The following is a 72,089-nucleotide window of genomic DNA, read 5'->3' as shown; positions in this document are numbered from 1 at the left end:
ATTCACGTGGCCCTATTATTAAGATGCTGCCAAGTTTGATCACCCTCTTAATCTATCAAGACTCCAAAAGGATAATCTCTTAAAAGCTTCCCCCTTTCCCACCCTTCCAACCCCCAAGTCTTTCTCTTTGTGGCTTAAATCAAGGTAAGTTGATTTTGCACAAAGTTTGGAGGAAAAACATGCTGGTAGTTGGTAGCTGACAGGAAACAAACACGAGACTTTTCTACCTGGAAACTGTTCCCTTTGATTCAAGACTGAATGTCACCACTTTGTAAAAAAAGAAGATGATTAAAAAAATGCTGCCTTCCTTTTTTTTTTTTTTTAACTTTTTTTTTTTTCAACCAAGAGTCTTCTCATAGTACCTGGCACTCAAAAACTCCCATTAGGCACACCAGAAGAATACTCAAAGGGATTACGTGCTCTTCGCTTGTTTTGTTTTATAAGCCAGAGGCCATTCAAAGAAAATAGAGCCTCCCATCCAGGTGTCCCTGCCTGGCAAAATAATGGACGCAGATTGATGTGATCTGGAGGTAAAGGACATTAACATCCTCAGACCCCTGGCAGGCACACTGCCAGCCTGGCTCTGGAGAGGCCTTGAAGAGCAGAGCAAGACTCACTTGCACCCCTGGACATCTCCCGAAGAGGGCTTTTATTTCGGGACCAGCCTATAGGCAGGTGCTCCTCCCCCTCATAACAGAATGGGCATGCAAGACAGACTGCCTGCATTATCGATTTAAGACAGCCAGCTGACAATACACTGCGCCTCCTTTTATTTATTTCCAGAAGGCACACCTTTCTCCAAACTGAATTGTCTTTGATTTAAAAGCAGGGGTGTCTTCCCCCACATCCCCCCCTCAGCAAAGAAACTGAATCCATCTCGACACAGCTGCTCAAAGGCTGGCTGGTGGCTGTTACCTACTGACGAGAGCTTTTGTGCTGCCCAAGGGAAGACAAGGACCGCACTGTGCACATAACTTTTGATCATCCCTTTTTAAATATGCTATGTGTCAATCAGAGAAGTTTGAAGAACATTATAATTACAAAATATATTCCTGCTCTATAATCAGTATTGTTTGTTACAGTGGACTTAGCAGTGATAACAATTTCAATATGTAATTCATGGAACTTACAAACACCTATTTTACATGTATGTTCAGGAAATATGCTGGGAAGAAGGAGAACAAATCAAAGAGAACTGCACTGGTCAATGGCCTGTCTGATGCAGGGTTGTCCTCTTGCGATGGCGACAGTGACGATATGATGGTAATAAACTGTCCCCACCTTGCAGACATTGTGTGGCCAGAACTCCTTGCCCCGAACACAATGTTCAGAACACATTAGGTTCATTAAATAATTGACAATTGCCTCAATTTTAGTTTCCCTTCGTGTGGGATTTTGCGGGACTCAGCCTAAGTCAGGCAGGCTCCCACAGTCACCTTCAAGTTGTGCGTATGTGTGTGTGTTTTTTGTTTTTGTTTTTGTTCTTGTTTTTTTGAGACGGAGTCTTGCTCTGTCACCCAGGCTACAGTGCAGTGGGGTGATCTTGTCTCACTGCAGCCTCTACCTTCCGGGTTCCAGCGATTCTCCTGCCTCAGCCTCCCGGGTAGCTGGGATTACAGGCAAGTGCCACCACCCCCAGCTAATTTTTGTATTTTTAGTAGAGACAAGGTTTTGCCACTTTGGCCTGGCTGGTCTCGAACTCCTGACCTCGGTGGTCTGCCCACCTCGGCCTCCCAAAGTGCTAGGATTGCAGGCGTGAGCCACCGCACGCCCAGGTGTGCATGTTCTTAAGAGGCCAGGGAAAGAAACAAGACAGGAAGCCCACCAAGACACCTGGATGGTGCCTCTAAGAGGCGCCTCTAAGTGGCAGACTGGATATAAATTTTAAAAGAGGTCCCTGCTACACCCTCACCCTTCTCTCCACTTTGAAACCTGATTAACAAACCCACTCACTCAGCTTCTCCCCACCCCTGGATGGCTTCCTTCACGCTCACCTACCACAGGGCCCCCCAACTTTGACATCCGGATCGTCCACCAGCACTCCAGGCCTGGAGAATGTACTGCACAGAGTTGGCTGCCTTCCTGGGACTCCCTTGTGAGCCATCACAGTGAGGCAAGCTCCAAGTGAGAAACAGTTTGCCTTCACTGACTTCCTTTGACCTACAGGGTCAAACACACACATTTTAGGCTGCCAATCCCATGCTGTCCACCATCTGACCCCAGCCTTGCAATTCATCCTCCCTATAAAAAGCCCTCTTATTCACAAGCCCCCATACCCTGCTGGGAGTTCCTGCCACCGGCTCTGCTTGTGCCCTTTCTCCTGTTCTGAGGGCACTCCCTGGCCCCCCCACTCTACTCTCACCCTATCTGTCTAGATCCTACCAGTGCTCACCCACAGCCTACCTGCTCCCAGAACTCCACACCAGGACTGAGTTTCAAAGTCTCTCGTTTGATACTTGGTATACCCCCTCTTTGGTGGAGTTGCAGAATTTCAGAATGGAAAGGGGACTTAGCCATCACCTGATGCGGCACCCTTCCCTTGTTCTTCTGTTGACAACTCCTACGTGTAGACTCAGTTTGCCCAATTCCCAGACCCGTGATCGTGCCCCTAGCCATGCAGCTTCCTGTGCTTCTGTAGTGCATGTTGCCCATCTGCTGCCTCTCCCTGCTCTCTCCAGAGCTTCCCCTGGTGCCCCTCCCAGTAGAAGAACATGAAAGAGCTGGCAAATAAAATCCCTGCTGCCATATTGATTTAGGTTGGCTGACAGCTCTGAGGCTGTAAGTTCTCTTTTTACTATCCACAATGTATAGCTTTCTCCCAAGTAAATTACCTATTATTTAAAAGACAGGTTGTCCTCGTCCCACCTTTATCTCTTTTCCCCAACTCCTCCCCACAAAATGAATCCTTGTCAAGGCGATAGATGTCTTCCTTAATTGCCACAGTTTTTCTTCCCAATTGTAGCATCACTGGCTTTCCGTTCAAGATCCCGAGTTCTGGACCACGTGCCAGGGAGAGATAAAATCAAATACCAGGAGATGAGTTACAGAGGGAAGGAAACAGGAGCCCTGCCCCTCTGTGAGTCCTGGTCTGTACTTCCCAGACTGCACCGCACCCCATGCTCCAGTCAGCCCAAAGTGCCGCCCACATGAACGCCAGCTTACTTCTGATAGCCTCATTTCCTCCCACGTCTAATGTTCACCTCACCAGGCCTTGTCCGCTTTGTTCTCAGAGTTTAGAATCACGTTTTTTTTTTTTTTTTTTTGAACAAGGCCACTGTAACTTATTAAGGTAGACCCATGAGAACACATAAGGAGATATGCAGTATATGTTTAATTCAGGGGTAACATCGACTTGGAGTAGAAAGGGAAGGTTTCATGAAAGAAAGAGAATTCGAAATGGGCCTGGAAAGACAACTGGGTTTGTACAGAGCATTTCAAGTAGAGGACATGAGGAGACAAAGTCACAGGAGTAAGATCCAATATGGCAGCAAACAATCGACCAGAACTGAATGTGAACTACAGAAGCTCCTTGGCAACACACCTACAGATGATCACCAGCGATGCAGTAAAGAGGCTTTTCACCATCACTTGGGCAAGTGGAAAGAAGGGGGTGGGCAGGAAGAGAAGGATGGAAGGTGGAGACCCCTAGGAAGACAAAGCAACCAAATGTCACTCCTGGGGCACCCAGCCAAATGCAGTGGCCTATCAGGGAGCTGACGGTGAGCGTTGGGAAGGGCCCTGGGGACATTTTTCCTGCCTTGTCCCTCTCTCTGCCAGCACTAGCCACAGAAGGGATAATGAAATATTAATTCTATCTGATCTGGGGCCACCCAAGCAGGATCATGTTACATGATACTTTAATGACCACAATTCAGGCAACACAGCCTGGCTGTGAAGGAGGAACTCCTCTCCCAGCCCAAATCCAAAAGGTGCTCATGTTACAGGAAGAAGCAGGAAGTGGGGCCCAGAAATGGATCATGGGACCCCATGGATGTCCCCGGGCCCCCTGAGATCCTGCTCAGATCATTCAAAATAGGAAGACATCCACTACTTTCCACCTTTTTCCTCATCGCCGCTAAGGTGAGCTGTTCTTCAACATACAGTGTCACTCCAGAACTAATAAAACATGAAAGTCTAATTGTATTAGCAATTTCCCATCATATTGTATTAATATGTATCATATTGGTATCCATTTTCACTAATGTGACATGAAAGGCAGTAATGTGATTACTTTTTTAGTGGAAACAAATGCTAATGTAATTAAATGTTGACCACATAGGCTAGGAGATATGGCAACCACCAGGTATTTGGGACTTTCTTCCTCTAGGAAGGCTGAACCAGAAGGGGGGCCAGGAAGTTTGAGTGATTGTCCACTGATCCACCCGGGGGACGAGAAAGATAAATCTCAAAAAAGAAGAAATAAAGGAAGCAGAGGAAGAGGGAGGTGTCAATCAGAACTGGACAAAAATATTTCAAGCATACCATGGAAATCCATGGTCAAAACCTGCCACCCAACGAGCTCTTCTCTAGGACAATGCCTAGCACACAGTAGGCCTGGGGTGCAGTGGGAGGCGAGGCAATGTAGAAATAATAACTTGGTTGTTGATAGTGAGAGATCTGGCCTCATATATTCTGGAATCTAGCTGGGAAACTTTGGGCAAGTTAATTTCTTCAAGCCTTAGTTTCACCACTTGAATAATGGAAATAATAGCACCAAACTCAGAAGTTCTTATTAAATTAAATGACATCATCCTCTTAAAGCACTTAGGCACAGTTTCTGGCACATGTTAAATGGTCACTAAATGGTGGAAATTATTGTTGTGGTAAACACAGGAGCAGAATAGACTCAAACTTTTTGTCCAGTGATGTCAGTTCATGTTGTGCATGTCGCCGTTTCAAATATGCCTTTGTTGTCGTAGAATAATTTACTTGTTTTAGAAGACTCAGAAGGAGATACCACATTCAAACCATAAGGAAAGAGAACATGGGAAATGGGAAGCAAGCCTACCCACAAACCCTTCTGAATTCTGTTCTCTACTGAGCTAAGAATGAGTGAGAGCTTAAGACTCAAATTTCCAGACCAAATACCATTTTGGAGAGTTAAAAAAAGTGATGATGCTGTTGTTGTTGTTGTTGTTGTTGTTGTTGTTGTTGTTTTCATCCAGGTCCTTTGTTCCTTCTTCCTGCACCGTTCAGAAGTGAAAAACCTAAAACCCGTTTTCTCCCTACTGCCCACCAGGAAACAAAAGGGATATTTACCTAGAGTTACAGTCATTTCCAGGGACACAGAGGGTGTGCAGTGAGCACCCAGCACTGCTGACCCAGGCTGCTAACCAGCTGGGCAGCACTCCAGGTGATATGTGGCAAAAGGGCCTTTCTGAGACTCTTCCCAGCCACGGCACGCAGAGGAGAAGAGCCAGGGATGAGGGAGCAGACCAGAGGACCACTTGCGGTTGATTCCCAGCAGGATCAGAGCAATACAATATAGATTCTGGCTACCCAAGGCTGCCAAACGATTTCTGCCCAGAGTGGCACTATATCACTTCCAAGTTCCCTTCTCACTGGAAGAGCCTCCGGCTCTGTAACACTGGCCTAAGAGAAACAAACCACTGGTCCATCAACTTTGACCTCTAACAAGCAACTCAGAGCTTTTCTGTCTTTTGGCGTCCCTAAAACAAAGACCTTTCCCTGGGACATTTGGAATGCGCATCTATAAAATGGGAATGGGCCTGTCCAAGGTGACCGGTGTCCCTCGAGGTCAGGACACATCAAAAATTTCATTTTCTACATCAGAGGATTCCAAATACTTGGAGGCTTACATAACTTAGAACTCCATCTGGCTGGTCTTCTTATAAATAGGGTTTATGTGCTGAGCATTTGTGCTAAGCACTTTATTTAATACTAACATCAACTCTCTGAGGAAGGCACTATTAACCTCCTTTTATATATAAGGAAGCTCAGACTCAGAGAAATTAAGTGACTTGCCAAAGGCCAACAGCCAGTGAGGAATAGAAGTAAGAGCTGAATCTAGGCTGGCCCTAACTCCAGTATTCTTCTGCAGAGAACACCTACCTTTGTGGGGAAATGCCTTTTCTTGCAGAAGTTGCTGGAAGCTCACTGAGGGAAGGGATCACATTTCACCAAATCCAATGAAAACAGGAGCTCTGTGTTTATCCCTGCCTCCACCTCTCACCAGCTCTGTGAGCCTGACCTGTGATTTGACCTGTCTGAGCAAGGAAGCCATGTGATTTACAGTCCAGACCAGGATGTATCTGAGAATGAGAGGAAGCACTAATCAGACAGGACACTGGGAGAACAGACAAACCAGGACTGTCCTGTGAAAATGGAGACATGGTCACAGAGCCTCACACACTCAGTTGCAAAATGAGGAGTTTGGATGAAACCTCAAGGTCATCTCCTTGTGAAAAAGGGGAGATATATGCATCTGGACAGCTCACCAGGAATACAAAATGGGGACTGTCGAAGGCCAAATGAGTACACAGAAAGCAAATGTTTTAGCAGGAGCGCATTTGTTCATGTATTGCTTAAATTCTGAAAAACATGACAAAACACTTAAAAGAAAAGTCACTTCTAATTTTCTAATCTCACTGACTATAACTCTCTTGGAGTTTAGTGCATTTTCTTTCCTCATTTTTACTTATGTTTAAGAGAACACCGTTAGATATAAACATACATCTCTTTTTAATCAAAAGAGAGTAATCGCGTTCCACGCGTCAGCCTGCACTATGCTTTTCCTCATGTCAGCTTTGCCTAGTAAGGTGATAGCTGTATTATATTCCATTGCATGGATGAAATCATACATCTGACCATTTCCCCTATTTCCAAACATTTAAATTGTAACCAACTCTTTCACAAACCAACTATTAACAATGTCATTAGAGCCTGGGCATGGTGACTCATGCCTGTAATCTCAGGACTTTGGGAGGCCATGGCAGAAGGATCATTTGAAGCCAAGGGTTTGAGACCAGCCTGGGCAACAAAGCAAAACCCCATCGCTACAAAAGAAAAGTCATTATATATCCTTAGACATATACAATATTGCTGATATTATCTTATGCTTAGGTGCTAGATAAGAGCATTTTCAATTCTTAGAGACCCAACTACACTACTCACCCAAAAGGCTGTACCAATTTCCATTCCCGTTCCCATTCCCACTGACACTATATGAGTCTGCCCATTTCCTCACACACTTATCAGCATCAAGTTGTTTTCGTTTTTCTCAATCTGCTAGGTGAAAAAATATATATAATATTGTTTAATTTACATTTCTTTAATAACTAGTAAGGTTGAGTATCTTCTCAAATGTCTCTCAGCACTGGTATGTATTCTGTAAATTACCTGTTCATACTTTTGCTCATTTTGCTATAGATTGTTGATCTTTTGCTTTCTGCTTTTTAAAACCTCTTTGTATACTAAGAATATTAATCCTTTATATGGTATGCCAATGTCTCCTTCCAGTTGGTCATTTGTCTTTTACATGTGTTTGGGTTGTCCTTTGTCATATAGAAAAGTTTTGCTTTTATTGAGTTCTATTGTATCTATTCTTTCTCTAGGGGTTCCCATCTTCCTCTGAAAGGCATCCTATCCCCAAGTTTATTACAATTTTGTTCACAGTGAAAGTTCAGAGCACAAGCAGACTTCTGGAGTCATCCAGAAAGAGGGCTGGGCTGTAGTGGAGGCTCGCAGGCCTACAGAGTTCTGGGCCAGGCCAAGGGGCACACAGGCAGCCAGGCTTCTTCTGCTTTTCTTTCAAAATGTTCCAAAGGGCAGAGAAGAGTAAATCTACACTGCCAAGGGACAGGGGCCCTACCTCAGAATTCCAGTGGAAGGCAACAACTTTTTGGAAATCCTGGGTTTCATCTTATTTTCTACTCCACAATTTGGTGGTATCTGTTTTTCTATAGAAGTCATATTTTGGTGACTAACCAACTAAAATATTTAACCTCTCCTGCTTGAAATCCACTAGGCTGATAGGGCAGCATTGAGTCCTTGGCAGTAACTGAACCCCAGTCTGAGATGCACCAATGCAACAAGGCTCTGCAAGATTTACCGAGCTTTCCCCAGTGTTCACATTACTGTGAACATTACACCAAAGCAGAACTGAGGGACACTGTCCAGTTGACAAGTTTCACAGTTGAGGAAGCTTAAAGTTCCTTCCAGGATATGTCATCATGGCATCTGACCAGAGTACTGGACCAGAGCAGGAGCAGGGTCTGGCCTTCCAGGACCTCTTTCCAATGCCTCCCTTTCCCGTCCCCTCTCCTCCCCTTCCTCCACCAATGTACCCCAGCTCCTTCACCTCCCTTCCACTCATCCCAAACTTTTCTCATGATCCCCAAACTCATCTAGTTGCTCCACAGTTTTCCAGCATATTATTTTATGAAGCAGCTTTACTCCTGCCTGCTTCAGAGCCACAGATTGCAGACCTGCACTCAGCCATCCAAAGGCCTGGGCAAGAAAAGCCCAGGATACATGGAATGTGGCATCTCCCGCTAGGACAGGTGCTGGGGCAGAAGGCTGAGTGTTGATGCTGCACTGATTGCTCAGAGGCACCTTAGTTACCCTCAGTCTCCTGATGGGCAAAATGGAGCTAACAACAGAGCTACTTTGTAGGCTCTAGGGAGGATTAAATGAGTCAATATAAAGTCCTTCAAACAGCATCTGTCACAAAGTAAGCATTCAACAAATGTTAGCTGTTGTCAATATTATTATACTATATACAAATGCTCAGATAGGATTTGCCAATTAATGAATGAGTCCTGTGCCACCACTTTCATCCACAAGAACAAGTGGCCCCATGCCCCAGGTGTTCCAAACCAAGGAGGGATAGAGGCTGGAGGGGGCGGCGGTGGGTGTTAAGCAGATATGTTAGGATAAGTAACTAGCTTGCCTGTCACATGGCACTTGCATCCTAGGCTGTTCCAAAAAAGAACAGCAGGAGATCTGTGTCTTGGTTTGCATCACTCCCAGCAAAAAAGATTTCGATGAGAAGAAACCGTCCTCAGAAGGACTGATTTTTTCAGATGGATTTACCTGGTGTCAGTTCACACCTTCTCAAAGTCTGACATTCCTTCTCTTGGGTTGATCCTGTAGGGCTCCCTCACACTTTTCACTCTCTTTTCAATTCTGAAGCAGCATTGTGATTTGCCACTGCTGTACCGTTTTCATTCCAACGGCCCGTAGGGTCCTATTCCCAGCATGGCCCTACCGCTTGCTAAATGACAAAAGATCAAAGCTTTCATAAAGCCACAATGAGAAGGAAAGGGAGATCAGGTTATCTGGGCCATTCACCATCCCCATACCCAGGCCTGTGTGCACTCATTCGTGTACACACACACACACACACACACACACACACACACACCCTTCTGCCAGATTATAAATTGCAAAACCAAACAAGCCATAAACTCTTATGAGGGACAAGGGGGAAAAGCCATGCCAGGAAGACAACAACAACAATGCCAAATTTCAGACATGACCAGGTTTTGTGGGGGGAGGTGGGGGGGGCGGTTCCAAACCAAGGGTTTGGGATAGAAAAGCTGACAGCCCCTTAGAACTAAAGCAGCTCGACTGGATGCCACTATAATAAATCAAAATCAGTTATGTAAAGTGTAAAATTATCATTTGGAAATCACTCTCTCTGAATAATTCAATCATTGACTTTCACATCAAACAACCATTTCAACCACCCACGCACACAGTTCAGCCTCACACTGGTCTTAAACTCTCTTTAATTATCGGCATTAACCTATCACATTACTATTTCATTCCTATTTCATCCCGGGGGAGGGGTCAGTGATTATGATAAATCACAATGAACAAGAAAGACTTTGAGCTGTCCTTCCACACAGCTCTGGAGTTTCCTTGAACTGACGGTGACAGGTCTGCCTTTGTCCCAGGAAGGGACAAGGACAGAGAAGCAACCTCCTTCTTGACAAACGCATTACAGATGCCAGTCAGGAGAAAAAGGCCAAAGATGCTTTAGAACCCGGCTCTGCAGCCATGCATTATACCTTAGGCTGGGCAGGGGTATCAACTTGCCCCTCTGGTCGGTGGGTGGAACATGGAAAACCAGGTAAACAAGTTTCACCTGCAGCCTGGTTCTCATAATACCCCCACAGGCAGCCGTTACCCTAAAATAAGAATAAAAAACAATAATTTTTTAAAGACATGCATTTGTCTAAAGTTAATCACTTACCCCCTGGAAGAACAACTGAGCCACAGATGGTGAGTTGCCTATTATATTCTTTTAGTGGGGGCTCTGGCCCTTGCCTTAGTGATCCCCAAGGAAGCAGGGGTGCACAAGAATGGGCATAAAGTGAAATATTTCACTTAGGAAAAAAGGGGTTTCCTCTGTTAACTGGTTTGGAGTCCAGTTTCCTAGTTCTGCATATTTAGGGGTGTCCCCACATACCTCTCCCTCCCCCTTATCTATTAGAGCTTCCAGTTTCCATATATTTAATAGTGAAGGGCAATCTAACGAAAGGATAAGAATGTTTTTGTAAAGATGTTCATTACAACACGTTCAGAGGGAAAGAGGAAAACAACTTCAGTGTCAACTTTGGTGCACAGGTTAAATAAATTGTGCCACATCCATTCAGTGTACTGCATTTCAACCATTGAAGATCATGTTGTACATGTGTATTTATAAGCAATAGAAAGCTGTTCATAATAGACTGTTAAGAGAAAAAAAGGTGAATCATGTGAGACCATATAAACACGTTTGATTCTGTTTTTTTAATATGTAAGAAGGAGAACAAATTATGTTAGGCTATGTTCGAAATTCTAATCATGGTTACATCTGTGTACTGTTATTATTACAAGTGATGCTTATTTCTCATGCTCTACTTTTATTTCTATTCCTATTTTCTAATTACTCTAAAAAAGAGCAAATGAATAGAGTGGTTCAGACCTTGGATCTGCAGCCAGTCTTCTTGGATCAAATCTACTTCTGCCACTTAGGGATATGACCTCAGGTACATTATTTAACACTACAGCACCTCAGTTTCTTTATCTGTAAAATGGAGAGATAATGATTTAACTTCAAGATTACTGTGAGGATCAATTGAGTTAATTTCGTAGAGTGCTTAGAAATGTGGCTGGCACATAGTAAACACTATGCAAGTGTGAGCTATGATTATTAAGATCATCATATATTTCTTGCGTAATTGAAAACTAAAAACCTGGGGCCACAGGCCAGCTGTTGAATCTTAGGCACATCCACATCTCTTGGCGTGAGTGTCCTCAATAGTAAAATGAGCGAATTAAATAGATGACCTTAAAGGCCCGTCCCCATTCTGTGATGACATAATTCAACAGGGATGCTTCTATTGGGCCCTGAATGTAGCACAGAGGTGAAAGGGGACACTTCAAAGCAGGCTTGCAGAGGGGGCTGGTGGGAAGAGAACGAGATGGGGCCTGTGAGATAGATCAGAGCCCCGCAAGCTTTGTGGAGTGCGGGGGAAGGAAGACTGCAAGAAAGCCAGCCAAGGCGGCTGCCTCTCCACTCAACTATGTGATTAAGTGACTGGCTTCTGTTTTTCACAAAGCCAGACTCCAGCTCAAAGAACCTCAGGGACTATTTTAAAGACAATTTATTCCTTTGTTTTTAATTGCAATTAAGTAGGTATTTTATAATATTTAAATGGTGCAATTTACATGTCACGTCCATGATGTGCTGGGTACCCTTCACCAGAGGGAGAGAACATAAGTTTAAGAGGACTGCTGTGTATTATTTTGTGATTAGGGAAGTGCATTTATGCAATTCTGAGTAGAACGGAGATACTGGGATATTTCAAGACTTCATTAAACATGCCAGAACTTTAACAAATTTACTTGGAGCCAAAGTTTATTCATGTTAAGATTTCATTCATCCTCCTTCCCATACTTTGACAAAATGTTTAAGTTAGTTTCTCATTTTATTTGTCTACTGAGTTCCCTAAGTTAGGGAAATTAGTATTGTGTGTGCGGTTTGATTTAATTAGCAATTGGGGAAATCGGCCTGGCATGTTTCATGGAAGCTTGGGGAAATTGTCAATTAGCATTGTGTTAATTGGTGTCTGCCGTCCTTGCTTTTTAGTTTTTAACCCCTTTTACCTTGTTCCCTCTTTCAGCATGTAAAATCTGGCTGTTTATTATTCTTTAAATAAAGGATTAATTGCCTGAATTCCTGCCTCTGCTCTGTGTCCTTTTTCTCCCCGAGCAGATGGGGAGCTGGGCAGGCCCGTGGTGGCGGCCTTGTTTCTTTCAGGCCCTCGTCCTCGCTGGCATAGGAGGAAGTGCTCTCTCTCGCACTGCCCCATGCCCAGGCTTAAGCCTCCTCACTGCCATTTTCAGTGCCCAGTGGAGCCTCTCTGTCCACAATCCCCAAAGACCCCGCCTGGCTCTCAGGAGACACCCACTATTCATTCTTCTGGAGTCTGTGGCTGATGCTTCGGATTTGAGCCACTCCCTTCGTCTGACCCAATCAGCACCCTCCTCAAGTGAAGGTGAGGGAATCTTTCCAAAACAAGGAAGGAAGTGTATTTTTATGGAGTGCTTCCTGAGAACCAGGATGTTTTAATCTCACAGCATCTCCCAAAAGGTAAGTTTACAGTAAAAAAGCTGGAATTCAATCCCACTTGTGGGATTCAAAATAAGACTTTTTCCATCGTGTTCCACATTGTATTTCCAGATCCTTGTAGTCCGTGTGGTCCCAGTAGTGTGAGTATCAGCTGGGAACTTGATAGAAATGCAGAATCCCAGGTCCCAATTCAATCTACTAAGTCAACATTTGCATTTAAGACTCCCCAGGTGATTCACATCACATCATATTAAATGTGCCAAACACTGGCCTACCACATTGCTTGGCCTCTGTTAAGCTAGAGTTGTGATTAAATGCTAAAGTGCTTGTTGTACTCCAGTATCTGTTGTCTTCTCTGTCCACAGTCATAGAAGTTTTAACAGGACACTTAGCTGTCCAGTCCAGGAAAACATTTCCCAGACTCCCTTGCAGCTAGATTGTGAGCATGTGACCAAGTTCTGGCCAATCATCTGGCCAAACAAATGTAAGTGGAAGTTTCAAATGGCAACTCCCAGGACAGCTCCTTAACAGAGAGCTAGCACACTACTCATCCCCATCTCTACCCATCCTCTGGACAGGATGGCTTGAGCTCCGCTCCATGTTGGACCATGAGGATGAGGGTTATACTTTCAGGATGGCACAGTAGAAATGTAGAACACTGGGGCCCTGGGAATTGATGGGGTAGAGTCCCCCGACTTATGCAGTATTCCCTCCTCCAGATTCTAAACTTATTTTCTAATCTTTTTAATTTGTATATATTTAGGGGATATAAGAGCAGAATTTTTCCATGCATACATTGCATCGTCCTGATGTCTAGGCTTTTTGTGTATCCATCACCTGAATAGTAAACATTGTACTCAATAGGTAATTTTTCAGCCTCAACACCCTCTCACCCTTTGTAGCCTCCCCTAAACTTTACTTAAGCTGCTTTTTTTGAAGTGGAGGAAGAAACCTGTTATTAATGGACAAACCAACTCCTGACTAATACAGAAGCGAAAGCCCACCTTGTCTACATAACATATAGTGCTTCCCAAATTAAAGAAGAGGTAAGGCAAGGAAATCACCTTTGTGTACCAAACAAGGACCACTGGGCAGAAGTTTCTTGAAGATGAGTTTCAGCTGAATAAATTGCTTGTCAATGACTAGAACTGTCCAGCTATGATGAATGGGCTACCCCATTGAGATAGCAAACTTTGTGTCACCAGAACTGTTCAAGCAGAGACTTCCCCAAATGCTGCAGAGGAAATTCCTGTCCTGGGTGGAATATTGATCCGTTTAATCACTAACCTCTTTTCTCCAAAGAATTGTAAAACAAAACAAAACAAAACAAAAACAAAAATACATATTCAGAGCACAATGGATTTTAAATATTGAATGTGCCTTAGTCATTGAACAAAATTAGGAACTTCTCTCCTAGTTTCCACGTCTGCTCGTTTATCACAAGAACCCTGTGCCATTTATTTATTCATTGCCTCTCAGACCCACATAGTCCCTTCTATGCTGTCCTCTTTATTGCTGGGGCTGGGAGTCTACACTTCACAGACTCTCCAGCAGCTTCTGGTTAGACTCTGCCAAAGGGAGGCCCTAGTGAGAGATCAGAGATGACAGAGCAAAGCTTCCTAACTTTTTTTTCTCGGACATCTGAGGCTGCTCTGGCACTGACTGGTAGTTGCCATAGTGGCAGTGGGATAGACTAATTCCCAATTCCAGCCACCCAGGGCTCAGCAGCAGCACCTCCTTGGCAGTTCCAGCAGCACAGCCGTGGGCTGAGGTGCAGGCTCTAATCCAGGGAGATTAGCAGTTTCCTAATCTCTGGATATCACCTATTCTTCCTTCTGCTCCTTCACATCTATTCACCATCTCCATTTTGCTCCTCCAGCCCTTCCTACACCTTTGTAACCAATTCCTGCATTAAATCTCCTCTATGTAAAATATCTCAGACAGTTCCTGTTTTGCTGGCTGGACCCTGAAGGATGCAATCACCAGCCCTCAAGGGTCTCTCTTCTCCCCTGAGGCCATCCTCAGTGCATGCCAGAAGGGAACATACATAAAATGAGCACCTGGCAGCAGCAGCGCCCATTACCAGCCTCTCCTGCCTTGCTAGAACCCCCAGCCAAGCTGCCGTCTATCAGACATGGGCAAGACCAGAGTGCTGTAGAGTCTTCAAGTTAACACTTAACAATCACAGCTGATGAGGCCGCACTCTGAGGCGGATCTACGGCTTCAATTTCTCACCAGTATTTTAGCTCCCCAGGCTGGCTGTCATGTAGCGGGTCTCATTGAGAGGACATCAAGGGATCCATTCTTCAGGAGTTGGCCTACACTAGCAGAACTCCATTTCCACGTAATATTTATCAACAAAAACCCTCAAACATGCTCCCACAGCCCAGTCCCCTAGCAGATTTAACTACTAGACAGCACCCATTTATAAACTAGCAGATGAAATCCTCCTCTTGGATAAGAAGAGCAGGAAAATTCTCTGCTGCGGGTTTCCTTCAAGAGCTCCTCTGGGAGACAGACAGATTCTAGAGAGGATGTCTCTGCCAACCCTGCCCTCTCCAGCTCAGGTTCCAGGATAAGTTCTGGGGCCCATTAGTGGGTTGGAGCGGTAAAGGTCAGGGGTGAGGAAGGAGGCATCAGAGCATCAAGATAAGGAAGCTTGTACATTTTCTATTCAACTTGCTATCTCTTATTCTAGAAAATACATTATCGACAATTGCAACCACCACACCCTCAAATCACTCCGTTGGATCGTCAACTCAGTGACTTCAAGAGACTTAAACCTTTGTCGGCATAATACATTTTGATACATTTTATACATTATCCTGTAGACATAAAAACTTATACAAGCCTATGGGACCTAAAACAGGATCCCCAGTTCAATCTTGACACAACCTCAAGATCTGAAGGGAAAGGGAGGCAGGTCCCTTGTATGGCCTTTGTAAAACCAACTGAGCTGCTTTAGAGAAGTTTAGGGGACACTCAGTAGGGATAGCGACTGTCAGTTGTGAGGCAAGGTCATGAATATTTAAAATATACTTACCATTTGTAGATGCAGCTTAGATACACCTCAACAGTGCTGGTGGAAGATCAGTGTGTATTTGTACAAGTCCCTCTTGGTGCCAGGGTCAGCTTCAGGGGGTTCCAGGTCCTGGCTCAGCCCACTGGGAGAGCAAGCAACTGCCCACACTCAGGTCTCTAAACACCCCCAGGTGTGGTCAGGTGAGGACAGAGTGGGGCCTTGGTGAGAGCCAGGAACTCTGGAGTCTCCTGGGGAATCCTGACCCATACCTGGTTGCCACTGCTTCATCCCCATGCAGCTCTCCCATCACTAAGTAAGGCTTTTATTCCTGGAAAACTATTTTGCCCTATCAAAAACAATCCTTAGGAACCAAGATCAGAGTTGAATGAAATTTACTAATTGTATATTTCCTTTCTATATAATCCCCCCACCCATCTCCCCTTCTCTTCTCCCTGAATCCTAGTCCTGAGAGTTTCCACAGAGTTCCCTGTGGCCCCAGCAAAGAGTGAGAGAGGCACAAAACAGGCAAACAAGACACAAAGCATATCTACTCACTCCTCCAGACCCATGCACAACCACCTGCCAGGCCCGGGGGACCTGTCCTCCCAGCATGAGGCATCCCTCAAGGACCAGGTCTACAAAGGACATCTCCCAAGCTTTCCAGACACCAGCCAGCCCCTTTGTGCAAGAAGAAAGAACTATCTCGTGGGGAATTCTCATCAGCTGTTTCCTCTCTGCCTGAACCGAGAACAAAAGAAGGGTAAACTAGACCTACAGCTGTGAGGACAGTCATTTTGATCAGGGACTGACAGTCAAGGGCTGCTTTAATCTTGGCAGGAGGACAGAAGGTGGGCTTATTTTTTGCAACTGGTTCTAGCTCTAGAATTCTAACAAACGTAATCACAAACTTTATGACTTACCCAAGTCTGGCACTACATCCATTCAATCCTCTATTTCCTGGGTTTATAAACCACCCAGGAAACCTGCATCTCAGATAAAACTTGGGCTCCAAACATCCTGTTGGAGACAAAGCCTGTTTTTTTAAATAAATGACCATTTGCAGTTTGACAGTGCAAACCAACAGAGCACATATATGACGGCTTTCTGGGAGACTTGGGGCAGATGAACCTGGACACTGAGGTAAATGCCCATTTGAGAATTGTTCTGGCCTTGGGCAGCAGGGGATTTCAGGCTAGCAATGAAGATATTTGAAAAAGAATAAGGTGATGATAATAATAATAGAAATATTCATGACCAATAACATATTTGCATACCACATATTATTTTAGATGTCATTTAAAACTTGTTTACTCTTTTATTCTTAAAACTTATTTCCACCTGGATGGGCTACAGGCACATTCCACATGCTCAAATGCATCCATCTTCTCCACCTACCTCCCTCTACTCTGGCTCTGTTAAAGACATCAACACTCTTTCAAACCATGGAGCACAAAGCCTGAGAACAGCTGATTCACCAGATTGACACACCTTGCCTTCAAGTTCTGTGGCTCATTCCTTTGTAACACTTCACATCAAATTTTCTCTCTCCAACCTATCACCAGCACCCAAGGTAGGCCCTTGAGACATCTGTCCTGGACAACTGAAATAGCTCCTAACTGGCCTCTTCCTGTGGTCGCACCAGCTCTCAACCCATGGCTGGGTGAACAGCCACAGAACTCCCCTGTTTGCCATTGCCAGTAGCCTCAGTGTTCTCATCCTTAGAAGTCTCTTTCATCTTGGTCCTAAGGACAAAATGGTGCCTCTTTATGCCACCTATTAATGCCTTCATGCCAGCACAGAATCCTTTATTCACAATTCCAAAATAGAAAGAGCTCAGAAGGTGAAAAAACTGGGGGGAATTATTTGATGATAAAACTTGTCATGAGGCTATTTATAATGTTTATTTATCTCACTTAGAATATTCATTCATATCACTACAAAAATATTATTATCTTTAACTATGGAACACTTCTTCAGACCCCACTGGGGGTGTTATGAATTATATTTGATATGCATCATAATATCTTGCTAAATCTGAAAAATTCTGCGTTTGAAACACATAAGGTGCAAAGGGTTTTAGATAATGGTTTTGGGGACTATATTAATGTGCATTAGAGTCATTACTCTCCATGTCTTTTGTGTAGTTATCAATCAGTGAATCCTCAAATTGAGCACATGTTATACAGAAGGCAACTTCCCAGGCAGTAGAGGCATACAATAGCTTAAAATACTTGATCCTTGACTACAGGTTTGTATAGCCATAGATCTGAGGTAGAACCAACATGCTATGGTCCCAATGAGGGGATTTGATGGGAAAGTCATCTTCACAAACTTGATGCTCAGGAAGAATTTTGAAGAGGAGGTTTACCTACCCAGAGTGGTAAAGATGAAACAGAGAAAAAGTGAAGAAGCTCCAGGAGGGCAGTCCAGGTGTGGGTGGGTAGGGCAGAAATTCACAAGAAATTCACAATTGCAGCCTAGGCAGCTATACTGGACTACTAGATTTAGGTACAATCACAAGAGAATTTGGCCACCCTTTGTATAATTTTCTTACTTAGATACTACTCCTTCTGCTGCTACCAATGTCCCTACCACAAGTGCAGCCAAAATGTCATCTGTACCGTCAACAACACTGGGTGTGAAATGCTACTTCTGTTCCAAGAACTGTTTATGGAAAGTGCAATGAATGCTGGGACCATAGAAAATGTGGCTGGACCATAAAAAAAGGATGAGTTCATATCCTTTGTAGGGACATGGATGAAACTGGAAAACATCATTCTCAGTAAACTATCGCAAGGACAAAAAACCAAACACCGCATGTTCTCACTCATAGGTGGGAATTGAACAATGAGAACTCATGGACACAGGAAGGGGAACATCACACTCCGGGGACTGTTGTGGGGTTGGGGGAGGGGGGAGGGACAGCATTAGGAGATATACCTAATGCTAAATGACGAGTTAATGGGTGCAGGAAATCAACGTGGCACATGGATACATATGTAACAAACCTGCACATTGTGCACACGTACCCTAAAACCTAAAGTATAATAAAAAAAAAAAAAAAAAGAAAATGTGGCTGGAGACGTAACCGAGGTCAGATCATTAAAGGCCTATTTAGCAGGTGGTAGAGCCTACAGGCTGAGAGTATGCGCTCAACATTTAACAGCTCAGCAACCCTGGGGAAGTTGCTTAAGGCTTGTGTGCCTTGGTTGCTTCAACTGCACCCTGGGGCTGCTGGCGCTGATGCTGATGAAGATGATACTGCCTAATGCATTCAAGTATTGTGAGGATTCGGTGAGAATATGCGTGTAAAGCCCTTAGTAAATATTCAACAAATGTTAGTTGTCATTAATTATGTTACCATTCAAAAGAGCAAAAGAAAGCAACTGAAGGGTTGTGACATGGTCAGACTGGCATTACAGGACCTCAGGTGGACATTCAGAGTCTGCATTAAAAGGGAGCAGGCTGGAGGTAAGAAGACCAGTTAGGAGGCTTTGTGGTGATCCAGGCAAGAGATGAGGCAAGGCTGAACTCACAGCCATGGCAACAGGATCTAAAGGTAATCTCCGAGTCTAATACAATAAATATCCATGAGTCCATTCTGGTATAAATAAGTAATTACATTTAAAAAAAGGTGGGGGAGAAGGGGCATCTATTTCTTACAGTAGAATTCCAATTAATAAATGTGAAAGAAATAATAGAAATAGAATATCATCATTAAGCAAATACACTATAGCGACTGTGACAGACGAGAAACATTGATAGACGCTAAACTTAGTGGGCAAAAGTATGATGGGAAACAGGATACTTACATAGTCTCAAATTATCTACCCACAAGAAACTTACTAATTACAAAGAGAAAATAGTAACTCTATAGTGGACTAACCTGGCAGTCACTATCTTAACCAAGCGATCAAAGATCACATCACCAGTAGTAACACGTATTGACATTATGCACCTCCAGATAGGATATACTGAGAACACCGCCTCTGTGAGATTCCTGCCAGAAATGCAGAAAGAACATTAATCTAATTATGAGGATACATTAGAAAAACTCAAATCAGGAGACATTCTACAAAAGGACCAGTACTCTTTAAAAATGTCAAAGGCATGAAAGTCAGACAGAAAAACTCTCAAAGATTGAAACTAAGGAGAAACAACAATTCCACACAACGTGAGATCCTGGTTTGAATCCTGAACCAGAAAGGAGGCATTCGTGAGGCAGTTGGTGAAATTCAAACAAAATCTATACATGAGTCAATAATACTGAATCAATGTTAATTTCTTAGTTTCTATGATTGTACTATGGTTACATATTATAAGATATTCGCACTAGGGGAAGCTGGTGAAAGGTATTCGAGAACCTTGTACAGATTTTATAATATTTTGTAAGTCTAAAATAATTTCAAAATAGAAAGTTAAAAACAAGCATAACTCCTTTATCTGACCTATCTTCCTGGGCATCACTTAGGGTGCTGAGTGTGGCAGTGTGTGAAATTAGGTGGTCTCAAGTTGACACCTCCACATAAACTACTTATAAACCTCTCCCAGCCACATGGTCACCATAATCACACTTGGCATTATTTATACACTTGTGCTTCTCCACCATTAGAGTGAGGACTCTTTTACGAACAGGAGCCATATCTTATTCACCCTGGTACACCTGCCAACGAATGCCTGTTGCATGCGTTATATATCGTCAGTGCTCAATATGTTTGGAAATTTTTCCAAAGAAAATTTCCCCCAAGGCCATGTTCTTATGGTTAAGTCTAGTCTTACCTGAGAATAATGGAATCTACATTCACATGGCATGTTCATTTCAGGGAGCCAGACCCTCCTCATAAAATAATCATAGATAGCCAAGTTCTTAGGGGTTAAAGAGAGGAATTCAGAGAAAAAAAAACTCTTCCAGAGACTATGGGGTTGGATCTCTCATCAAGTTCCACAGGGCAAATGCTAGGAAATAAAAATTCCATGTCCGTACTTGAAGATCCCTCTCAAGGAGCCAACGTAAAACAGGGGTCATGCCCACATCGCCAGCTGTGCACAGCATCCACAGCTTTCACCTGCTGTTTTGTTACCAAGACAGTGAGGCTTCCTGGTGACATAATGTTTATCATCTCTAACGCCTTGGGACAACCTGAGGGACTTACTGCTTTTCGGAATTTTCGACCAGAGAGAAAGTGGTTTAGGTTCCAGAAAACAGGCAGAGAGGATGACACGACAGAGGTGAGGCGTTCTGTGGCTGCTGGGGTGGTAGGACTGGCCCATGAGTAACATATTCAGTAGAAGGCAAGGAGGGAGATAGAAGTTGCAGCACCGTTCTCTCCCACCCCCATCCTCTCACAGTTCACACCTGGACAGGCCTTAGATGAGTCTCTGTTGTTCTGGGGCTAAGCCTGCCTGCACCACCGGCCAGCTTAAGACAGACAGGGAGTGACACAGCAAGCAGCAGCAAGCATTTGAGTTCCCCTGGACTAAGAGGGCAGGCAGGCAGAGGAGAACTCTGGCCTTCGTGTGTTGGCCTGCCAGCAAGCCAGCCACTCAAAGTTCACTCCAAATCACCTCCCTTTGAAGAAAAGGCAGTAGGAACACTTCAACTGACCACAAAGAAGACCCTTCTTTCTCTACTCTGTTTGATCATGATGAATAATGAAAATATGGTTCTCTATCAAAGCTGGACAGAGGACTTCTGGAAACAATGACTGCACTTGACTCAATGTAGCCAAAGGCACCATGCAGACAAGTCCAAGGTGCTGTGAGGCCTTGGCAGAGTTCAATGAGCCCCAGACCCTGCCCTTTAGGAGCTGCTCATCTGTCCAGCACAAACAATGTTGACTCCAGCCAGCCTCAGAATGAAACAGAGCCAAGCATGTCAGTTGTCTCTCCAATCAACTAATAATAAACACTCAGAATCCCTCTTTTATCCAAGCAAATGAGGCAGGTCCTTCTGGGACCTGGGTTTGAGTGTGACTTCTGAAGCTAGGCTGCCTGGGTTCCAACTCCAAACCTACTACTCACTGGTGCATCCTTGGGTGAGTAACTTATTCTTGCTAGGCTTGTTTCCTTACCTGGAAAATAGTGATATTGGTACCCATCTTGAAGGGTTAATCCATGTAAAGGACTTATTTCAGCAAATGGTCCACAGCCAGCGCTTGGGAATATGAGCAGTTACCCCGCATCCCCTCTCATCGAGAGGTCTGGCTGGGAGCCTCTGCTCAGTGGGTGAGATCCAGCTATTGGTCTTTATCTTCACATGCACCTTGACCCCTGACTTAAAGGGCTCAGACAGGCACTTCTACTGCCACCCCTGAATTTGGTATAAACTTGGAAAGTGCTGATGAATCTATTTTTATTTATTTCTAATTTACACCCTGCCAGCTTCCAGAAAGGATGTAAAGCAGCACAGATAAATCTATGTAACCTCCAGTGACAGGAACCAGGGCACGCTTTTCTTCCACATCTGCCATGAGGGTCAGCCCACCCCCACCTCTTCCGAGTAGATCAGGGGATGTCCAGAGAGCAGTCACAGGAGGGAGGAGGTGTGGGCAGCTGCTGATTGAGGCGGCGCCCAGCCCAGCACCAAAGAGTCACCATCTCCCCACACCTCCCCAGTCCAGGGCATTCCCTCCTGCCCTGCCAACCTGCTGCTCCCACGTTTCCTGCAGCCACATCATGTCCATGCTGTCCCTGAAGACTGTAGGGACAAGGGAAATCAAGGGGCAAGCTGTCCTTCTATAACCACCCAAAAAATAAAATAAAGGCTACAGATGAAATCAAATCCACAGTAGCTTTAAAGGGAGGGTGTGTGTTTGCTCATTTAATCATGAAAGAGCAGCCTAACAGTATCAAAAGAAGCGGGTGGGTTTCTTGGTGGCTGGTCAGTCACACTGTCCCCCACCCCATACCCCTGTACCTAGCTGCCGCTGGTGACACCCGCTCCTAGCAGCTCCACTCCCCAGAGGTGGCTGTAGCTGAGCTGCCCTTCTGTCTTTACTCTGCCTACTCAAAGCTCCCCACCCTGCAAGGGCCTCCCTGTCCCAAAGCCCACCCTGACCTCTCCACTCACTGGCCTCTGCCTCTCTGAATGTCAGCGTCACCAACCATCTCAGCCTTCCCATAGCACTTCATCTCCTACTGACCTTCCATTTCTCACCAGCCCCGCTCCCCTTCCCCGTAGATGCTGATCAATAGTTTGGTAGGCTCCTGGAGAACAGGCTGATCAATAGTTTGGTAGGCTCCCGGAGAACAGGCTGATCAATAGTTTGGTAGGCTCCCGGAGAACAGGCTGATCAATAGTTTGGTAGGCTCCCGGAGAACAGGCTGATCAATAGCTTGGTAGGCTCCCGGAGAACAGGCTGATCAATAGCGTGGTAGGCTCCCGGAGAACAGGCCCAGCATGCAGGGCTCACCAGAGGCAGGACATGCACTTGGGCTGATTCAAAAAACTTAGAGACTCTGCTGCCATCCAATCCTTTTGTAATTTGATCAAAGTACCCAAAAGCTAAGTGGGTAGTTGTCAAGCTTTAGGGGACATAAGAATCAAACGAACGTAGAAAGTGGGAAAAGTAAGGACATGATCTTGGCTAAAATAGATTTTCAAGCACCATCCCAGAAAGTCTGTTTTAGTGGGTCCAGGTCGGGGTCCAGGAATCTGTAATTTTTTTTCTTTTTTCTTTTTTTTGAGATGGAGTTTTGCTCTTGTTGCCCAGGCTGGAGTACAATGTTACAATCTCAGCTCACTGCAACCCCTCCCTTCCAGGTTCAAGCGATTCTTCTGCCTCAGCCTCCCAAGTAGCTGGGACTACAGATGTGCACCACCATACCCGGGTAATTTTGTATTTTTAGTAGAGAGGGGGTTTCACCATGTTGGCCAGGCTGGTCTCAAACTCCTGACCTCAGGTGATCTGCCCACTTTGGCCTCCTAAAGTGCTGGGATTACAGGCATAAGCCACCGCACCCGGCCAGGAATCTGTATTTTTAATAAGCTCCCCCAGCCATTCTGAGGCATGGGATCTCACCTCAGGCTCTGAGAAACAGACCTGGCCCCAGCACCTTGCATGGGGGCAGAAAGAGACCTGGTTTGGGCATACAGTGCCACCAGAGCAAGGCCCTGGCTCTGACACCAGGTAGGCGATCTCAGGTAGGTAAATGACCTGGCTGGGCCTCTGACTCCTCATTGGTGAAATGAGCCTATGGTAGGAAAGGATTCCTCAAACTCTAACGGTAAAAAACAATTCCTAACATTTATTGAGCATCCATTGCGTGCCAGATGCCATTTTAAGTATTTTCCATATATTTTTCCATTTACTCCTCACAAGAGCCAAATGAGAGGTACAAAGATTTTTATTTTACAGATGAGGAAACTGAAGAGCACAGTGCTGAGTAACTCATCCAGGCCACATGGCTGGTGATGAGGGATCCGAGATTTCAATCCAGGCAGTTGAAGTCCGGGGATAGAGCTCACCACCATTCTCTGCTGCCAGTAAGGACTTCTGGTCCAACTTCACAGAGGGAGTAAGCAGGACACAGGTCATCTGGGTGGCTGCCATACTGGTCAGCCCATTCCAGGGCTCCAGCCACACCTTGGAGCTGCCTCTGGGTCACCCTCCAGGCCAGTTGAAAGCGAAGTCTCACCACATGAGGTCAAATTAGCCTCGGACCCATGCGTGGGAGGGGTGCCCATTACTTACGCAAAACTGAGGAGGATTTCAAATGCTGGAAGCTGAGTATGCAAGCACAAGGAGTACCCAGGCCTCCCCCACCTCAGAAGCTTTTTATGGGAGAGGACAGGACTTTAGAGGAGCAAGGGGCTGGCTGGGAACATTCCCATGAGACCAGATTGCCAAGCAGGGCTTGTCAGGGCAACAGGCCACTGCAGGCCTTTGCTGTCTTTCCCAGAACAGACAGAAAGCACAGATCACATCTCAGGCCATGAAGGGGATGTCCAAAAGTTCCCTGGGAGATCCCCAGGGCACTTGCCACCCCCGTGAGAGCAGGAAGTCCAGGAAAGTGCCTTAGGGCCAAGGTCATCCTAGAGGAGTGGGGCGGAGAGGGAGTGTGGTCCTCCCGCGAGCCATGCAAGCTGAGCCTGGGCAGATCCTGACAGGGAAGAGTACAAGGGGCCCAGTGACACTCCCACTGTGGGCCCTGCTATCCCAAGCCCCTGGCTGGGGTGCTGAAGCGTATATGGTATCTTCACCTCTGCTGGTACTAGCTGTGAGGCCTACATGTCTCCCTCCTCCCCCCCCACTAGGTGCCTTCCCAATTCTGCTTGTCAGAGTCCAGCTTCAAAGGCCTCCATCAAGTTCATCCAGATAGCCCTTCCTATCCGCCTCACGCCAGGTCACAGCCCCCTTTCCCACTTGGCTCCTCACACTGCCTTTGGAACCCTTCTTACATGACAGGCTTGTAGTGGGCCCAGTTTTTTGCTTAGGAGCTGGGCTCCTAGGTCTGCCTGCCTGAGTCAAAAATCCTCGTTCTGCCTTTTACAAGCTGTGAGACCTTGGGCAAGTCACTGAATGACCCTTAGATCCAATTTCCTCAGCCGTAGCTTAGCTTGGGAATAGTAATTTCATCAGCCTCATCGGGTGGCTGTGAGAATTGAATGAATATACATAGTGGCCTTGGCATTAGTAAATGCTAAGGATTACTATTTTCCTGTTTGAATGTACATGTATTTTCCCTTTTGCTGGTATTTCCATGACAGCAGGTGCCTTCGTATCTCCCAAATGCAATCATATACTCTTTTTTTTTTTTACTTTTGAGATGCAGTTGCACTCTTTGTTGCCCAGGCTGGAGTACAGTGGCGCAATCTCGGCTCACTGCAACCTCTGCCTCCCGGGTTCAAGCAATTCTCCTGTCTCAGCTTCCAAAGTAGCTAGGATTACAGGCACCCACCATCACGCCTGGCTGATTTTTGTATTTTTAGTAGGAACAGGGTTTCACCATGTTGGCCAGGCTGGTCTTAAACTCCTGACCTCAGGTGATCCGCCTACCTTGGCCTCCCAAAGCATCATATACTTTCTATGGAAGGGCTCCTGTGGGCTGAGCTAAGTCTGTGGGTCCCGGAGCTGCCCTTTAGGAGTCTCCAGGCTGAAGCTTCTTGCCTGGTACCCTACACAAAAAGCCATTTTTATTGGCATAAGCCTCCCTTGAGCCTTGGGCAGTTTCCGCACTCCCCTTAGTCCCAGGCTTGGCAGATGCTCTGCAAAGTGAGAGGGAAATGTCCTATATCTCCCGCAGGGTGTTTCAACGGCAGCAAAAGAAAACTAGGTGTGGAAGTGAATGCCCACGTGCATGCACAGGTGGGGTGCCCCATGGAAGAGCACTGTGCTCTCTAGCTCAGTGCTTGTGTCTGCCACATAACTAGCAATGTGATCCTGGCCACATTTCTAACTCTCAAATTCTTGATTTCCTCATCTACCAATGAAAGTTAGAATTTCTTCATACTGCTACTGTGAGAATTGCTTCCAGCAAACATTTATGAACTAATCTTGCCAAACTAGGTACCAACCCTCTCTTACACAATGAATCAAAGGGAGAGGGGATGTGACCTAGCGAACCCAGACCACAGAAGAAAAATAAGCCCTATGCCTTTTATCAATGCTGTCAACAGTGAGCATGGAGTTTCCCGTGAGAACACAAACTCTAATAATAGTGAAAAGTGCTATGAATTTAACAGTATCCACAAATTCAGTGTTTCTTCACACATCTTTACCCCCCAAGCACCATATCATTATGTGAATGGAAGCAAAGTCAAGGCAAGTGTCAAGGATGTGTTGAAAAACAGATATTCAAAATGGTGGGCAAAACTATGCAAATGACAAGGGCGATGCTACCTTTTCAGTCCAGAAGGCAAACTCACCCTGAGAAAACATTGCTCCCCCTATACACACTCCCAACCACTTTAACCCAAGTGAAAAGCAAAGATAATTTGCAAGGAATTATTTAGAGCTGTGCAAGAATCACATGAATAAAATGAAAGGGGTCTTTGTTTTATAATCCATTTGACGGCCAACAGCAGGTCTTGGCTCTTCTTCTGTAAAATGGGTACTCTAAGAGTGCCTGCTTCATAGAGTGGTTGAGAGAATTAATTGAGATAATCTTGTACTATGGTTTGAATGTTTGTGTCCTCTCCAAAATTCATGCTGAAACTTAATCCCCAATGCAGCAGTATTAAATGGTGGGGACTTTTGAAGGTGATTAGGCCATGAGACCAAGCCTCAGGGATGGAATTAGTGTCTTTTTCTTTTTTTTCTTCATTTTTTAGAAGTGAGGTCTTGTTGTGTGGCCAAGGCTGGAGTGCAGTGGCTGCTCACAGGCACAGTCATCACACACTACAGCCTTGACCTCCTGAGCTCAAGCAATTCTCCTGCTTCAGTCTCCCAAGTAGCTGCGACTACAGACACCACCACAAAGTTCCACTTCTAAGGGATTTGTGTTTTGTAAAAGGGCTTGATGGGGCAAATTTTGCCCTTCCATCTCTTCTGCCATGTGAAGACACAGCAAGAGACACAATTTTGGAAGCAGAGAGTAGCCTTCACCAGATGTAATCTGCTAGCACCTTTATCTTGGACTTCCCAGCCTCCAGAACTGTGAGAAGTAAATTTCTATTATCTATAAATTACCCAGTCTCAGGTATTTTGTTATGGCAGAAGGAATGGACTAAGACATCCAGGTAAAGAATTTAGCATGATACATAACCAGCTTTTGACACGTTTGCTCCCATTGCTGTTGTTTTTGTTGTTTCCGTTCTTGAATTGTTAAAATCAAAGAATCATGAATTAGGGAAATAGAAACTCTAATCAAATGGTTCACTCTTTGGGTTGGAAATATTTTTCAAATATCTAAACCTCTTCTTCCCACAACATCTTAATCAAATGCAACTTGCATGGTTTTGGTACATCCCATGGAAAACCCTGCCCTGGTCTCCTGACATCCGTGAGCTCCCTGAAGGGGGACAAAAGCAGAAAGCTTAAGTCAGGTGAAAAGATTGCCATTGAGGATTGGAAGAGGAGTGGCCGAAAAAAAAAATGGAATTGGTCCAGAAGACACACACAAAAATAAATAAATAAATAAAATAAAAAGGGAGTGTTGGAGAGCTCTTTAAAAGGCTCACATGCCCTGCGAGAAACTTTCAAAGGTGAGAAGAATGAGCTAACTCTTCAGACCCTTTGAAGTACTTATATAAACAGTGGAATCCCTCGGTCCACTCCTTCAAATCCTGCCGAGTTAAGGACTCCCCACCCCCACCCCCGCCCCAACTACATACTTTAGGCGGTGTGTACCTGGAAAGCCAAGTGCCGAGGCATTGCAAGGAATTTCTCTCACTATTTCATAAGGAATGCTTGGAATATTCAGGCTGAGAAGTATTTCTTAATTTCCTGTGCAATCTGAAAGCATTATCCAAGGGTTATTTTTGTTTTGTTTTATTCAGAAGTGGGGTTGCTGGAGCATTCCTCTTGGACATGTTCAGATTTGAATTAATTAGAATTCCTGTACAGTTTTCTTCAGTTATAATTATAGCTTAATTTGATTGCTTAATAGCTCTGGTTTTCGTAATGTTTAGCACCTGTTGTAAATTGCACAAGATAAATCACCTTCTACCTTCCACCGTGTTTACGCCTAACTTTTTGCCTTTTCCCTTTCAGCTGGTGGGCTTGCGACAACAGCCACGCGCTCTGCTCATTCCTGCCCTTTCCACCAAAGAACTCTCTTTTTCAAGGCTATTTAAGCGCAGAAGAAGTGACTTTTACTTAAATGCCTCCTTAAGACTGTTAGATTTTTTTTTTAAAAGGAGAAAAAAATTGAGAAAAAAAAAGAGTATTTCAGATGCTATAAACTCTGAGGACTGACCTCTGGTATTATGTAGACTTCCACTTAAGGGTCACCTTTTTGATGCACTGGGTGTACAGAGTATTTTTTCCCTCCTTTCCTTTCTAGGATTATTAGACAGCAGTGGAAGCCCTGCATCATTAATTGATTTCTCCCATGCATTGTGCTATGATACAATTTTTCAAGGCTGTGCATAATTGTGTTCTCTGTGCCAGCGTTCTGTGTTCTGTCCTTGTCATATTGTCATTGAAGGCTGTTTCCACCCTCTGTAATTGGAGATGTTCTACTTTTGGACAAAGGTGTGGGGGCAGCTCAGGGGAACAGCGCTGACATTTACTTCATCAATTTATTTTTATTGTTCCTACATTTATTGCAGCTATAACAGCCCTTTAATAGTTATATCTCCTCCCTGTAGGGTATTCTGGTATTTGAAATTTTTTTAACTCATTTGTTCTCATAGATAACAGTAAAGTGCATTTCAGGATAACCTTTAGGTTTCAATCTCCTCTCTTCTTTTGGCTCTGAGGCAGTCTTCGCTTTAAACTTTTACTGCATTTGCCAGTCTAAAGGCCAGAGCGCCAAGTTCATTCTAGCACTGGAGTAACCACAAATTAGTGGTCCTGAAAATTTCAGGGAGGTTAGTCCTAAACCAAGAGTGCAGCTATTACCGTAATTCAAAACCGGTCATCCTTTTAATGGGGAGGGGGAACTAAAGGAAGGTGGGTGGGCAGAAGGGGAGAAAGTGAGGGGCAGTGAGAGAGAATCCTAGTAAATACTAACTGAGTCTCATGTTACAATCCTGGTCAAATAAGGATTGTAATTAAATCTTTATGACCAATGAAGCATCTGACTGGACCAATTCTGAGTCTCTGCCCTTCAAGGCCAAAGACACAGGATACAATTAAGAGGCAACTGCACTTGGATTTACTATTCTTCTTGTCTTTAGATACGTGACCCTCCCCCAACCTCCAAGCCCAGTGTCACCTCCCTTAAAAAGGTTACCTTAGTGCAGCCTTGGAAATAAGTCCTTACCTGAAAGCCTAGTGTGTTTGTTTACTTCTTTATTTTCTACCCACCCTGGAGAAAAAATAAATACTGGCTTTGTCCACTTTTCTACCACTATATCTGTGGTAGAGAAAACATTGGTGTGGGCAAAAAAAAATATGTCTAGGTTTATTTTTAAGGCCATGATACTAAGTCATTGTCTAATACTTTGTGCTCCAACTGCCAGCTTTCAACCACTAATTTCCTCTGAATAGTATCTAGGCACATTTCAAAAGGAATTTCATTCTTGTTTCTACCCGCCCTCCCCCAGTTTCTCCTACAGAATCATTGTCACATCTTCTTTTCCTAGCAGTGTCATCAGAATCTATGAGAAATTAATGCCTGCACCTCATCAGAGAGGACCAAACACTTTGTCCACTATCTAACACCAAATAATCAGCCAAGAGAAATGGCTCTGAATTCTGTACTGGTTCTAGCACAAGGTCCCTTTCCCTTCTCACTTGTCCCGTGCACATCATCTGTGGAAGAGCATTGCTTATGCACCCCCACCGCCACCATTAATAAAAAATAAGGTTTTTTTCAAACCAAATAATCTCCATTATAGAAAGATGGGTCTAGCAAATCACTGCTAAAAGCAGAAAGAGATTGAGTGGTCAAGGCAAGTGTTCCTGGTCTTGGTCCCTATGCCTAGATTCTCTCACAATAGTAGTGAAGGGCAACCCCAGGCCCCAGGACATTCTGTTGAGGCTTCTAGAGCCAGAAAAGCCTCTACTGCAGCGGCTTCTACAGGCAGGTTCTGCAGAAGGGTGACCCTCGCCTCTACTTTCCCATTTGCCTCACCCCCTATATCTTTTTCATTTTCTCCCACCCTGTCTCACAACTTCCACTGCAAAAGGACACTTTTCAGAAGACTGTCTTCTACTGCAATCCTGGTATATCATTGACAACTTCAGAAAGGGAAAATAAAGATGAAGAAATAAATCAAGTGCACAAAATCAAGAGGGAAAAACATCACAGACTATCTTCATGCTAGAATCCTAGCTTGGGCAAGGAAGCTATACAAATGAACAGTTCCAGGGGTCTGCTTCCCAACAGGGCTATAAAAAAAAACACCCCAAAATCATGCTGCCAAGTTTCTGATGAGGGTAGGATGTTTGGAGGCTCTGTTGGGATTTTTTTAAATTATTATTATTCCAGTTAGACTTTATCCCTGGATAGTTATAGAAAGATACCACCAGCAGGGCATTAATCCAGATGAAAAGATTTTCATGTTTTCACATTATAGATCTGGCTCAAAATTCCAGGTCTTGCTTAGTCAGGTCCCTGACTCGTTTTCTCATCTGTGAAGACTTACAAAGGAAAGTGATGATGGGCAAACACATTGCAGCCTGATCCCTGACGGACTTGGAGAATATGCCCACTGCCCTGGCAGGGCCAGAGGCAGCTGACCTTCTGACTTACGTGCCCAGTGGCAAGAGTCCTTCTGCACCAGTCATCATCTGAATCATGGGTGTAATTTAGAGGCACTAACCAGCTGTAAGTTTCACTATGCATAGGCAACTTATTTTCAAAGACTGAGATTAGAGTTGCTGGGATCTAAATGACTAAAACTGCTGAAAGTTAATTTTGGTCAATTTTGCTTTTAAATATGCATGGCATCTTCATTAATCAAGTCAAGAAGCAGGCCACAATTAACGTGAGCTAAGCTTGACAGCCATGGCATTCTAACAAGAAAGGAGACCTTCCAGAAGGAGAAGAGTGCCTTTGGACTCAGAGGTGAGCCCTGAATGTCAAGTGGGCACCAGGTAGCCTTCTGAGCAGCAGACCAAAGATGGAGCAGGAGAGCACAGGAAACACGGGGAGGGAGTGTGTACCACTCCTTCAGATTTGAAAGTGTGGTTGCCAGCAGCAGGACAGGGCAGGGCAGGCAGAGAGGAAGCCACCTGAACTAGGAATTAAAGGAGAAAGAGAGAGACCCACAAGTGGAAGACCTGATTCCATTGTTCTCTAGCCAGCTATTAGACATACTCTCACTACTTATAGTAGGCAAAGCTCATGAATTGATATTTCAAAGAAAAAGACACATTGGTGGACAACAAATATACAAGAGATTATCTAGTAGTTTTTAGAAAGCAGGTTAAAACATGTATCAATTCATGAGCTTTGCCTACTTTCTTATTGTTATATTTATCTTTTTGATTTATTGATTGCTCTTTACATATTAAGAAAATATGTTACAAAAATTTTCCCCAGTTAGTCTTTTTTTTTTCACTTTGTCTATGGTATTTTTGCTACATAGACCCAGTTAGCTATATTTTATTTCCTAGTTTGATAATATTTTGCCATATGAAAGTTTCAGATTTTATGTTATCAAAGTAATCAGTTTTTCTTTTATAGCTCCCATAGTTTCATGTCTGCTCTACTTGAATATCATTAAAATTTTCATTTGCTTTTTTGTGATTATAGTCTTTTTCAATTTAGGGATCCAGATTTACTTATTTTTCAAAATGTCTGTTTTTCCAAATAGCTGTCTCAACACTGCTGACTAATATATCAATTACCCATTGATTTTCAATGCCACCTTTACAATTTAATAAAGACTCATACAAATCTCGCTGTATTTATTGACTTTCAATAAATAATTTTTATTTATTGAAAATATTTAATAATTTTATATATATAAAATAATACATTTTTATCAATTCATGAGCTTTGCCTACTATATTTTGTTCCACTGCTGTTTCTGTCTTCTCTCTGAACTAGTACCATACTGTTTTATTATGATAGCTTTACAATATAGTTTTGGTCAGGTAGAGTGCTGTTCTTTAAAAAATGGGGTTTATGGCTGGGCATGGTGGCTCACGCCTGTAATCCCAGCACTTTGGGAAGCTGAGGCAGGTGGATCACGAGGTCAAGAGATAGAGACCATTCTGGCCAACATAGTGAAACCTCATCTCTACTAAAAATACAAAAATTAGCTGGGTATGATGGCATGTGCCTATAGTCTCAGCTACTCGGGAGGTTGAGGCAGAAGAATCACTTGAACCCAGGAGGCGGAGGTTGCAGTGAGCCGAGATCACACCACTGCACTCCAACCTGGTGACAGAGGGAGATTCCATCTCAAAAAAAAAAAAAAATGGAGTTTATCAAAAGAACAAAACTTTAAGAACATTATCCTAGACTAGAGATTTTTCTTTTTATGAAGGATATTCCTACAAAGAGTATGAGTTGTTTTTTAATAACAGTGTGAAATCTGTGAACCAAAAAATATTTAACAAGAATTTATGATATTAATAGCTGGGAGAATGGACAGAAAAAGATAAGGCAGAGAACACAACCTAAAGGAATTTTTTCATTTAGAAGGTGCAAGACCACAAACATCAAAGCAATTAAAAGAAAAGGCAACCTTGTCTGTTGGAGTGATAAAAGACGGTTTCTCAGGGGTAGTGACCGTGACGGACAGACATAAACACCACTCACAGAGCCCCTGCATTGTCATCAGTGGGAAGGGTCCCTTTCCCCTGGAGATATTTCTTGCTAATAATAAAAACTGACATTTATTGAGTGCTTACTGTTTAACAGGCACTGCTCTAAGTGTGTTACACGCATCAACTCAAACCCATGACAACCCTACAAAATAAGTACATACTCTCATTAGGCCTATTTTATAGGTGAATAAACTGAGGCACATGCCCTCTGTTGCCAATCTACTCAGTGGCTGAGCAGAATTTGAACACAGTCTGGCTTCAGAAGGTTCATTCTTAATCGTTACGCTTTACTGTCTCCAAAACCAGAGAGAGGACTTGATCCAATGCACCGCCTCTTCCTGAAGCACTCCTCCAGATGACAAAACTATCAACAGAGAAAGGCCACCCGGCCAGGGCAGCCTGGATACCCCTGTGTTCGGGCTGCAGAAGCACAAACTTAATGAAGACCCCAAACTTCCTGAAGGGACAGAGGCACCTGGAACAACGCTGGCCCCCTGGCCAGGGTCTGCAGTGGATTCCCATCAGTGCTTGCAGCTCCTCTCCCGCAGGGGAGCCCAACAGTTCATGCTCCTGCACACTCTCTGGGCCTCCGGTGCAGTCTGGTCACCTGGGTGACCCCTGCCCACCTGGGACCAGGGTGGCCTCTGTCTGACCTTATCCCAGGCTGACAGCTGGCGTCGCATTCACCCAGACAGCCGGCACTCCAGGCCGGACGGAGTATTGTCTCCCGCCCTGCCTTACAAATAAGAGAGAGAGAGAGAGCAGGCCACTCCTGTTCAGCCGTGGCCTCAGAGGGGGGTAGGTCCCTCGAATTGAGGAGATAGGATGAAACAAAATGCCAGCTGCAAGTATTTCTGACTTTAAGAGAAAAGCAGGGCCCATGGCCTCCTGAAGTCCGGTGCCAGGAATTGTTGAAAACAAAAGGCCCTCTGGTAGGCAGGGTCGGACAAGAGCACAAAGCCCCATTGTTAGGCTACACCAGCGGTTTTTCCAACTCTTCTTTTTAAGCCACGGAACCGTTTGTAACCCCTCAGCCATGCCCTCGACGTCTGGAAGGGCTTTCAGGTGGAGCCCGTTACCAGGAAGAAAACAATGGTGCTCTGAGCCCATCGCAGGCAGACACGGCATTGAGACAACGGTGCAAAATGTCAATTTTCCCATCGAGTCGCCTTTCATCCCTCACAGAGGCTGTCTCGAATGGGCGTCTGGGACTTCCTTCTCCGACATCCCTCTCCCTCCTCTCCCTGCCCGCCTGAACATGAAAACTGGAGAGGTCCAGATGACCCTTGCTCCTGGATCTGTTCTGGAAGGGCCCTAACCCTGCCCATCGCAGTCTCTCGGATTCTTCACAGCCAAGTAAACCTCCCTCTTCCTAATGCTGACAGCCTCTCAATAGCAGCGCCACCATGAGGTACGGTGCTCATAAATCTCTGCCCTCTTATCCATCATTTGCTCCCTACTAGAAGGAAGAAAACGAAAGACGGAGAAAGGGGAATAGAAATCCTGACCCTGACCCATTGTCTTTTCAAAGAATGTCAGGTGCAGAAGGCAGGTACCGTAATTCTACTCTGGTCCAACCAGGGGCAGGGCTTCAGCCCTCTTAGCCTTGTCCTGGCCTCGTGGCCTCAGTATCATCAACTCACAGAATCTAATCTGGAATCCACGAGGCTGGATAAGGCTGGAGTGGACTCATGTTGGGAATTCACCTAAACTGTCAGCCCCAAAGTCTTCCCATTGGACTAGAAAGCAAGATAAAGCAAAGATTCTTTGTATTCGGGGAGTCCCAAATCCTTTAAGAATAGGATAAAAGTGAATACATTCATACATGCATTTTGCATCCAGTTGCAAGAGGTGCATGAATCCTCCACAAATTCAAGGACCTCCAGTTAAGAAGCTCAGGCCCAGCTTTAGAGCTACCCTGTGCCATTCAGGAGTCTATGCCAGAGACAGCTAGATTCTCACCACACCTATTTTCTCTCTTCTGGGTTCACAGCTAAACCGGTCTCATGGAAAGTCCCCAGACACTCCCTTCCTCTCTGATGCCAAAGACTGAATGGATGACGGCACAGAGCTGGACTCCTGACAAGACTGGCAGACCCCCCAAAAGCTGACCTTGAGGCTCTGGGCCCCGACTGACCATCTGGAGTGGAGGCTGATTTCCCTTCAATGTGTCTGAGGCCTGGCTCACGTGTGTGGCAGATCCCCAAGAAAGCCACTCATGTGGCGGCTGCAAGTTAGATTTAATCCATTCCTAACAGGAGCTGGAATCTATAGTCTACAAGCCTGCCGTCCACAGTGCAGCAACCAGTCAAATCTTCCAGTGATGGGGCTGACTAATTTCCAGAGTACTAAGCATGTTCACCCCCGTGCCAGGGTCTGGAGACAAGGAGAGGAGCATTCACAGTTCCTCACAGACTCTGTTAGGAGCTCATACAAGCCAATGCTCCTTCTCCACTCAGGTTCCTCTAGGAGGTCAGGAAGAGAGCAGGTAGCTAAGCCCACTCTTGCCTCTCTCCACCACCGGCCGCCATGCTCAGGGTGACCTCAGTAGCATAACAATAGTTGACATTATTGAACACTCACTCTATGCTGGGCTTTGTGCTGAGCTACTTGCATCCAGAACTTCATTTGGGCTTCTCATCACAACTCAGAAGAAGGTACTAGTCCCATCTGCCTTTTAACTTTGACCCAGAGAAGTTAATTACCTGTCCTCAGATCACACAGTTAGAAAGAGCACCCAGTGCTAATACTTCTAACTTGTCACGACTTTCCCAACTTCTCAAATCACCTTACAAAGACAGACAGTCCTAGGTAGAATCACATCTGAAGGCTTCGCTAGTCATCACTTTGTTACCACCTGAGAAAAAGAACAGGCCTGAAGGCAGCTACCATGGGCACCAGTGCAAGAAAAGGGCTCCTGGTTGCAAAGGCGGGAGACCAGGAGGCAGAGCTTGCCTTCCTTTCCCTTGGCTGAGACCTGGCCTGGCCCTGATGCTCAGAAGCACCTCCCAGCCACCTTGGCCACTGCTGCCCTTCCCAGCAAGGCTACGATTCCACGTGACCAAAATGGCTACAGAAGATTGCGCAGAGGGCTTGAGTGCTCAGCCTGGCTTGAGGACAAGCCTAGGGGGAGAAGAGCTCTGAGTGGGCAGTCCTCCCAGCAACCCCACCCCACCCAGCAGCCCACCCTAACTATGGGGCAGGAAGCCTGGCCTAAGCCCGGAAGTCAGACTCCAAGTCATGCTGCTTCTCCCCGCCTTCCTGTGCTGTGGTAAAGGCTAAGAATCTCCAGTCTGTAAAACTGGTGGTGCAGTGTGCAGTGGAGAGAGTCCAGCAACCTGCTACCTGATTAAGGTGTTTGTTGAGGCAGGCATCGAGTTCCCGGCTAATCATATGAAGGGCATTCCCGCATCAACGCCAGGCACGCGGATCCCCGCGGAGCTTTGCTGGAGGCGGGGTTTAGCGTGGGGGCGGGACCTTGCGAGGGAGGCGGGGCTTGCGGGGGGCGTGGGCCTCTGACGCGAGATCAGAACCTCCCACAGCTCAGCCCTGCCTGTTTCCTGGCTTTGCCCAGATGCTTTGGGAACTTTTCGTCTTTAAATCCATTTCGCACGTTATTGCACATTCCTTTGTGCAATTTTTAAAAATCTATAATTTATGAAAGCTGTCATTCGATAGGGTCTTTACTCTCCCTGGCTGGAACTTCTTCTAAAGTACTTCTCAGTAGGCAGCGAATCACTCCCCTTTGATTACCATGTGATTAGTTTGTTCAACTGATAGCCTTTCTTCTCTAAGATACTCATTGTGTCTTCTGCCTCCTGTGCAGTTCTTAAGAATTTAAATGAGCCGTTTTATTTCTTCCTCCAAGCCGGAATCTGCACACCCGGCCCCACCCTTCGGCCTCCCCTTTTAGTGAACCTAGTAAACAGCGGCACCGTTTCCGAGGGCCTCCTCTAACGGAGAATTTTATGTTGTTTCTGACATTGTTTGTTGTGCTTCCCACAAGACCGAATGCTGCTAAAGATTGAGAGACAGTGACATAAATGTCCGGGAAACGCCTCGGCAGTGTCAAGCCTAATTAGACGCTTGCACTTGGCGGACAGCTACAGATACCGTAAAACTCAGAGCTCACCCTCTCTCTGCACATGCCTGGAGTCTGGCAGATGGGGCAGAGCAAAAGAGAAGGCCCGGGAACAGGATGAAAGGGGATGGAGAACAGTTTCACTGGGACGCGGAACTCGATTTTGATGCATCTTCTTGTTCCTTTTAGGTCACTCTTGTCCTGGAAGCGCCCACAGGCGAAGCCATTTTATGCATCAGGCGCTGTAGGCACAGTGCCTAGGGGGTGTGGGGTTGTCAAGGGCCAAAAAAAGTTTGAGATTAAAAAAAAAGGCCTCTAAATTACAAAACAGAAACTGAAATCAAAATGATAATTGAAGTGATAATTAACAAAGCAAATTATAAAAATTATTTTACAGCAGAAATATGTGCATGCACACCCACATATCGGGTGAAATGTACATGCATTTTAAAAATTAATATAATATGAGATTAGGATTTCAAAAGTAAGAGTGCGTTTGGCCCTAAAATGGCTCTATCTACTGATTCAAAACACATTTTCATGTGCCTGGGTGAGTCAATTACACATAAATTGCATCACTAATATTCAGGTTCTTCAGCACCAGTGTACCATGCCAAGTACACTGGGGGAACAAGGGAAATTACCCTCACAGCTATGGGAATCTACTTGAGAAGATATAACTAAGTTATGAAGAACAATTCACTTATTCATTTATTCAGTAAATATTTCAGCAGCTGTTACGTGCAATATTCCTGATACTGAGAATAAAACAATAAAAAAAGATACAAAAATCTCTGCCCTCTTAGAGCTTACAAGTCCAGTGAACAATGGTATAATAAAGTACTACGTTCAACATAAGTACCAATGATTTACAGAATGCTGAGTGTGATGGCGCAGCCCACATGATCAAGGACAACTCGATGCTGGCGGGAGTGTGGGTAGGTCTGGTCACTCGGTCACCCACTCTGCAGCTTGTGCTCCTCCACCCATGTGTACAGAGAAGCAAAAGGTCTATTTTTGCCCACAGGAAGATAATATATACATGGATGAAATAATGTGTGTCAAAAGGCACGTTGTAAACTCTCAAGTGCAATGTGAATTATATGTCTTATTATGTATGTGACACATTCTGTTTATGCACCTGAGTAGAGATACTAGAGTCACTGTGGAGAACTACATGTTCAATCATTTTCTACTCTCAATTTTTGCCCAGGTATTTTTCTGCTAAGTTGAGCCAGCTTGTACATAAATATCCCAAATCCTCTTTGCTCATTCTTTGGAATCCCACTGAGGTACTGAGAACAGTAGCCACCTCAAAACAGCATCAGAGAAAGACAAAACCACCTGAGACCTTATCCAAAGGGACTCTCATTGCTAAAAGGGGAGAGTTTGGGATGGGAGAAGAGTTTACCTATCAAGGGCATCCAAAGTCTGGATTCCAAGGTACAATCAAAAGCCTGGATTCCCTAAAACCACGTGGTACAGCTCAGTATATTTTGGCAAAACAGAGTCCATTTCCTTTAGTCATACAGCAAGTTTACACTGTTTCAAAGAGTGTGAGCATCATGTTAATTTTTGGTTCAAAATGAATCCATGATGTAACTAAAATAATTATTATTAATCCCATTTGGCAGATGTGGAAAGTGAGACAAAGCAGGCTTAAGAGAGATGCCCAAGGTCATGCTGACTGGCCATCATAAAGGAGTTCCATTTTCTTGCATACTGCAGGATTCCTTTCACCACGTCTCTCGCTAAGGTGCTAGTGCCAAGAGCTGCCAGAGACCTCCTCCTTAGAAGATCACCAAGCCTAGGGTTGATCTCCTCTGAGATGACCAGAATTGTTTGATGAGTAAACACGCACCATTCATTTGCCCATCAGACTTTTCCTGTAACATACACTTGTCTAATTGCCCAAGAAATTCTTCCCTAGACCCTCCCTTCTGTCCCCCAAAATACACACCTAAAATACAAACACACCCAGGCACATAACAATGTGGATCCATTCAAAATCCATTTCTCAAGTGCTTACCTTCTAAGGCTGCCAGACTTAGTAAATAAAAATATGATACCTAGTTAAATTTGAATTTCGTGTAAACAACAAAAAATTGTTTGGCATAAGTATATCCCAGGCAATATTTGGGAAATACTTACACTGAAATAAGACTTCATTATTTATTGCATTGCACTAAACTGTTTACCCGAATGGAATCAGACTCATAATCTAAAAATCAAATAGAATTTCTTGGAAATCAAATGGAAAGAATTTCTTGCACAATTAGACAAGTGCATGTTATAGGAAAACTTTGATTAGCAAATTAATGGTGGGTGTTTACTAATAAAACAATTCTGGTCATCTCAGAAGAGGTCAACCTTAGGTTGGTGATCTTCTGAAAAGGAGGTCTCTGGCAGCTCTTGGCACTTCCAGGTCTAAACGTATCTTGGTCCTACTTGCAGTCAGCTGCAAAGGTGAGGAGTCTGAACCTATTTGTTTAATTGTCAGAGAATCTAAGAGTGATGGAAAAGTTAAAAATAATTTTGTCCCTGACTCCCATGAGATTACACCTAAAGTAATCAAGACTGGAGGAAACTTAACCTGTGTATACATACGGAACCCAGAACCCTCACTGGAAACAGTACAACTGTCATACCCAAGAGGCAGTTTACACCCAGTATGAATCCCAGTGGCTGTGAATACAGTCATTTCTCTGCATCCTTCCTCAGCCATACGGAAACCCCCTGCTCCTCTGCCACAGTAAACTCTCTCATAACAAGCCTGGTACACTTGTTGGCAAATGATAGGTTGAATTCTTATTTGTGAGAAGAAAATGCAATGCATGTTGACAGCCATATTTTCAACAGTGTAGCTCAAGTTAGATAAAACTGCAGACTCTGAGAAAGAAAGATCTGGGGAAAGGCGTCACTGATTGCTTTGGGGGACAGAATCTGGAACCAAAAAAAGGGGTCCTGGAACCCAAAAAGGAACAAGCAAACAAAATATTGACAAGGCAAATGCAAGCTTTCTCCTCGTAATACTGAGTGAATAAATACTCATAATACTTCTCAACAGTATGGAGAAAAATAGCTAGTCCAATGGAGGGGAGTGATCCTCCAAGAACTGAAGAGCTCATGAGCTCATTTGTATTTTCAGCTTCAAGTTTGAGGGAATGCTCAGGAAAGATGTTTCTGAAACTTCAGCTCAACCTCCACCCAATTAGAAAGATGGCTTTCTTGGTGTGTTTTTAATCCTATAGTATTTGTTTTAGAATGGGGTGGTCCTTAGAGCAAGGATAGTCAGGGAGAAATTTTACTTCTTTATTATTTGTATTACAAATAATATTATAACGTATTTACAACAGATTTACAACACAGCTTCTACCAACTTTCACTGAAGAGACAGTTTTTGAGGGTGTGTGGACAACTGTGAAGAAAGACAGGAAACTCCCAGGAACTGGTTGCGGGAGCATAGGATGGGAGAGGGAAGCTTCTAGTGCTTATGCCATCCTCACCTCAGCCTACCCTGTCGCTGACCACTGGCAAGGTTAGCTGAACCTGGCCAGGGAGGTAACAAACAGGAAACCAGAGTGTGCTTGGGGAAGCGGGGAGGTGTGATCAGGAAACAGGGATATCACCACACTGTGGAAACCCACACTGGCCTGCATGCTTGGGCGACCCTCTCTCCATGGGTCACACAGACACAGACACAGGACCTGCCCTCAGGGATTAGAGTCCAGAGGGGAAGATAGGTGTATTCTGTCCTGCAAAGGCAACTGTGCCATGCAGTAAGCAGCGTAGGTTGGTCAGTTGGCAAGAAGCACATGCACAGAGTCTCAGCAAAGCAGTGTCAACAACAGAAGAGCAAGACAGAAAGATTCTTGGAACAATTTTACGCTGGATATTTCTTCAAAACATCTAAAATAGCAAACATTCTGAATTTTGTTGAACTTCCTTACAGTATATGGTTGAGAACATAGACCCTGGAACAGAATGCCTATATTTGAAGCCAAGTTCTGTCACTTACTAGCTCTGTGATCTGGGACAAGTTACTTTACCATTCTGGGCCTCAGTTTTCTCATCCACAAAATGGGGATAGCAGGTTATGCAATTATTGTGAGAAATAAATGAGTTTTAACATCTGTAAAGCAAGTGCCAGAGCCTGATCCATAACAGGCAGTCAGTGTTAGTGATAATTACAATGACACATATAGTTTACTATTTTCTTTTATTTTAGATTACATACAGAGATGAGGATATCTTATTTTTTTAATTTTATTTTATTTCCAGCAACACCTCATTATGTGCCATAGGATGGGTATTCCCCAAAGACATTGTAATTTATGATTTATTGTCTCTAAAAATCTTAACATGGCCTGATGATAAACACTGTGGCAGAGGTATGCCCAAGGCAATGTAGTAAAGATGCCCCTAGAAGGCACTCATCCTTCAGGCCTCAGGAGGGTGCTCAAGGAGAGTTTCCTGTAGGAACTGTCTAAGCTGAGTCCTGAAAGGGCTGCCCAGGTGAGAGGAAGAGAAGTTTGTGTAGAAGCCGGAGGCAAAAATGGGAGGAACGCAAACCTGCTAAGAATGTAGACAGCAGAGCTGGAGAGTAGGGCCACAGAGACACAGCTGCCCAAACCTAGGTAAGAGGCTATGGCTTAAAACCAAATAGCTGAATGTGGAGGGAGAAGCACATCCGGCTTTTGGAGAGGGTCCCCCTGATCAAGGGCATTGACAGGACTTGGTAATTGAGTGGTTATAAAGATGAGGTGGAATTTTACTTCTTCTGGTCTGTTGGCTTAGACAACTGTAAAGATGTTGACACCATTTGCTGAAGCAGGAAACACAGGAAAAGGAGATGAGATGGGGGCAGGAAAAGTGAGGGAGGTGGGAGAACACCAGGAAGGAGTTAAGGTCATAGCTTTCATTTGGAACCATTTATCTCTGATATTTGTGTAAAACAGAGCTAAGTATGAACGCTAGTAGGGAATTGGATACACAGTAAAAATAATTAAAAATCCAATACCCATCCCTTACATTATATAGAATTCTTCTTCTATAGAATGAATCACTTCACATGGTTTTTATAATTCCTGTGAGATGAGAACAAGTATGACAGCAACACATATTGAACACTTACTACGCTAGGTATTTTGCCTGTATTTACTCTCATAATGCTTACATGAACCCTGAGTAGTACATTCTGTTAATAACCCATTTCACAGTTAAGGACACTGAGGCTCAGACCCAAAGATTACAAAACTCGACCAATGACACACAGCTGGTATGCAGCAAATCCACATGGTCTGTTTTCCCTTTTGACACCTACAGAAACTTGAGGTTAAATAGGACAATGGTCAAGCATGAGGTTACACAACTGGGAAGTTGTGAAACCAACTCTAGCACCCAAATCTGCTACTTCAAGAGTCCAGTGTTCTTTGCCCCACCCCATGAATTCAGGCTGTAGGAGTATGTAATTTGCACAGGGCAAGAGTAAGAAGATTGATGGAGTAGGACCAACCAGTAGCCACGTTCAAACAAGGCAAAAACTGCTTCTTTCCTTGTGCAGGCTCAGGAGAGTAAGGTACTTCATCTCCATCTGCTGCTGCTACCATAATGCTGATGCTGATGCTGACACAGAGGCTGGGTGCTACTGAGGGTGGAGCTCTATCAATCCCGGCTCATTCTGCAATTAAGACAAAAGACCTCTGTGGCCCTAGAGTTCTTGAGGACAAGCTTGGGATGGAGCATTAACTTTTGTTTCCAGATTACTCAAGAGAGGAGAACTTGGGCTGGAGTTGTGTTTGTGTTCATTTATTCAATAAGTATTACGATAACTGAGCAGTTACTGAAGCACCAGGCCATGTGCTATGCACACAGTACACAGTGATGAACAAAACAGACATAATCCTGCTCCTGCAGAGCTCACGGTTCCAAATGCCCCAGCTGTTCATGCCCAGCACTGGTTAAATGGTGAGTGGGGAATGGGTCTTAATATCCGAAAGCTGGCCTCAAAAAGCTGGCATCTGTGGTTTTAATTGGGTCCCACTGATGGAGGGGACACTAGTCTGGCTGTTAGGGGACACTGGTTAGGCCTGGGTATTGGTTAGGCCTAGTGACTGCCTAGGAGACCCTGGGAAACTCATCCAGCTTCTCTGGCCTTGATGTAAAATGGGTGGTAGGGAGGACAAAAAGACTAGATCATGATTTTCAAACTCCTTTGAAGCTCCATTATCTCTTCTGTGTTCACTTCACAGATAGTTACCTAGAGCCAACTTTGTGCAATTAACATGAATAAAGTGAACATGGCCCAGGCCTCACTGAGCTTGAGGTCTGGTGGAAAAAGCAAGAAAAAGAGGCACAGTTGAGAGTTGTTGCTCATTCCCTGAGAATCCTCTTTTTTTTTTTTTCTTTTTTGAGAATGGCAATGAAAGCCCAGCTCCCCTATTCCCTTGCTAGTTTTGTAAAACAAACAAGAGCAAATAATTTTGATTCATTGACTTTGTTTTTCCCTTCCAAAGAAATCTCTGCACCCTCTAAGGAAGGCCCAGTTGAGGCTTACTGCACACTGTCTGTCCACTTGGTGAGAAGGGATTTGACTTTGAATTTTTTTCTTTCTCACACCATTCTGTGCCAACGTGCGCCTGACCATTTCCAGATGAAATGCTGCCTTTACCAGAATGAGATGTTTGCGAAAAGGTCTTTAATGAACTGAAAACGTTAATTTGAAAAGTCTCCTCTGTGGAAAGAGTGAGGCTTGGAGAAGGAAATGACACACGGGCTGTGGACTGGCAGACGGCTGGTTTCTCTCAAGTTTTTCAGAGGGGAGATAGAGAATGGCTGCACGAGGGTGGGACCCAAAATGGATCCTCACTCAGAGGGCAGGACCTCTGAGTCCTGAGCTTTGTTCACATGCTCAATTTTATTTGGTATTTTAAATGTCTATAGGCACAGGATTCCCCCTAGTGAAAAACAACACACAGTCCCCCAAGCCTCTTAAGGGCCCCTTTCCCACCACCAGAAATTCCAGCAAATGCCCCACTGGAATTATTTCAAAGGTAACCTCAATAACAGTGATGTTCATATAAACAGCCATAACCACCACTAACACCACCACCTTTTTTTTAACCAAGGCATTATTCTTCCCCCTGCCCCCACCATCGCTGCCACCCATATTGCACACACGAGGAGAAAACATGAAAGTGACAGGCTCTGCTAAGAATGCTGATTATAAGCCATTGAGCAGATATAATTACAGGAATTGCTCTCCCTAGCTGAGCTGATATTTATTTCAGCAGTTCTGACCCTTCATGGGGATCTCACTGCTGCCCCCACCCCCCAGCCCCACCTTCCTCCCTCCACTCCCACCCTCTAACTGAAAGCAAACCCAAGCCAAGTTCTGCTCATACTCTCGGCCAGGTGCCAGGAAAAGTGTAAATTTTCGTGAGCTCAGGCTGCTCTGCCAGAAGTCTGCAATGTGTCTGGACATGAACGGTTGTTCCCTTTTGTGAGGCCAGGCCTGAGCACCAGGAAGTTCTAGAAGCAGCACATGGAGGGAGATGGAATGAACCAAAAAAGGGGCAAAGACAGCCTGTCTGCAGTAGACAAGGCTTGCCCAGGTGTCCCGTCTGATCCCAGAGCCAATCTCCTTATAGCCCTTAAAAAAAAAGTTGTCTTAAGACTCAGTATTCCAATTGTGTGCTGTTAACTTTGTTCCCAAGGGTAATTCCCTAGTAGGACTTCACCGTTCATAATGAAAATTAAACAAGTTAAGTCTGAGTGTGTGTGTGTGTGTGTGTGTGTGTGTGTGTGTGTGTGTGTGTGTGTTTAAAAAAAAAAGAGAGAGGTAATCTTTAAGCTCAGGCACAGCTAACTGGATGTAACCCTTGCTGGTCCTGTAGGCTTGGCAGAAAAGAAAATGAAAAGACATTCTGAGACAATTTTAAAGAAAAGATTTTTAAAATGCAAAACAGCAAAGATCACCAAACAAGGATGGGATAATATTAACCCATCTTCCGAGCTGGATCATTCTTGCTACGCCAGGGTAGGTGAGCTTCATACATTCAGAAACCGCCAAGACCCCAAAGGTAAGTGAGGGTGCTGTCCAGCCCCATTCAAGTTTTCTCTGTGTTGATGCTTTGCATCCACACAATGTTATACTGGGGTGAATTCACTGCATGGTCAAAGCCTGTGGTCTGGCTCTAAATTCTCTAGTTTTCATTTTATTTCTATTGAAAGGGGCAGTACGGTCTGGGAAGTGAGGAGCGCCTCTGCCCGGCCGCCCCGTCTGGGATGTGGGGAGCGCCTCTGCCCGACCGCGCCGTCTGGGAGGTCTACCACGGAGACCAGAAGCAATGTGGGGGCTGGACGTGGTGGCTCACGCCTGTGGTCCCGGCACTCTGGGGGGCCGAGGCGGGTTGATCACTTCGGGCTAGGAGTTCGAGACCAGTCTGGCCAACATGGCGAAACATATGAAAAATACAACAGACAAACCAACCAACCAACTCAGTGACAACAAAACAGGTCTACCCTGGAGTCATACTCTAATTTTTTCTATTTTCCTCCCTTTCTGATCCTTTATCCCACTTTCTTTTTCTTCCTCTTCCTTCTCCTTCTTCGTCAAATAGAGGATTGAGTTATTATCACTGATCCATATAAAGTCCCTCTCTCATTTATTTTAATTCCCACTCCCCATTTCTATTCCCCGTCTTCCCATGTGCAACCTTCCTAATATGTTTGATACGCATCTTTTTGTTTGTATGTATTTTTAGAAAATGTTTATTGTTTTTGTGTGCAAAAAAAATTAATAAAGAAAGGGGCAGTAAACTTTAATGTGGAGGATGCAATTATTTGGGGGCCAGGTGTGACTTCTTAACAAGCTTAAAAGCCTCTAAACAAAAGCAAAGCCAAAGAGAAGGGTACGTGTCTAAGTGATTAAAAAGCAGTGTTACTCCCTTCACACCCAGGCTGCCCCCATCTTGCCCTGACAGAGCAAGGGAAGGGTACAAATCAAAGATCCAAACTTTACTCACCAGATGAACATATGAAAGAAAGTACACTTGCTGCTAAGTTTGCACTGAACTGGCAAGGGCTAGGATGGGGCAAGGAAGAGCTTGCGTGAATACAAGGTGGGATGAACAAGCCATAAGATAACACAGGCTTGCCTCAAGCTGCTCAATAGACATATATCATAAAAAATGAAATAGAATTCGTTTTAACAAATGGATTCAGTGTCAGTGTACCAGCTATTATTCCTAGAGGGAAACCTTCTGCAATTTGAAACATTAAAAAACAGCTGCTATTTATCATTCAGGCCAACTTGGGTTGCCAGGAATGACAGGAGTTTTTATAGAATAAAGGACATAAAAATCAACAAATTTTCTAAATTTTTTAAAAATATGGAATTCCAGCTAGAAATGTAGTTGCAAGTTACATGGACTAAAACAAACTAAAAGAGGGAAAGAGAAGGAAGAAGAGAGAAGGAACAGGAGAGGGAGGAACAATACCCCCTTCGGCTCAACCAACCCAATTCAATGAATTAAGGTGCCCATGCTGTATCTTAAAAGGGACAGAAATTAGCAGATAATGCTGAGGGAGAGGAGCTGCCACTGGAGAACCGAGGAAAGGGAGAGGGTGTTGCTGCACCAGGACAAGGAGGAGAAAGGAAGTGAGATGAGGAAAACTGCAGGTTAGGAGTACTAGGAAAAGTCAGAGACTCCAGCCAAGTATTTAAATTGTTCTAGGTTGGACAGGTACAAAAAAAGTTCAGAATAATGGTGCCCTGTTTTAGATTTCATAGACCATATGCAATTTTAAGCCTCAGTGCTTTTTTTTTTTTGTGTGTGTGTTTTTTTTTTGTTTGTTTTGTTTTGTTTTGTTTTGTTTTGTTTTGTTTTGTTTTGTTTGAGACGGAGTTTCACTCTTTTCACCCAGGCTGGAGTGCAGTGGCGTGATCTCAGCTCACTGCAACCTCTGCCTCCCAGATTCAAGCAGTTCTCCTGCCTCAGCCTCCGGCGTAGCTGGGATTACAGGCACCTGCCACCAGGACCAGCTAATTTTAGTATTTTTAGTAGAGATGGAGTTTCGCCATGTTGGCCAGGCTGGTCTCGAACCCCTTATCGCAGGTGATCCGCCTGCTTCAGCCTCCTGAAGTGCTGGGATTACAGGCATGAGCCACTGCACCCGGCCCCTTTTCTAATGGATAAAGGTCAAATCCATTTCTAGCCTCGAAATATACCCAAGTCCTCTCAACCTTCTGGGAGAGTAATTCCATAGATAGAAGGTGGAAAAGACAGAAAGGTTTTCAAAGAGATGCAAGAATTGACAGCAGAGCAGGAAAACTTTCAAGTCATTAATTACTAATGAAATAGAGTTCATTACAGATTTGTGGAGTTTTAAAAATTTGTGTTTTTTTTTTCTGTGTTTTGCCTAATTTGTTTAAAAAGGAAGTTCAGGGTTTCTTTCTTTGTTTATTTTAAGAAATCTGCCTGAATGATTCTGTTATTCTTGGTTACTTGTTCAGTCCACAGGTATCATCAGGGCCCAGGAGGCCTCTCAGGTGTGCAAAGCCCAGCCCCACTCAATGGAAGATTATGGTCTGCCTGCACACAGAGCCTCACAGGTGGGGAAGATCAGGCCACAAGAATAGCCAGTATCATTTCAAAAGGGCCAGACATTGTGCCAAGAACTTTCCTTAACTCATCTCCAAGAATCCTACAAAAACTCATAGAGGTAGACAAGAATCTGCCCATTTACAAACAAGAAACTGAGGCCCCAGGAAGGAAGTGTCTGAGTGTGGATTATGCCTGGGAGACTCGAAGGAGGTGGGGGGCGGCTGGACTCCTCTTGCCTGCTCTCTCAAGGGCTCGATGAGGCTCTGGTCAGTCACACAAGCAACCTTCAAAATAAAACCAAGCTTTACAAGGCACATAAAGGAAACTTGTTTTTCTATCTTTAGGTCATTCTGTGCCTCCACCTGCAGGGATGGAACTTGGTTTCATTAAACATGATATTTCTGTCAGCTCTCTTATGTTTTTATTGTTGTGTTTTCTCTTGCTTTCAATTAAAGGATTTTTTCCCCTCCCAGAAATTCTTTGGGGATTTGAAACCCACTTCAAGGAAGGAGAAAAAAAAAAAAAAAAAAAGGAAATCCATCTTACAGTATTAGTCACCAAGATGGGTGTGAAGACAACGGGCTATAAACCAAACTCGGCTCCATCTCCAAGACCAAAGAGCAGTCTCTAACAAACTGCTTTGAATTTTAAGAATTAGCAATAATGCTGGCAAACCGGTTTCCTTTTCTTAAAAAATGCAATAGTAATAATTTGTTTAAAACCTCCAAATTGACTCCCAATGTTACAACCAAATAAAGAACATGGGCTGAGACTTCAAGCAAAAGCCAGGATGCTCAAAAGCCAGAGAAAAACACTTAGCTATGAAAAAATAGAAATATGAGCTGGAAATAAAATTAAAATCTCAGGGAAGCAAATTTGGTGTGCACTAGAAGTCTTGCATTCTACCAGCAAAAGCAGGCAGTGGTGGAAGGCGGCAGCGGCGGGAGGGCTGGGGAGTCAGGAGTGGGAGCAGGTTGTGTGGAATCTGGTGGAGTGTTTCACACTTTGAAATCAAAGAAATGGGCATGTGTAAGTGCCTGCCCTTCCTATATGACTGTCCCTCTTTGTGGCAGAGTTGTGATGAAATAATCTCCCTCTTATCATAGCCTTTGATCTCATAATCCCCTTTTCCCACACTATTAAGATATCCCATGTCTCAGCAATTCAACTTTGCATGCTTGAACTTTTTTTTTTTTTTCTTGGCCCACACCTGCCCACACATCAGTGTCTCTGCTTTGCTTTATGCTTTGTCCATCTTGCAATGTTTTCATTAGGCAGGAGCCGTGGCAAAGGCCAGCTGCCACCCCCACATGGGGAGCATCCCTCCTCCATGGGGCTGGAGAGGGATCACAGAAGCAAGAGGCTCCCAAGTGCTCCAGGCCTCCCTGAGAGGGAAGGTGCTGACCCAAGGGAAGGGAAAGTTCACTTGCTTAGCAGTTCTCAGGAACACACTTTGTGTGTGTTTCACTCCTGAGCAAATGCTACTGATAGCAGCTCACTGGGGAGTTTGGCCCAAGAAGACACCGCCTACTTGTCTTTTGTGTTTAGCAACCATTTCCACTGGGTTTGCACCACTGTACCTTTCAACCCTACCTTCTGAGTCCCATCTAAGACATCTGAACTGGCAGTCTACAATGCAAGGCCCTGGCCCGGAAATCACCTGGCAATTTGCCACTAGCCGCCTAAGGAGAAAAGAGCAGGATTCTGGAATCCAGGTTCAAATCAGCCTCACCAGGGTTCTTCACCACCTTGAGCCTCAGTTTCCTCTTCTCTAAAATGAAGACTCAGTGTCTTCCTCACATGTCTTTTATGCCAGGCTTGAAGAAGAGAATAACGATACCTTTCTTAGCAAGCACTATGTGCTGAGCCTGTATGTGCATTATCTCATGAAGTTCTCACAGCACAGCCTGGCACACAATGCATGATAGACGCACAAGAAAATTATGGTTGCAGGGGAAAAAAAAAAGAAGAAGAAGAAGCCTGGGCTCAGTGGCTCATGCCTATAATCCCAGCACTTTGGGAGACCAAGGCGGGTGGATCACTTGAGGTGAGGAGTTCGAGACCAGCCTGGCCAACATGGCGAAACCCCACCTCTACTAAAAATACAAAAAATCACTCGGGCGTGGTGGTGGGCACCTGTAAACTCAGCTACTCTGGAGGCTAAGGCAAGAGAATCACTGAACTCTGGAGGCAGAGGTTGCAGCGAGCCGAGATCACACCATTGTTCTATAGCTTGGGCAATAAGAGCAAGACTCCATCTCAAAGGAAAAGAAATCTTCCCCAAAGACACCAAGTTAATAAGCTGCAGAGCCTGAAGTACTAACCACTTCTATGTTAGCAGTGTTTGTGCTTTAACCACAATTCTAGTCTTCTGCCTGTAGATAATATTGCCAGATTTAACAACAATAACAACAACAACAAAAAATACAGGATGCCCAACTACATTTGAGATTCAAATAAATAACAAAATTTTTTGGTCTAAGTATGAATCATGCAATATTTAAAAATTATTTGTTGTTTATCTGAAATTCAAATGTAGTTGAGTGTCCTGTACTTTATCTTGCAACTCTACCTGGAGATCAACTTTACAAATGCAGTTTGAAAACGGTGAAGTGCTCACTTATATGAGGAATCTAAAATAGTCTTACTAGGGGCTGGGAGGAGGGGGAACTGGAGAAGTGTTGATCAAAAGGTACATAGTTTCAGTTATGCAAGATGAGTAAATCCTAGAGAGCTACTGTACAACGCAGTGCATATAGTTAACAATACTATATTATAAACTTAAACATTTGTTAAGAGGGTAGATCTTATGTTAAACATCCTTATTGTAGAAAAAAGGAGCGAGGAAACTTTTAGAGGCAGTGGTGAAGTTTATGGCATTGTTTGTGCTGGTGGTTTCAGGGGTATGTACTTATCTTCAAGCTCATCAAGACGTTGAGTCAGCCCTCCATACCCACGGGTTCCACATCCTCAGATTCAACCAACCACCCGCCAAAAATTTGGGGGAAAAAAAGCAATAAAAAATAACAATACAGGCCGGGCGTGGTGGCTCACGCTTGTAATCCCAGCACTTTGGGAGGCCGAGGCGGGCGGATCATGAGGTCAGGAGATCGAGACCACGGTGAAACCCCGTCTCTACTAAAAATACAAAAAAAATTAGCCGGGCGTGGTGGCGGGCGCCTGTAGTCCCAGCTACTCGGAGAGGCTGAGGCAGGAGAATGGCGTGAACCCCGGGAGGCGGAGCTTGCAGTGAGCCGAGATTGCGCCACTGCACTCCAGCCTGGGCGACAGAGCAAGACTCCATCTCAAAAAAAAATAAAAATAAAAATAAATAAAAATAAAAATAACAATACAACAATTTTAAAATATAAATTTAAAAATATACTATGTTTATATCTATTTACATAGCATTTACATTGTAATAGGTATTATATGTAATCTAGAGATGATTTAAAGTATGCAGGAGGATGTGAATAGGTGATATGCAAATACCACATCATTTTATATAGGGGACTTGGGCATCCCCAGATTTTGGTCTCTGTAGTGGTCCTGGAACCAGTCCCCCAAGGATACCGAGGGATAACCGTGTACATTAAATATTTATAGCTTTTTTGTACGTTAGTCGTACCTTAATTTAAAAACTATTTTAAAAGAAAGTAAGAAAATAAAAATGGTGGGCCAGGCGCAGTGGCTCACGCCTGTAATCCCAGCACTTTGGGAGGCTGAGGTGAGTGGATCACCTGAGGTCAGGCGTTCAAGACCAGCCTGACCAACATGATGAAACCCGGTCCCTATTAAAAATACAAAAATTAGCCAGGCGTGGTAGCCCATGTCTGTAATCCCAGGTACTCAGGAGGCTGAGAGAGGAGAATCGCTTAAACCCAGGAAGCAGAGGTTGCAGTGAGCCAAGATCACACCATTGCACTCCAGCCTGGGCAACAAGAGCATAACTCCATCTCAAAAAAAAAAGAAAAGAAAGGAAAAAGAAAATGAAAATGGTGGAGTGCTACACAAAGTAAAGCTCTTTTGTTTTTAGACTTAACCCCAGTTCTAACTGGTAATGGGCAGGAGTTCCCAGCCCCGGTAGCTTTCATGGCCCATGTGGAGATCAGATAAGCTCTAAGCATATGAAACACTTGGATAAAGTTAATCAGGGTTCAGAAAAATAAGCTTAACCACCCACAAGTCCTCTCCCCACCACCACGAGCACCTCCCTTCCCAATGGCTGGGAGATTTTTTTCTGGGACCTCTTCTCCTTCCCTCACCACTTAAATAGCTAAACAACAAAGTTTCACCGGCTACATCTCTGGCTACTGCATGCCAGTTTAGTATGAGATCCTGAGGAATTTTAATGTGCAGATATGGGGCCTACCCTCAAGGCTTCACTTTGTCATTGAAGAGATAGTGTACAATTAAGTGTCAAAGCACAATGAGACAGCTCCCTTTTACCAGACACCTCATTCTCATCAGGCACTACCCTAGGTGATCTTGTAGAATGCTCCCAGCACCTGGTCCAGGAATCACCCACAGCCAGCAGCCATCGAGGCAGCTAGAAACCCCCAGGGAGCTCCCATCCTACTGCTGTCAGAGGTGCCTAGCAAGGCCCTGATTTCTTATCTGATGGATAATTAATGTTACCAATTTGAGTATATTAGGATAAGAGGCCCTGCCCTTTTCCATCTCACCTCCTCATAGAAATCTCTTTACAACTGATCAAGATGGTCATGCCTCAGTTCAAACTGGACAGGGTCTTAGAATGTGACCTCTCTTAGGACACACCCTAAGGCCAGAATAAGAGCAGAAAATGGCTCTATTATTCCTCGTTTGTGGACAGAGAGGAGAAAACAGTGTCCGAGTTTCCTTTCCCTAATGCAGGTTTGAACTTCTACCAGCAGGGTCAGCCTCCACCTCCCAGACCACTTGCACCTAGACTTTCACTTCCACCTGGCTAGCAGCTGCCCTGCCCTTCGGACTCATGCTCTGCCTTTTTCGTGTTACAGATGCCTATCTTTTCTCATTTTTCTCCACAATTCCAGTTGATAACTGTAATCAACCTTCTCTCACTGTAGAAGAGGTCTGAGATAATGTAATCCCCTGCTTTCATAAGCAGTGGAAGGATGGAATTCAAGGAGCGTTTTCCAAAATCTAAGAAAAACAGAGCAGAATATAGCAAGGACAAAGGGGCCACACTATTTCCAATTTCCCACGTGGCTTCTTCCAACTCAGCCTCTGGGAACACTAGGAGCATTATGCCTACACACTTAACTGTATTAGGACAGCCAGCCTTTCTAAGAATGGTTTCTGCTCATGCAATTCCAAGAAGTTTCTCTCCCTTTTCCTGTTTCTCAACCTGGCCTCAATTCATCTCTTACTTAGGGAGTGCAAAGGAACCTTTGCAAGATGAGCTGAACCAAGGGACCAGAAAGATGCCCACATCAGGTGCTGCTTATATTGGGTAAGGCTTTGGAACCATCTTGCTTATGGTCCAGATTTGACATCTTGGATAACTGAATCCATGAAACACGTAAGCAAGATCTGACTGGACCTGCATGTCTTTGTCTATCATCCTTTCTTCATTTTCTGGCATGTGTCATTCATTACCTCCATGCTAAGAATTATATCTACTTTTAGTCTCAAAGTCTTCAGTGTTTCATAAGGGATGCTCGATATAACCTTTTTTTTTAAGCTTGCTATTTCAAGGCTTCATTCTACGCCACTAGCTTGTGATTAAAAGAACTGTTTTTGTGGTTGTTTCTGTATTATCTGTTTTGTTTTTTGCTTTTTCTTTGTTTCTTGTTTTTTGTTGCTATCCTTAAAGGAATTCTAGCATCCTAACTTTGATTCCAATATCTGATATGTGACCTCATTCTTATCTTTCTGCCTCTAATATTTCCTTTTCCTCACCTAGAATACTCCATGTTGCCTCGGGTCTGTCTGAAATTCCTACCTTTGCTCATACTTCCCAAATCCCCCATTACTGTTCCCTTAGTTGTGAGTTCCCAAGTAAAAAGGTCAGTAAGATTGTTTCCCTCAAAATGAGATACACTCAACCAACTCCTTTTCACCTTTTCATGGTGAAACTCAACTTCAAACTCAACTTAAAAATTAAACTGTTTTGGGAATTCTTTCGGTCGTCAGCCCATGCCAATCACGTCTGTGCTCTTTACAAATGAATGGCTAGCCTCGCCTCACAGTGACTTCCCCCTTCAAATCCTGCTCCCAAAAACATTTTCTCCCTGTCAGCTTGCCACTGACTCTCTGCAAATCATCCTGTGATCCCACGTAGAAAGGACATGATACACAAATAAATTTTAGTATCCTATGCTTGGGGGTTATAATTGAAAATAGCTTGGTAGTCAGGAAAAAAAAATGATGTGTGTATAGCACAAATATATATTTCTATGTGTGTATACATATATACGATGCTACATATATATGATGCACGTGTCAATCATCTTAAATCCAATATGACAATTTGCAAAATAAAACACAACTTCTCAAACATCCAGGATCTTTAAGTTGAAACAAGTGCTTCATGGATGATAAAGCTATTTAAAACATGAATTATCCTTCATCTATCTGTAGACAACAACATTCTGTTTAGTACCCAACCTCAATAATCATCACTTATGATATTATTACCAAGGCTGCCGCTTATGGAAGGTAACTACATGCCAGCACTCTGCCAAGCAGTGCAAGCATCTGAATTCTTCATTCTCACAAAAACCTCATGCAGTAGATATGCCTTATCCCCATTTCATAGATGAGGAAACCAAGGCTTAAAGAGGTCGGTAACTTGCCAAAATTCTCATAATCTGACAAGTGATAGAGCAAGGATTAGAACTCAAGCTCACCCCACTCTGAAGCCACCATAAGTCATTGCTGCAGTTCTGAAAGGTTCCTTGGAGGGCTTCATGTTAAACCTGTGCGGGGGTCAGGAATCTGGGGTCTTCCCACCAGACTGTTCACCCAGAGACTAATCAGTCAGCCTTTCTTTGGTAAGTCAAACTTTGCTGCCCATCTTTTGTGAAGTATAAAGATGATTCATTGCTTACACGGAAATTGATCTAACCACTGTTTTATGAAAAATGCAGGATTTCCATATCTTTAGAAGGACTTCTTGAAGAAATTTGAATTAAGGAACAAAGTAATTAAATTTTTCTGTCTTTTCTGGCCTTTTTAGCTACTGATTAATGCACAGTCGTGGATGTTGGAAAGACTTAAGGAAATCAATAATAATATTAACCCTTATGAAAAGGTTTGCTATGAGATGGGATTGTAGCTCAAGGTCTTTGATGGTAAATAGTCAAAAGTTAGAGTTCATGGGTGCCAGCTCTGTTGGCAGGTGTGAACCTTCTTGCTACTATGACCTTCAACATTTCCTTAGGACCTAACACTCTCTTGGTCCAAAGGAGATAGTGATCCCTTCCTGTAACAATACCTAGAACCAGAGGAGAGAAGAAACAGTAGGGTTGGCTTCCACAGCCAGACAACAATATTGAAAGTGAATGGCGCCCTCCCCCACCACCCTCCCAGCCAGGCAGATCATCCACCCCCCCAGCTTTGTCCTCTTAAGAAGAACGCCCCTTGTCTCTCAGGCCACAGTTGGTCATGAGGATTAATCCCTCCCACCCTTTCACCCCCTCCCCAGCATGGCCCCCCTTTCCAACTGTCCTTTGGGCAGACATAACTGACAAGAGTACCACAGGCGATGATGTCACAAAGAGAGGAGGCAGTGTGCCCTGTTAGACCATCTTTCACTCCAGTGGACTCGCCTTCACAGACAAATTGATTTGCAAAGGTTCAGGCTGCCAGCCCAGCCTGCTTTGCATACAGAACGCTCCCTGGTGACACAATAAAAAGTGGCCAGGCTAACAGAGGAGCACAGCGGGGTCTGGCCGGTTCAAAGTCCAAACTCCACACCCCCTCACCTCAGTCTGGTTTGAAAGGTCACTGTGTGTCTGGGAAAATAGTCACAGGATACAATCCTTTATTAAAGGTCACTATTTTTCACCAGCACTTAACACACACTTACACACAAACTGAGACTGGAGAGGGAAAAAAAAAAAAAAAAACTGGGGGCTGCATCGCATTGTATATTGTGCTTGCAAGATTTATGTCTTGTGGTCACCAGCAATAAACACGCACTGCTTCGGTATTAAAGTTCACATTAATCCACTGATTCCCCCTCCCCTTGAAACCAGCCTCTTCTTTGCCAGGCAAACCGGAGCAAATGGAGACTTTTGTTCCTCTCTTTTGTTCCTTTCCCATCTTTCCCTTCCCTTGTTGCAAGTTGTTTTTGTATTGCTTTGTTTTTTTAATTATTTTTGGTGTTGGTGTTGTTGACATGCTGCCAGGAACTTTACTCCTAGTTCCCTCTCTTGCACAGTGAATGATGTGTACCTAGCATTTGGGTCCAAGGCCATGTGCTGTCACCATGCCTGAGATGCAGTGTCCGTGGATCTGTATGAGTCTCAGACCTTGAAAAGCAAAAGTCAAGTTCTTTTATGAGCTGCTGGTGAAAATCCAGGGGAGCGCCTTGGTTAAGTCAGTAACTGTAAAGCCGCCAACGAGAGTACCAGTCCTGCCTATCCGTTATGGCGTATATTTTATTTTAGTAAATGCTTCCAATACACCCAAAAATAACAATTGTATTTTCCTCCAGTAACAGACAGTTCACATTGGGTTACCAAAGAACGTTAACAATAGCAATCCCTGCATTCATAACAAAAGAGATTATCAAAGAAGTCAGCCCGAGCTGTTAGATTAATTTGGGCAAGAATTGCAAAAGAAAATATTTAGGGGAAATTCTATGAATTTCAAATAGCCAGCAAAATGTATGATGTTGAGAATTCCACTCTGCTCCATAGCACATCTTTGCAAAGCTTTTGCCAGTGATAGATTTCTGAGCTATCAAAAGCACATTAATTTTTTCTGATTAAAACAGCTGTGAAAATATACAAGTGTAACTGTGAAAAATCCAGGGCTTATTGTAATACCTTAAGCAAAACAAGGATAAAAGATTTTTAAATACGGACTTGCCAAAAGTAAAATATCTAACACGAAGAGAGCTAATTCTGCGTGTGCTTCTGATATTTTGGCATAAATACTTTAATCCTCTTGTCCATCCCGTTGGCACCTCGTCTACAGTTGACTTGTTAAGGGCAAGTTCCTTTGTAATGTCGTCAGCACCTCTCCATAGTTATTGACTGTGCTCTCATTAAAATGGCAAGATCACAAAACAGCAGAAGTGAGAAGAGGTGGAGAGGCAGCCGGCTCCTCACTACAAAGGTATTCAAAAAGGCACAAGAACCTAAAGGAGAAATGAAAAAACATGGCAGAAGTGAAACTGTCTGACAAGGAGGAGGAGGAGGACCTTTCTGGAGGTGGGGCCAGGGTTTAGAAATGCTGTTTTTGTGTTTTTGTTTATTATAAAAATACACAGGGCATCGCCAAAGCCAAGTTCAAGTTGCTTGTAGTCTTCGTGCAGAGTTATGCCATGCTTGGCACGTGAATGTAGCACACACACACACACACACACACACACGCCTTGTCTTCTTCTCATTGCTTAAAAATAAATCCTTTTTGGAGGAAGATGTCGACTTCTCTCGCTAGCATCCCTGCTTTGGGTTTGGCTAGTGATGATTTCACTGTGGGCCCAGACTCTTCATTCCTCATCTATTGCCTTGAAAGGAGCGACCTTATGAATAAAGTCATTGTGTGATTCAAAAGCATGGTTGGGGTGGGCGTGCTTATTCAAAACAAGGTGCCTTTGGAGGGGAAGAATCCAAAATGTATCCCCCTAACTCTGAAGACAGCGTAAAGATGAAGAAAAGAAGAGAAGAGAAAAAAGAAAAGAAGCTCTCCCTCCCCGCCCTGCTGCAGGCTGGACACACAGGATGGGGCTGTGTGCTGCGTGAGCCCTCTGCCGGCTCCCATTCAGATGGGCGTTCTGAGATTGGAGGCTTCGGGTCTGACAGTGACGTTGCCAAGTGCTACCCATTCCCAACATAGAGCCCAGACCCAGCATTCTCCTGCCTCCGAAGCAACAACTCTCCTGCATGCAAATGCCACTGCTCCTCAAATCTGTTAACAGAGAAATCTGCAGTCCCACTGTAAACATAAGTGCCTGGGATTCCAACCCTTCAGCTCCCAAAATGTGCAAAGGCAATGCACTAATGCGCAAAACGTCTGGGGCTCAGCCGAGGCGTTACATCAGTCTCTACAAAAGGAGACTTTTAGGACAGCCAAGGATGAAGAGCTGGATTCTGAGGGAGTCTGAGAATTGCTCAGCCAAAAAGATCCCTCTCTTTCCTCCCCTCTGTCAAACTTTTCGTGCTCTTGCCCCTCTCTTTCTCTCAGCTTCCACCCCCTCCCTCCTTCAGCCAGGTGATTAATTCCTGGCCCCTACAGGTCTCTAAAGGGATCCATCCTCCCTCCAGTGACACCCAGTGCTAAGGGCAGAGAGGAACAACCAGAAGCTCATCTGTTGTCACATGTGGCCAAAAGCCCCCTCAGGCAGGCTGAATGTGCCCTGGTCCTTAGACACCTGGGCACTCTGCTGTGCCCTGAATAGGATGCTCCGTGGTATAATCCAGCCGGGACCACAAGCCTGGCCACCATCTGGGGGGTTCATGATGCCCTGCATCCCAGAAGGGCCCCCAAGATCCTTTGCAAAATACAGTTTTGCTCTGAAGGCCAGTCCTCTAACTCTCCAGCCTCCTGTCCAGGACCACACCACTCACATCCCTGTATTCTAAACCTGCTCTCCCTGCAGCATCCCAGGAAACCTGTGGGCAGGTACCCACGGGAACTGCCCATCCTAGAGCCTGTGGAGAAATACCACCTCTCTCTTACTGTAAGAAATACTTAGATTTTTCCATGCACTGCAAGCCCTTGTAATTGTCCTTCCAGGTGGGTAAAATCTAGCTAACACAAACACCTCTCAGGACAGAGTGCATCATCAGGCTAAAAACTAGTGTCACTTTTCTTTGAGGTTCATGGTTTGGGACATTTTAGTTTTTCCTGTTTTTGCAGACTCCAAAGAGAAATATTTCAGATATTTTCTTACTCTTTTCCTATTAAAATCTGTAAGTATTGTATGTGAGTGTGTACGTGTATTTGTGCAAATTGCACTAGGGGAAAATACTGATCCAGTCATGATTTGGTCACAGGGGAAGCCTCAGTCACTCACAGACTTTGAAGACAGGCGGCCTCGTATCAGTGCATCCAGACTGACAGCTCCATGAGGACAGGGATTTTTGTCTGTCTTATATCCTGCTTAGCTGCAGCATCTAGGATAGTGCTGGCTCCACAGTCCACACTCAAAATACGTTTATTGAGAGATGTTACATGTCAGAATGCAAGTATATGACTCAGTAGCTTCTAGCATCTCTTTTTTTTTTTTTCCACTGATTCAAAGAAAAATCACCTGGATAGGAGATGAACAAGATCCCTTCTGCTTATTGAACCTTTCTTTTGTGGTCCTCCAAGGGGAAGTTGAGGCAAGCATGTGCGTGTGTCTGTGAATAGGCACACGCATGGGGTGGTAGTAGCTATATGTGGGTTTTTTCCCTTTGCTATGTCTCATCCAATCCCATCTCTTCTTAGCTGCCTGGGTCATGCACCTGAGTTCTGTTATAATAGTAATTACAATGGTTTTGACAGCCTTATGAGTATAGTTCAGAAAGCAGCTGTCACAGGAATTAGCAAGTTTTGCAAACAGCTCAGCTCTGAGGTGGTAGGAGCCCAGGCCGGGACAGGAGGAGTTAACCGAGATGAGTGGGGTGTTATGCAAAGCACCAAATCCCTAAACTCCTGCAAAGATCTTTGATGGCCATGATCAATAGATTCTCAGACCACACTGACATAACCTTGTCATGCCTCAGCAAGGGTACAGTGGCTAAAAAGGCACAGGGAAGTGGAGAGGTGGGAGGAGAGGGGGAGAGTGAGAGGACAGGGAGGGGATAAAGATATCACGCCCTCCCCTTGCTGGCTCCCCCAGCACCCCTCCTTTCTATACCCACCCTCTCTTCAACAGGCATCACACAGCAAGTGACTGGTAATGGTTCTTTGGCCTTGTATAGCTTTTAAAATCCTTCAGCTGAAGCATCTCAGCTCCAATCGCCAGCAAAGCCTGAGCACCCTTGAGACCCTGGTGCAGATAATCATCATCCACTCAGTGACAAGAAGCTGAGCGCCGCTTCGGTACCAAGGAGACCGAATGTGGCAGGGCACCAAGGTGCCATCTTAGATGCATCCAAGCAGCAGCAGCACACAGGGAGGTGTATGTGTTTGCAAGTTGTTGGGTTTTTTCCTCCTTCTCCTTCTTCTTCATCTTCTTCTCCCTCTGTTCTCTCACCCTGCTCAGAGAATCCTCTTTCTTGAGAGGGATGCCGTTAACTCAGCTGCTCTGAGCATGCTTCCTGTTTCCCTGTGCCTGCCGGGCCAAATTCAGCCCTGCAGTCAATACTGTTGGAAAAGAAAATGACATTAATTTGTGTAAAAGTGTAATCCAAGGTGCGTGGGTGATTTTTCTTGCTTTCGGAGAGAGGCAGATTTGAGTTTATGATTACATAAACGAGAGCCAGCTGGTCAGCAGCTTCCTGCCTTCCACCCAGCACTTCCCCAGTGCTCTTTCTGCCGAGTGACAGCATTACAGTTAATGGTGTTGCATTATGTATACAATCCGCTGTGGATGGTACAGCTGGCTGGGACGGTCCTGCGGACCAGGGTGCTGATGGGTATTTACATGCCCACTGAAAGGTGGGAGAGAGAATGTCTAGAAATAAAAGAAAAGCCTTCCCTAATACACACAGAGCCCACACCCCCAGCTGCTCGGAACAGCGGGTACATGTCCAGGTCGTTTAGATTCCCTTTCCACCTCAGGCCTTTGGCTCACATTTTCCCTGCGCAGAGCTCCCTGGCAAACTGAAGATGTTCTCAACAAGGACGACTACAGCCCTTGCACATATTAAAAATAGCTCTCCAAACAGCCCAAAATATTTTAATTCCATTGTCAACTTTCCATCTCACACCTTAACAAGGGGTAGTCCTCAGGGAGGGACAGCTCTGAGCAATTGTCCTTTGCAGGCGTGACTTTGTTTAAGGCCAAGTCACCAGGCCTGAAGCCCCTGCCTAGAAGCAGATCGATTTTACTATTAAGCAGTCAGTCGTGCAAAGGAGACGCAGGCATGGAGGTTTGCGAAAGGGAAGACCCTGTTCTATTCCCGTCGCCGTGAGGACAGAGGTGGGCATTGCATATGCAGCTTTGGGATCCCCTGGGGGCGAATGAACATTAGGCACTGACCACCATGCTAAAAGAGGTCACCGTAATGAAGCCGGGGTCCTGGGAGAGTGGGAAAGGAAACCATCTTTGCCATGAAAGAATGGAAAGTTTGCCAGAAACCGAAGCAGGGGATTTTAGTATCCCAGAGAGTCTGACGAAAGAAAGTTGCGTCTTTAAAAAGTTATTTAAGGGATTGGCCTTCTGTGGGGGCAGAGGAGGTGGTAGCCTGTATGTGAAACCCTGGAGAGAGTAGGGACAGTTTCAGTGCCTGTCTCCAGCTGCTCCCCCCACAGGGAAGAGCTGTCCCTGTGTGCTGACCAAAACCTGAATTCACTTAGTTGACTCATTCATTCAATTAAGTTTATTGATCATCTGCCATATGCTGGGCATCGTCCTAGGTCCTAGGGATACGACAGCAAACAAAACTTACAAAAATATCTATCCCCATGGAACTTGCATTCTATCCTCCCATAAAGGACAAAGCCTTTTAGAATATAATGAGAGATGCAAACATTCTTGGGAAAGCTAAGATATGAGTTACTAAGATCTGTGTTCTCTATGGAATTTTTAATAAAGCAGAGAGAAAGGAGCCCAGAAAACCAGGTTGAGAGGAAAGATAGGAGCTGAGGAAGTGAGTGAGGGTGGGCCAGCCAGGGGATAGGGGAGGAGATAAAAAAGCTGAAGCCACTGAGGCAAGATTCACCTGACTTTGCAGTTTTGCTGAGGATTAGTGCTGGTCATGAGAAGGTAATTGTGCAAATAGCCATGAGATTAAAGGCCAAGATTCTGAGTTACCGTTATATTTATGAGACAAGAGACTGGTGCACGTCTTCCTCCACTCAGCTATCAATAAGCCTGTGTCCCAAAACCCAGTCAAGGTGCAGAACTCCAGGGCTCTCAGATACTCAGACCAGCAGAGAAATTGTTCCTAATCGCTAGGCACCTTCCTGCCCTGTGTTTCCTACAAATCTCTGAAATGCCTGGGACCCCAAGCATGTAGACCAGCACCCACATTCACTGAGAAAGATCCAGCAATTTGTAAATAACAATTCTTTCCCTGAAATTCTGGTGTGCTGTTCAAACTCATTGAAAACCTAACCTTCATTCTCACCCACCACAACACCCAAGAAAGCCTCCGATTTCATGTCAACACGCCATTCTTTCCCCTTGTCTTCAGAAGCATTCGGAGTCCTTGAGTCACAAAAAAAAAAAAAAAAAAAAAAAGCTGTCTGCACCTGAATCATCCTGCAGCTAGTGCCCAGTTGCAAAGGAGGAACGTCCAGCAGCCTCCCTGCCATCATGCAATTTCTAGCCCTCTCTTCTCCCAGCCCTGATTCCTTTACCCGAAAAACCACACTCTTTGCTGAGTCCCCTGCCTGCATCATAACATGGCAGCTTTGGCTGGAGGTATCACCCATTTTCTTCTCTCACTAAAAAAAAAATAATAAGGAAAATGGGAAATAAAAGTTTTCAAATTACTTCATAGGAATCAAATACCACCCCAAAAATAAATCAGTTTCTCTGCAATGCTGTGTGTGTGTGTGTGTGTGTGGGCACGTGCATGTGCAGCCATCCCAAAACCATTGGCCTGAAAACCTGGCTATCCCACAGATGCCCCTTTCGACATAGCTACATAAAAAGAAGTCAGGTCTCCGTCTGCAGACTGAGCTCGGTTTGTGTTCTGCCCAGGGTCACTAAAATAAAAGATCATCCAGAGAGCTAAAAGAACCAAAGTTTCTCAGCGTGCACACTGCCTAGGGGTGCTGAAACGAGGTTGAAAATACAACCGGGAATGTAACTGCTGTGCAGGCTGTGAGATTGTGGCTAGCCCAGGATGCTGAATGCCTCACTGATATATTGGGTGTGGGTCTGGGGTTATGTAGAGGCTGTAGCCAAAGTAAAAGACCAGAATACCCAGCGAGAAGAAGAGACAAAAAGAAAGATCTAAGTTGTGACCGACTGATTAAGAGACACAGAACAAGAGGAATGAAACAAAGAGGAGGGGAAGAAAGAGAGTGCCCCCTTTCCCTCAATATCCCTAGGGATTAGAAATGAAACCAAAAGGAATAAATTGCCATCCTGCTTGGTGATATTGGAAACTTCTTTTTTCCCTTAAAGGGAGGAAAAGTGGATGATGCCTTCTCTGTAGCCAATCTTTAAGTAGTTTTCAGGAAGCTAAAAAAAAAAAAAAAAAATGCAGACAGGGAAAATACAACAGCAGCAACAGGAGGGAGAAAAAGAACCATGAATGAACTCTGAACTTACTGTGAAAGTTCATGTGGCAGATCGAATTATTGTGGTTTTAAGACTCTGATTTCTCCTTGCCAATATTTTTTTCCTTCCTCTCCTGAAACTTGTTCCCTCAGACCTGCTTTATTGAACCTTAGACAATAGTGACCTCAGCATAGAGACATATATCCAGACAGCCTCCGCCTGAGGCAGGAGATCAGGACGCGAAGGGCAAAGGTTTGGTCTTAAGAAAAATTTCTCATGGGGTTGGATCACACTGCCTGGTCAAAGATATTTTTCCCCCAACAATGTTTTCTCTCTTAAGATGACGGATTTTCCCAGCCAAAGCTTTTGCTCCCGTTCGGTGGTGGTCGTCTCTTGTGAGTTTGGGTGTAGTTAGCTGCCTTCTGCCACTTCCCATCAAGGCCTTCACTTTTTTAAAGCTGCCATTTCTCCAGGTCTTGGCCTTGTGGTGTCAGCAAGATAGTCCCGGCTGGACTGCATCAGCTCCTGCCTCCCTGCACCCTCCCCACCCACCTTCCACTCCACCCTGTGCCTTCCTTAGGGGCTTCATCGTCTCTCAAAACTGCTGGGTTATGTGTGGGCCAATGGGAAGGTATTTGTTAGTTGCGGATGTTCAAATTAACACTTATTCCTGTCTCTGAGTCTGCAGGGAAAATCAAGCCCTGACTACTAATTACAGCTTTTGGGGGTGAAAATAAACAGGAATGTGGCAAGTCTAGACCTAAGTGCAGAAGAAAAGTATCTTTATTTGCTTGCAGCATTTTGATATTTGAGGCTCAAAAACTGGAGAGAGGAGCCTGAAGCAGAAAGGGACCTTATCTTGCCCCATTGAGGGGTGGAGGGGTAGAAAGCATGGTGTATTCAGGCCTTGCCACTACACTTAGGGTATCAGAGTTCCAGGGCAGCCTCACTCATCTTTGCCAGACTTTTTATAGTGGCAGAGGTGAGGCAGAGGTGGGGAGGAAGTTGTCCCAGGAGCCAGTGGAAGGTCAGTTGAAGATGCGTGAGCACCATCATGACTGCCCAACAAGCTGGTCCCTTTCTACTGAGCACAGTCATCCTTCTGTGCCCGAAACAGACCTAACCTTCCCACTACCACCTACAAAGAGTTTTCTGACTATTCCATCCCTAGAAATCTCTTGCCCTTCATTTTCTTTGAAGCAGTATCTTCTGCCACCCTTTTGCCAATGTGATTGCTTTGTAGAGTTGGCTAACTTTCATTTATACTTTTCAGCCCTGATGAGATTTTTTTCAATCTGGGAAATATTATCTTCAGTCTCAGGAAATTCTCAGCCACTATACCATCAAATATTTTGTCTGCATCTTCTTCTCTATTTCCTTCTCTTGGGACCACTATTAAATTTATATTGGGGCCACTATTAAATTTTTATTGGGGCATTTTGATCTGTCCTCCAGATCTCTTCACTTCTTTTGCATGTTTTTCACCCCTTTAGCTCCTTATGTCACATCTTGAAACATTTCTTCAGCTCAGTCTTCCAGTTTCCTAATTCATTTTTTGCTGTGTACAATAGGCTATTTATCCCACTGTATGTTTTAAAATGTACCTGCGAAGTCTTTCCTCTAGGAAGTGGAATCTAATTCTTCTCCTCTTGAGTTAGGTCTAGTTTTGATGACTGATCTAATTAATAGAATATGGTGGAAGCGACAATGTGTAAATTCCAAGACTTCATCATAAAAAGCCTTATGCTTTCTTAATCCTTGCCATCTCTAGGATCACATACTATAGAAGAAGCCGACTGCTGTATGACTACATCAAGCAGCACTATGAGAACTGAGGCCTCTGACCAACAACCACATGAATGAACCATCCTAGAAGCAGATTCTTCAGCCCCAATCAAGATTTCAGATGACTGCAGAGTTTGGCTCATGTATTAACTATAACCTCATGAGAGATCCTGTACTAAAATCAACCAGCTAAGCTATGCCTGAATGACGACACAAAGAAACTATGAAATAATAAGTGTTTATTGTTTTAAGCTACTAATTTTTAGCATGATTTGTTAACTAAAACACCCATGGACTAAATTATTTTATTCTAATAACTATTTCTTCATTTATGAGGTTTCTAATCTTTTCCTAACCACCTGTTCTTTTTTCACTGTGTTCTGTTCTTATTTCATCATATCTATGTCCTCCCTTATCTTTGAAAACATTTAGCTTATTTTTTGTTTTCTTTTTCTTTTTTTTTAGATTGCTCTATTATCTCTTTTCCTTGGATGTTGGTTCATCCATTTTCTGAATTTGTTACTCATCTTTCATGGTGTTGAACTTCCTGGGCGTTTTGTAATTTTTGTTTGTGAACTTATCTTTTAGGAAAATTGACTGATGTGTGTGTGTGTGTGTGTGTGTGTGTATCAATATATACTCAGTATATATTGATGCCTAGTACATAGCAGGTACTGTTCTCAACACTGAAAACACAAAAATGACCAAGGCTGCACAGGATTCACTGGCTAATGGAATGACAGACATGTAGACACATAACTGTAATAATATACAGTATGTATATTGTTTATTTATATTACATATACACTCTAAAAACCCAAGGCAGTTTTAAGGAGGACTTGATACTAAGGCTCAGGCTTCTCACTTCAAAGTAATGCTCACTGGCCCTGGCCCTGAACATACAGGATGGTGCCAAGATCTTGTCATGCTGGGTGGCATTCCTCAGACCCTTAGCCATAAGCCTAGGCACAAAAGCAAGGTGTTTCTGCTGCCACCTTCCACCTTTAATGGGGAGTGTGTTTTCAGACCTTGGCTCTATACAGGTTGTATAACTCCAGCCCCAGGTTCTCTGGCTAATGGGATTCCAGTTGGAGCCCATTGATTAGTCCACTTTCATTCCCACTCCCCACAAGCCTAACAGCTAAGGCCTCCAAATTCCAGTATGACCTTTGTGTTAAATTACTTTACAGAAACCTCTCCATATCTGATAATGGAAATTTACTCTTGTTTAAGAATGGCTATGTGCTTGTAAAACTTTTATCATCTGTGAGTATTCAAGGTAGAAAGGGGAGGCTGCAGCCTGTGGCCAATGTATTTGCCTTATACCAGAAGTCTTATTTGCTAACTTTCCACATTTATTTTTCCTCTCTCCCCAATCCCACCTTAAGCTTCTAAAAGTCAGGGACAAGCTCATGCTCTTTTTTATTATTCTTCTTCTAACTGGAAGAGAATAATGCATTCAACATGGAAGCTGCTCTAAATATTTTTGATTGACTGACAGTTAAGGGGACAATATGATGGGGCAATCTGGGAAGAAAAAGAAATATTTCATCAGGCCTTGTGACCCTTAGGTCTCAAGTTTGGAACCCTCTAAGTAGGTTGTTCTTAAGCGTTTCTGCATCATATACACTTTGGAAACCTAATTAGAAGGAATCTAAGTAGTTAAAAAAAAAATCTTAAAAAATAAAAACGTCTCCTCTTTTGGTGGTATGAGTTATTTTTTTCCTGCTACTTACCAAGGATGCTTTTTTAAATCATTAGAAATAACCCTCTCCAGTGTCTTCTCTGACAGTTGCGGAAGCTGAGGGCTTGCAAGCCTGTGTGGGGGCAGCCAGAGCAAATATTGGACTGACTGCTTGCTAGATGTAGCTTCAGGTCCAACTGCTTTCCATGATCTAGACTGCTTCTCCTCCTAATGTTAAGAATAGGTACACGACTATGTGGTAGCATCACAAAAAAAAGTTAGAATTGACTTTAATCTTGTCAATAAAGGGTGATAATTTGTTACAAATATGGAACACATACTTCACTTGTTCTACAAATAATCTTTGTACCTGATCTTTTGTTGTGGATCAATAAAGTCAACTGGTAAAAAAGGGACCTGACTCAGCCCCCTTAGCCAGCTGAGCTCATGCCACGCTCCCATCTGTTCAAGGTCAATCCAACCAACATTTATTGATGCCTAGTATATACTAGGCACTGCTCTCAACACTGAAAACACAAAAATGACCAAGGCCCCACAGGGTTCACTGGCTAATGGGATGGCAGATATGTAGACACATAGCTGTAATAAAAGAGAAGTGCTGAACTAGAGGTCTGCACAAAATAGAGGCCCAAAGCAGGGGCTTTTAACTCAGTGGGTTTGTGATGGGGAGGCAGGAGGGGTTGACTAGTGCTACAGAGAAGGGAGTCAGTGGCAAAAGATGAGGCTAGAATAATTGATAGAGGCTAAATTCTAGAAAATTTGTTTTGCCATGTCAAGGACTTACGATTGTATCCTGAAGGTAATGGAGGAGTACTGAAGAATTTTACATAGGAAAGGAACACACTCAGATTTCAACTTAAAAAGACTCTTCCAGAAAAGAAAATTATAGTTAGTTTGAAACAAGTAGAAATTGTTTCAACCACATCCTCAATGCACCCTAGAACAAATCTAGAGATTAACAAAAATTACAACACTCCTTCCAAAAAATAGTCCCAGCTCCTTAAAAATGTCAAAATTCACGTATGAATAATTTTCGGTTAAAGAAGAAATAACAGTTCAATTGAGACTACACAGAAAATTTTATACATGAATTTAGGAGATTCTTTCAAATCCAGAGTCAGAGAAAAAATATGTAGCCTTAAATGGTTTCATCAGTAATTTTAAAAAGATAAGAATAAACTAAAATTTCAAATCAAATAATTTAGAAAAAGTAAATAAGATGCAATTAACAAAAATAAAATGGAAGTGAACGTACTTTTAAAAGAAAAAGAATAGAACATAATTTTAAGACAAAAAATAAAAATTCAAAATTAGGAGTAAAAATGTACATAAACCTACAGACATGAAAATATCTTTACTTAGACAAGAATTTCATGTGCCACACTACAACAAATCTAAAAAATCAAATCTCTGTAAAATAGATAATTTTCTAGGAAAACGTAGACTACCAAAATTATATCCACAAGTTCAGCAAGCAAATGCTATGGAAGAAATTGGAAAAGTTTGCCAAGAGATTAGGATCAGAAGGTTTTATGGGCAAATTCTTTCAAAATTTTAAGAAATCAACTATCCTTTTGTTACATAAAATGTTCCAGACCATACAATTTCTTTGACGGCTCTTGTTTATTTTGCCAAGTTAGCATAATACCAATACAAAAATCTGACACAGACAATAGGCAATACAATGTCAATACAAAATTCAGACAAAACACAATAAAGTCTTACAAAACTTCAGCCAATCTTATATTAGAATAGATAAAAAGATCAAAGCATATCAAGGGCAGGTTAAGTATGTTCATCATTCCCAATATAGCTGAATTTTTTTCCTGATATTTAGCCAATGCAGTAAGACAAGAAGAAATATGAAATGCAAACATTGACAATAAGACCAAATGAGGGTAGAGCCAAGATGGCCGAATAGGAACAGCTTCGGTCTACAGCTCCCAGCCTGAGCGACACAGAAGACGGGTGATTTCTGCATCTCCGTTTAAGGTACCGGGTTCATCTCACTAGGGAGTGCCAAACAGTGGGTACACGACAGCCTGTGCAGCGCACTGTGCACGAGCCAAAGCAGGGCGAGGCATTGCCTCACTCGGGAAGTGCAAGGGGTCAGGGAGTTCCCTTTCCTAGTCAAAGAAAGGAGTAACAGACGGCACCTGGAAAATCAGGTCAGTCCCACCCAAATACTGTGCTTTTCCAACAGGCCTGGAAGACGGCACACCAGGAGATTGTGTCCCGCACCTGGCTCGGAGGGTCCTATGCCCACGGAGTCTCACTGATTGCTAGCACAGCAGTCTGAGATCAAACTGCAAGGCGGCAGCGAGGCTGGGGGAGGTGTGCCCGCCATTGCCCAGGCTTGCTTAGGTAAACAAAGCAGCCAGGAAGCTCGAACTGGGTGGAGCCCACCACAGCTCAGGGAGGCCTGCCTGCCTCTGTAGGCTCCACCTCTGGGGGCAGGGCACAGACAAACAAAATTCAGCAGGAACCTCTGCAGACTTAAATGTCCCTGTCTGACTGACAGCTTTGAAGAGAGTAGTGGTTCTCCCAGCACGCACCTGGAGATCTGAGAACGGACAGACTGCCTCCTAAAGTGGGTCCCTCACCCCTGAGCAGCCTAACTGGGAGGCACCCCCCAGTAGGGACAGACTGACACCTCACTCGGCCGGGTACTCCTCTGAGACAAAACTTCCAGAGGAACTATCAGACAGCTGAATTTGTGGTCTCACGAAAATCCACTGTTCTGCAGCCACCGCTGCTGACACCCAGCCAAACAGGGTCTGGAGTGGACCTCTAGTAAACTCCAACAGACCTGCAGCTGAGGGTCCTGTCTGGTAGAAGGAAGACTAACAAACAGAAAGGACATCCACATCAAAAACCCATCTGTACATCACCATCATCAAAGACCAAAAGTAGATAAAACCACAAAGATGGGGAAAAAACAGAGCAGAAAAACTGGAAACTCTAAAAAGCAGAGCACCTCTCCTCCTCCAAAGGAATGCAGTTCCTCACCAGCAATGGAACAAAGCTGGATGGAGAATGACTTTGACGAGTTGAGAGAAGAAGGCTTCAGATGATCAAACTACTCCGAGCTACGGGAGGAAATTCAACACAATAGCAAAGAAGTTATAAACTTTGAAAAAAAATTAGATGAATGGATAACTAGAATAACCAATGGAGAGAAGGGCTTAAAGGAGCTGATGGAGCTGAAAGCCAAGTATCAAGAACTAAGCGAAGATTGCAGAAGCCTCAAGAGCTGGTGCGATCAACTGGAAAAAAGGGTATCAGCGATGGACGATGAAATGAATGAAATGAAGCGAGAAGCGAAGTTTAGAGAAAAAAGAATAAAAAGAAATGAACAAAGCCTCCAAGAAATTTGGGACTATGTGAAAAGACCAAACCTACGTCTGATTGGTGTACCTGAAAATGACGGAGAGAATGGAACCAAGTTGGAAAACACTCTGCAAGATATTATCCAGGAGAATTTCCCCAATCTAGCAAGACAGGCCAACATTCAGATTCAGGAAATACAGAGAACGCCACAAAGATACTCCTCAAGAAGAGCAACTCCAAGACACATAATTGTCAGATTCACCAAAGTTGAAATGAAGGAAAAAATGTTAAGGGCAGCCAGAGAGAAAGGTCGGGTTACCCACAAAGGGAAGCCCATCAGACTAACAGCTGATCTCTCGGCAGAAACTCTACAGGCCAGAAGAGAGTGGGGGCCGATATTCAACATTCTTAAAGAAAAGAATTTTCAACCCAGAATTTCATATCCAGCCAAACTAAGCTTCATAAGTGAAGGAGAAATAAAATACTTTACAGACAAGCAAATGCTGAGTGATTTTGTCACCACCAGGCCTGCCCTAAAAGAGCTCCTGAAGGAAGCACTAAACAAGGAAAGGAACAACCGGTACCAGCCCCTGCAAAAACATACCAAATTGTAAAGACCATCAAGGATAGGAAGAAACTGCATCAACTAACGAGGAAAATAACCAGCTAACATCGTAATGACAGGATCAAATTCACACATAACAATATTAACTTTAAATGTAAATGGGCTAAATACTCCAATTAAAAGACACAGACTGGCAAACTGGATAAGGAGTCAAGACCCATCAGTGTGCTGTATTCAGGAAACCCATCTCACATGCAGAGACACACATAGACTCAAAATAAAGGGATGGAGGAAGATCTATCAAGCAAATGGAAAACAAAAAAAGGCAGGGGTTGCAACCCTAGTCTCTGATAAAATAGACTTTAAACCAACAAAGATCAAAAGAGACAAAGAAGGCCATTACATAATGGTAAAGGGATCAATTCAACAAGAAGAGCTAACTATCCTAAATATATATGCACCCAACACAGGAGCACCCAGATTCATAAAGCAAGTCCTGAGTGACCTACAAAGGGACTTAAACTCCCACACAATAATAATGGGAGATTTTAACACCCCACTGTCAACATTAGACAGATCAACGAGACAGAAAGTTAAAAAGGATATCCAGGAATTGAACTCAGCTCTGCACAAAGTGGACCTAATAGATATCTACAGAACTCTCCACCCCAAGTCAACAGAATGTACATTTTTTTCACCACACCTATTCCAAAATTGACCACATAGTTGGAAGTAAAGCTCTCCTCAGCAAATGTAAAAGAACAGAAATTATAACAAACTGTGTCTCAGACCACAGTGCAATCAAACTAGAACTCAGGATTAAGAAACTCACTCAAAACCACTCAACTACATGGAAACTGAACAACCTGCTCCTGAATGACTATTGGGTACATAATGAAATGAAGGCAGAAATAAAGATGTTCTTTGAAACCAATGAGAACAAAGACACAACATACCAGAATCTCTGGGACACATTCAAAGCAGTGTGTAGAGGGAAATTTATAACACTAAATGCCCACAAGAGAAAGCAAGAGAGATCCAAAATTGACACCCTAACATCACAATTAAAAGAACTGGAAAAGCAAGAGCAAACACATTCAAAAGCTAGCAGAAGGCTAGAAATAACTAAAATCAGAGCAGAACTGAAGGAAATAGAGACACAAAAAACCCTTCAAAAAAATTAATGAATCCAGGAGCTGGTTTTTTGAAAAGATCAACAAAATTGATAGACCGCTAGCAAGACTAATAAAGAGGAAAAGAGAGAAGAATCAAATACATGCAATAAAAAATGAAAAAGGGGATATCACCACCGATCCCACAGAAATACAATCTACCATCAGAGAATACTACAAACACCTCTATGCAAATAAACTAGAAAATCTAGAAGAAATGGATAAATTCCTCGACAAATACACCCTCCCAAGACTAAACCAGGAAGAAGTTGAATCTCTGAATAGACCAATAACAGGCTCTGAAATTGTGGCAATAATTAATAGCTTACCAACCAAAAAGAGTCCAGGACCTGATGGATTCACAGCCGAATTCTACCAGAGGTACAAGGAGGAACTGGTACCATTCC

Source organism: Hylobates moloch, unplaced genomic scaffold (assembly GCF_009828535.3).
Source record: "Hylobates moloch isolate HMO894 unplaced genomic scaffold, HMol_V3 SCAFFOLD_15, whole genome shotgun sequence".
NCBI classification, from domain to species: Eukaryota; Metazoa; Chordata; class Mammalia; order Primates; family Hylobatidae; genus Hylobates; species Hylobates moloch.
Note: the sequence above shows the minus strand (reverse complement) of the source record.